This window comes from Akebia trifoliata, chromosome 6, assembly GCF_017979445.1.
Source record: "Akebia trifoliata isolate Shusen 1 chromosome 6, ASM1797944v1, whole genome shotgun sequence".
Lineage (NCBI taxonomy): Eukaryota > Viridiplantae > Streptophyta > Magnoliopsida > Ranunculales > Lardizabalaceae > Akebia > Akebia trifoliata.
This window is the reverse complement of record NC_141380.1, coordinates 8,229,687-8,280,367: the sequence shown is the minus strand read 5'-3', so window position 1 is coordinate 8,280,367 and position 50,681 is coordinate 8,229,687. Positions and strand designations below refer to the sequence as shown.

At 34.9% G+C, this 50,681-nt stretch overlaps 3 protein-coding genes and 1 pseudogene across 4 annotated transcripts; 2 read left to right on the top strand and 2 right to left on the bottom strand.

Annotated features, from left to right (window-relative positions):
* Nucleotides 1-6,607: 6,607 nt before the first annotated feature.
* LOC147400062 (uncharacterized) lies at nt 6,608-7,316 on the top strand (annotated as a pseudogene).
* A 14,468-nt stretch (nt 7,317-21,784) lies between these two features.
* Nucleotides 21,785-26,649, top strand: LOC147400061 (iron-sulfur assembly protein IscA-like 2, mitochondrial). Its single transcript, XM_086445675.1, has 4 exons — nt 21,785-22,028; nt 23,511-23,641; nt 23,769-23,877; nt 26,223-26,649. Exons 1-4 carry the CDS (start codon nt 21,840-21,842, stop codon nt 26,283-26,285), a joined length of 492 nt encoding a protein of 163 aa, XP_086301801.1. The 5' UTR covers nt 21,785-21,839; the 3' UTR covers nt 26,286-26,649.
* Nucleotides 26,650-27,616: 967 nt separating this feature from the next.
* On the bottom strand, nt 27,617-33,187 carry LOC147400060 (large ribosomal subunit protein uL1-like). The gene is made up of 6 exons (XM_086445674.1): nt 33,079-33,187; nt 32,745-32,793; nt 31,366-31,585; nt 29,550-29,715; nt 28,539-28,744; nt 27,617-27,892 (listed from the first exon to the last, which is right to left on the bottom strand). Exons 2-6 carry the CDS (start codon nt 32,747-32,749, stop codon nt 27,839-27,841), a joined length of 651 nt encoding a protein of 216 aa, XP_086301800.1. The 5' UTR covers nt 32,750-32,793; nt 33,079-33,187; the 3' UTR covers nt 27,617-27,838.
* Nucleotides 33,188-36,712: 3,525 nt separating this feature from the next.
* LOC147400059 (cell division protein FtsZ homolog 2-2, chloroplastic-like) lies at nt 36,713-50,449 on the bottom strand. Of its 2 annotated transcripts, none has more exons than XM_086445673.1 (8): nt 50,189-50,449; nt 49,053-49,717; nt 41,701-42,000; nt 41,041-41,131; nt 39,022-39,146; nt 38,426-38,518; nt 37,253-37,318; nt 36,713-37,033 (listed from the first exon to the last, which is right to left on the bottom strand). In XM_086445673.1, the coding sequence occupies exons 2-8, from the start codon at nt 49,710-49,712 to the stop codon at nt 36,899-36,901; spliced, it is 1,470 nt and encodes a 489-aa protein (XP_086301799.1). In that variant the 5' UTR covers nt 49,713-49,717; nt 50,189-50,449; the 3' UTR covers nt 36,713-36,898. The 2 variants fall into 2 exon arrangements, with proteins under 2 accessions (XP_086301799.1, XP_086301798.1); XM_086445672.1 differs by having other exon boundaries at nt 49,053-49,809; nt 50,189-50,448.
* Between the last annotated feature and the right edge of the window lie 232 nt (nt 50,450-50,681).

The window sequence follows — 50,681 nt, the reverse complement described above, 5'->3', positions numbered from 1 at the left end:
TTAAACCTAAGCCCTACTTGTGGTGGGTTGATAAATATGTATCCCATCTCAGTGATACGTGTAATTTTGTCCATTAAACATGATTTGAGATTACAAAAGTCCTCTCGGAAAATTAGTAACCTTTAACTCTTTTTATGGCTCTCCATCAACCGAATGACTCAGATAAGAGGACCAATATTTGTCTAATTGGTCGGCCTCGATTCAATTTGATTGGATAGATGCACTTTTATTTAAATATAAAAACAAACTTAAAAATGTATATACATTTCTCCTACAATACCTTTACTTATATTCTTAAAAGATAATATGATCGAAAGCCTACGGCTCATTAGTCGAACCAATTTTATTACCAAATTGGTCGAACCCAATCGGATCATTGATTCAATGACTACTAGAAATAATGACCCTTGCACAGCTAAAAGAGTATAATTCATCTATTTGTTATATAAAATGGATCTATTGCACATCTCCATTCTAATCATCTAGTTCTATTTATGTAGACTAGAAGGTGGCATGTGCAAATGCATACATCTCTCAAAGGGTTTATTTGTATTTTAAATTATTAATTAAAGGGTGATTTTGAAGATTATATAGTAAAAATGATATTTTTGTAATTTAGAAGAATTAATCAATGTGACTTTTGGGACGTTAGATTGTAATTTTCTTGATTCAAAATGACCTGACTATATTCAGTTTAAATGTAAAAGTGGTGGCGTATATGAGATCCAAATTTTGGTGACGAACCCCTTTTGTTCCTTCGCCTTCTCTCGGTTTTAGTAATAAGACATGTTTATAAAAATGTGATCAACTTTTGAGAAATTTGCAATTTTGGTTTACCATTCATTTTAATTATCAAAACGTGAACCGTTACGATATCGTTGGGTAAAAGTGACAATCTCGCAGGTTTTACTAATTTTAGCGGGATTGTCACTTTGAGGGGAAAAACTTGTGAGTTTGTCACTTTAAACTTGCAATCTCGTCACTTGAAAAATCACTGATTTCTAGGACTAGCAATGGGTCGGGTAAAACCTCTATTGACTCCATACCCAAGTTAAAACACACACATCCAGACCCGATATCATACCTGAATTTCGGGGTAGTACCCAAATCTGAATTTTTACCCAATTTTTAGGTGGATGATCATACCCAATTCATGGGTCATCCAAAATTTTATAATTATTTATAATTTATTTTACTTTAATAGAAAAAAAATTATATAATAAAATCCTAATTATTTACATAAGAAATTATATCCATACTTGACCCTACAAATTTTTTGGGTGAACAGGTATCGGGTAATATTACTCGAATTCTTAATCAGATAGAAAAATCTTGTCCATATCCAATATATTCAGGTCGGATGAGTCGGGTAAGTGGGTATTATCCGGACGATTGCCAATCCTAACGATTCCGCGCATTCATGTTTTGGGATTTAAAATGAACAGTTAGTTGAAACCATAATTTCATCAAATTTGACTCATGAAGTGGTAATTTACCCTATTAAGTAAAGATAACGCCCTAACCTTATAATATAACATAATCGATGTAGTGAAAATGATGGTTTCAATGTATTTGCTCAAGATAAATACCCAAATCAAATTACAGATCACCTTTTATTTGTAAAGGACATCCAAAGTCAAGAATCAGGACCATGGTCGGCCATGCGTTTGATTCCATTTAGAAAAACAGAATCATATAGAATTTTTATATGAATTTTGGATAAAAGAAATCTAATAATTCAGTCAAATATGCAAATATTTCAACAGTAAAATTAAAATAAAAAGAAAATTGAAAAAGATCTTTTCGGCGGTGCCGTCCCACTATTAAGAGGACAAGTGTCACAAATCTCATGTGTTATTATTAAGTCAGTCAACTACCTAACCTCTCTTTATCCAATCTAGAAGAGGGAAAGCTTCACCAAGAAAGAATCTAAGAGTGAAAACAGAGTGAGAAAAGAATCATTTGGAGTTGAAAGGTGAGTTGCCTTTAAATTGCTTAGACAATGAAACAGACATTTTTACTCGTGTGCGTGCAATGTTTGCTCTCCCTGTATGAGGACAAATTTGACCTAATTTCTCTCCATCCATCCAATCCAACAAGAACTGATCTTATTTCAAGTGTCAAAATGACACCATCGTTGTCTCTGGTGATTCTAAATACCTTATTTTGTGTCAATCTAGACTTATACATAATCACCTAATTAATAATTATGTAGAGTCGTGTTTTTCCGATCCCTCCCCTCCCCTCACATATGCTCCTGACCCATAGATTTTTTTCATCTGGATACACAACTGCATATATTTATGGAGATGTACAAGTTTGTATCCTGAGGAATTAGAGAGTATGTGTCAGAGGGGGGCGTCAGAAAATCATTATTCAATTATATATTCTCAATAATGAATAAATATGTATGGAGTTCAGTAAATCCCTAAGGGATTGGCCCAGTGGCAAACCGAGTCTTGCTAAGCTCCTTTGGGAAGGGTAGGTCTAGTGTTTGAAACCCCACAAAGCAATGAGTTCCTCGGGACCACTCTCCAGGGTTCGATTAATCTGGACTCAACTAATTGCACGTAGACTTTCTGAGGGGGTGTTGCGTGTGATAGTACAAGTCTCGCCCAAAAGGTTCAGATACCCACGATAAGTAAAAAAAAAATGTATGGACTTCATCATCTACCTATTTATAGATTTTTAAATCCTTGGCCTTATCATCTGGCATTTTGGTTACAACATTCTTGGTGATACTGACATGTATCAACTTTCAAGTTTCGAGCACAGTCCATTCTACATGGAAATCACATGTTGATTTAGTATTATGATCGGTTTATCAATTCAATTAGTTTGCTAACTATTAGGTTGCATGTACACTTAAAAGGTGTGCCTTTAATCATTATGCACATAGCACTCTATTTGTTCGAAAGACATGCTCATCGTTGATTTACATTTGTAATCCCAACTGATGCCTCTAGGGTTTGTCCTTGACTCTGTGAATTAGTTGAACTATTATTTGCTCTAATCAAGCATCGATCAATCAACACAAGTCTCGAACCTGATGCAATTCTCTCTTGCTCTCTCACTTTTCTTGGGCCTATAAAGTTAATTATAACATTAAAAGAGGATAAATGAGATTAAAGTCGATGAATTCGAAGCAATTTAAGAGATTTCATTTCAAGATGGACCCAACTGATAATCTATATCTTAAATAAATATGTTGAACAAGTGAATATTTGCATATGAGATTCCTTTTAGTAACATAAATAAATGATCAAATCTAATTACTTACAACCATGAAAAGATTCATCTATTAGGTTAGAGGATCCAAAAAGTATTATTGGAAACATTCCAAAGGGCGATGTCAAGTTTTGTTTTTTTTTTTTTGTGTTTTTTGTCCCGAGGACTTCAAAATCGTTTCTCTAATGACACGTTAATATTTGTGTGCTTCGCCGCCAAGGTTATTTATGCCAAGAGCTTGTAAATTGTAACCAACTCAAACTCATGCAATGCTTACGAATATTTTTTTGAATTTGAAATGAAATAAAGTAAAAATTTATATGGATATTTCAAACTTGCAATTATGATGGTATCGTATTAAAAGTAATGTATGTTATAAATGGTAAAAGAGAGCACTATAATGGATCATGACCTCTAATCTCGGCCGCTTTGTCATTCAAAAACAACAAAATGATTATTAGGTATGAAATTTGTCATTAATATTCTTTAAGATTTTCTTTATAGATTTAATTGTTACATATGAAAATGATGCTTATATTGCCACAACAACTTCTTCTATAACACATCAAATAATGAAATTAAATAGGGATTTTCCCCAAAACGTGCGCAACTAATATAAATTCTGGTTTCAATACAGTATTTGTTTTAATTTTCAAAACATGTACAAATGAATTTGTCACTTTTATAATCAACAAATTCATTGATAAATTACTAACAAGATTGCTGATATGGCAAATTTGTTGGTATTTTATCTAAACATTCATAAATAACAAAAGTGACAAACTCACGAATTTGTAAATTATAAAAAATGTCGAATTCACTGGAAAAACATGTTTTGGAAATTAAAATGAACAGTGTATTGAACTCGGAATTTCGTCATATTCAACCCACGAATGGAGATTCAGCAATTAAATATGATGTTGTTGCCAATAATCAATCTAGTTTTTAGGATTACGCCCCTTTTTATTTTTTTAATTCTAGCCAATGGTTTTCCTTCAATAAAGATAAAAAAAAGAGTGATTAAAAACAAATGGAAGGGTTAAAGCCAACCCAATTATTACCAAGGGCACTCCTGCACCATAGCCATTTATTTTATTTTATTTTATTGTCTTAAATGGGTTAAAAGTTTTCAAATGAATTGATTTTTGATGAGGATCATCTATATGGTGAGGAAATCATCCTCACCAAAAATCAGCTCATTCCGAAACTTCCAACCACATCAAAAGTGGTTTACAAAAAAATGGACGATTTCTAATTCATCAACTTATTTTGATGGGGGTAAGAAGTTTCAAAATAGTCTAATTTTTGTGAGGATGCAATCTCCTCACCATAGAGATAATCCTCACAAAAAGTCAACTCATTTCGAAATTTTTAACTCATATAAAATAAAATAATTTAGCCATGATGTGGGGTGCCCTTGGTAATAATTGGAGTGCCTTTAACACTACCCAAAGAAAAATCGTTCGCCGCTCTCGCATTAACGTTACAACTGCTCTTTTTTATTTTCTTTCTTTTGTTTTTAAGATTTAATTTTTGGGTGTTTATATCCTTGTTTTGGTGTTTCTTTAAAAAACCCATCTCTAGAAGGGCATGCTTGGTGACAAGTGACAACATCATCACCTATGCAATTAGCCGGCCCTTAGTTCTCCATGAATCATGCCTTTCTCTCAAGTGGTTTATCCGTGACTTTGTATTTCATTATTCCAAATTACCAAGATGCCATTACCTTTTGTTCCACTTTTCTCCTTTATTAATCAATTACTCTAATATGATTGTTAATACATCACTTACTCAAATATAATGGCTAAATTCGATATATAACGATAGATTATAACTACTTTAGACATATATGGTTTAAAAACTCGTCCGAGACTAAGATGGCTTGATTGAGTCATTCTGGTCTCGGAGATCACTCATCCAAGACAACTTGTTAATATATTGAAAATATCGACTGAGCTGAACTGATTCAACTAGATTTTATGTTTATTATTATTATTATTATTAATATTAAAGAATAATTGATTTTTTTAATAAATAATTTATGCCGATTTAAATGATTTGATCATCCAAAATGAGATGACTCCGACAAAATAATTCAATATCTATGGGGAGTAAGAAGAGATGAGATGGGATATCGGGTTTTAATACTATATAGGCATGTCAAGCAAATTCAATGGTTAATAATTATCCATAGCTTCTATAATTTAGATTTTATAATCCCATTTTTCATGTATCTTAGATAAAATAAACAAAATCAATATTCCGTGCCATTAAATTTTGATTTAGGGGTAAGAAATATTGTAACGAATGATATGGTACAATTGGATTTGTAGAAAACTTTGCACAAGATCGAAGATAACAATCAAAACAAATGCAAAATTAAGTGTAATTAAAGAGAACTCTCGACATAGAATTTACATAGTTCGTCAAGATTATCTACCTCCATGAGCAATGGTGATATCCTTTCACTATTTCCATGAAACTAAAATAATAGTCTTCCAATCTCTCTTCCTCTCTCAAAAATTGAAAATCCCTCGTATAAATCCTAAAATGAATAAGTTATATGAATATAAACCCCAAGGGGTTGTCCTAATTGCAAATTGGGACTTGATAAGTTCTTTGAAAAGAATAGGTCAAGTGTTCAAAATCCCACAAAGCAATGAATTCCTTAAGGCCACCCTTCAGAATCCGGTTGACCTTCGACTCAACCAGTTGCACGTAGGACTTTCTGAGGGGCGGTGTGTGCGACTGTGGGATTATTAGTTTCACCCTAAGGGTGAGGATACCCCCGGTATAAATAAATTTAAAAAAAAAAAAAAATAAAAAAGTTACGAATATATAAAGGATAATTTTGAAGTAACATTAAAATGTACATTGTGAGGGATATCTTGATGAAATGCATATATGATATTGACACACATTCACGTCAGAAATGTCCCACACGATATACATTTCGATGTTACTCCAACACGACTCATATAGAAATCATACAAAACAAAATTACCCTTAAGCTGGACCCATAATATCCGCTAGCTACCACCAACAGAAGACAAAGGCACAAACCATGATTTTGAAAGAAATAAATAGAGAATCTCCTTAGTACTATCTTATTCATATGTTTGTTCCATTAGTCTATTAAAACATGTAGTCAATGTTGCTGAATGGTAGTCAACAATGGAACTCCATCATCCACTATGTCCCAGTAGTCAACCACTAACAACGGTTGAACTCTCTCTTTTGGATCCCAACTTTTCTTCCACTACACCATTGGGTAAGGAAATAATCCACTCTACACCATGATCATGATATGCTCCTTGAAGGCACTTTTTTTTTATTATAGTAATTTTGAGTGTGTGTTAGGGGTAGTTTTGTACCTTTGTCTTATAAATACACCACATCCCTGATCCCTTCTCCTAGCTTGAAACCCAAACCACCACTTTACTTAGATTTTTCATTGATTGTGTACTAGGGAGACCATGGGGAATTGCTTAGTTCATGAACACAAGGTTGTTAAGATCATGAAGATGGATGGAAAGATCCTTGAATATCAAACACCATTGAAAGTTCATCAAGTGTTATCGGACTTCGTAGGCCACTCGATCTCCGATACACTTCCAATCCATCGCCATCTTCATCACGATACCGAATTGCTTAATGGCCATCTCTACTATCTTCTACCACCAACTAATATGACAAGAAGGCATCGAAGGTATCAAACCTGAAGTTAAAAGCTGAGCATGAAACCAGTGTTGCAAGGATTAAGCTAGTTATTACTAAACAAGAACTCGCGAAGATACTAGCTAAGGGAGGAGTCTCACTTCAAGAGATGGAGTCATCGTCATCATCAACAACAACAACAACAAAGTCGACCTCACCGAACTCTTATCCAAAAGATCGTTTGAATTCCGCTAAACGAATCATGTTTCTCCATTCAATTCTATCCAAAGCCACATCTTCTAATAAGGGTGATGAGAAATGTAAAGAGTGGAAACCTATATTAGAAAGCATACCTGAGTGATTCAAACAAGAATCCCATCTTTTTTGTACTTTTAATTTTATTTGAGCTCTCTTTACTTGAATATAATGTAATACAATGAGGGTTTGAATAATTGGGCAAGAAAATAATTCGGAAAAAGACAGAAAAAAGTGGAGAAAATTAAAGGGTGAACTACCATTTCATGAACTGAAAATGAATTATTTACAATTCTGGCTGACTGTTCGTTTTAATTATCAAAACGTGAACAATCACGTTTTCGTTAAAAAACAATTCAAAACCAAGCGACAATTTTGCAGGTTTAAAATGAAATTGTCACTTTAAACCTGCAAAATAGTCACTTTAAAAACCTCCAAATTTGTTATCAATCATGTTTTAGTAGTTAAAATGAATAGTGAGCTGGAATCATATATTCGTCAAAAGTTGATCTCTTATTCGTAAATATCTCGAAATTAAAACTCAAATGTTATTTCTTATGAAATATAAAAACATGTTAAACAAATTTATTAAATTTCATATCATAAAAATATATTTTTAATATTCAACATAAGATAAGAAGGGATTAAGTTAAAAGAATGGCCAATATAAAATATATTAAAACAATTCAAAATATAATATTAATCAAAATTACAAATTTTCATATTATAAAAATATATTTTTCTAATTCAACATGATATAAAAATGTCTTTTCAAAATCTTCGTGAATAAGTTGGGATTAAATTGTCAATTGAAAGAATTGCAAATTAATAGTTATTGATATATATTTTTTTTAATATAAAAAGCAGTGATTTTTGTCGCTATGTCAAAAGATTTATAATTTATAAAAATGTTCATGTAATCTTTTTTTTTTTTCTTCTTTTAGAATTTTCATTTTTTCCTTTTCAGGAAAAGAAACTGAGCCCAGAAAAGATTGAATTGAGATTTGCTTTTTCGAAAGTTATGTGTTAAGCTGATTTTTTTATTTTATATATTTTTACTTTGACAGACTACACATACCATCCACTTGCACGTGATAACAGTTAAATATACCACTTTATGTGGAGGGGCATATAGAGACTTAAAGGTGTGATCTGGGGAGCAAACCTAGTCGTCTTTACCATCTCAGCTAACCCCTGATGGGTAAAAGCTAAGCTGATGAACCAGCGACATAACCCCATGTGTATTAAATGAGTAAAAATGATAGGTCACTTGAGAGAAAATTCCAGATCAGTTTAAGTGCTTTATTTTTAGTAACTTTTTCAGTACACATAACGTTGTGCCATTGATTCATCAGCTTAGAACATACCTTTTCAAAACATCAAATCTCTGTTAGGAAAAAAAATTGTATTTTTCGCCCTAATCTGCTTATCATGACTCATGAGTGCTTGAAATATTTTCTTAGTGCTAATAATAAATATTTTCTTAGTGCTACTATGTACTAATTAAAGCAAAAGTATTTGTACTTACTTTTCATATCCTTAATCATGATGCTGGTGATGGTATTACTGATAGTGGAACATATATTTAAACGCGACGAATCGAATCGACTCGACTCAATTTAGTTTTGAGTTGACTTTGGCCTTAAAACGCAATTGAATGATCTCACCAAGGCAACCTCAAAATGCACTGAATTGGATTAGAAACTCAAACCTATAGTGTTGGTCTATTTAATATTTTCAGGAAATACAAAATTTTTTATTTTTAATATATATATATCATCCATTCAATTTCATCTATAATTATATCTTATGCAAATTAAAGTATTTTGATATCTACCCTTAGTATCTCAATCCACGGCCTTTTTGGTCTTCCTTTTGATCTTTTGGAACCTTCAACATATATACGGTTCATTTTCGTAAGAACTTCTCGTTGTTAACTTAATGCCACCTAAACTCAAAATCATTAACAAAAAAAAAAGCTCTTAAAATCCAAGACAAGTTTGCACTAATGTAAAGCCACCAATGATATTGTTGATGATTTCAATTATGAAAATATTTTATTGCCTGTGTTGGACACTAGGTCCAACACTGAGTTGACTTGGCAGTGCATAAAAAACCGTTGATTTTTTTAATTTGTATCTCGAGAAAATAAATCTATAATTATCTATGCATTGTTAGGTCAACTCAGTGTTGGACCCAATGTCCAACGCAGATAGTGTAGCACGATTCTTTCATTTATCTCAAGATCCTTTCCTTGAAAGATTCGTTTGTTCCTCTATTTTAAAATAATAAGGCCAAGGAACCCAAACATGGAAACAAGAAAACATATATAGAAGGAACCAAGGCACTTAAAGGTCCACAACAATTATTCTTGTAACTTGAATAAACCAGATTAATTATTATATAAATTTTAAGATATAAACTTATTAAATATGTCCAAAATTTGAAATTTGGTGTGACTCTCACAGATAATTCCTAGTTTGCATAATAATTGGATTTGTTGAATTTCAATATAATGGCATTCACCCAAGGAGAAGCACTAGGGAAACATTAGAACCCCTATGAAGATCTTAGTGGGTCATGCATAATGCCCACTTAAGGTTTAGTGTTTGACCAACAACTGGTGTTGTGTTGAGACCATAGTCTACCTCTTGGGCCATTCACATACTATAGGACTGTAGCGCGCTCTCTCTCTCTGGGTAAAAATAAATAAACTCTTATTGTGGCATATTTTCTTACTTGTAAAAGATTTTTTTTTAAAAGATAAATATATCATTACATTTTGTATTATTATAAATAAAACCCCTCCTATATATACAGGTTGAGAACCCATTTGGATAAAAAGTATAAAGTAGAAAGTAATTAAAAAGAAAGTAGTTTTGGAGAAAAAACAATTTTTAGAAAGGAGAAGGTAATTTTTTTTTTCTTCTTAAAAAATTTGGATATTTTACTTTTTGAAAGTAATTTTCTAAAATGAATCTAAGAGATTATATCTTTTTAACTTTTGAAAGTAAAAAAATTACATTTTTGTGTGTATCTAAACGGGTTCCAAAAAATAAGAGTTGTGATGAATGTACGCGGTTGGGTATGTTGTTGATGTGACTAATCATAATCTTTTTTAAGGAAAAACCCAGGAAAAATATGTGCGGTTCTATGCCCTTGTCACGTCAGCCGCGTACCCAACATTCATCATTATTCTAAAAATAATGAAATCTTGATCATTAAAACGAAGAAAAAATCCAACTTCCAAAAATTATCTACAATTGAACTAAATTGAAAAAGAAAAAAGTCTCTAACTTTTTGTATTTGTAAAAAGTTGAAGTGGCTAGCCTGTTTTGAATGAGATTAGAGAGTCCCATGTCCAGGGCATCAACACCCATCTATGTTAGAGTGTACCATTGAAGCAAATAAACATAAATAACAATGGTACTATTAGTCTTTCCAACAAATTTAAGTTGTAAATCTGGAGAGCAGACATGAATAAAAATCCAATTTCGAGGTAAAAAAAAGATCAAAATAAATAACCATCTGAATCTCCTTTTGCTTGAATCCACGTCTCATAAAATCCCTTGTTCTCAACACTACAACCAAGAATCACCTAATAACACCCCATGGATTGAGCGTGGTTAATTTGTGAGAAATTCAATGATCTTCTGCCCCAATTTCATACCTCAAGCACTAGAATTGACAACATCTTCAATGTGTGCTGCCTTCCCACATTACCTTAAAAACTTTTTTTCTCAACAAGGACGCTTCCAGTCACGATGATCTTTCCCATTTGATCATCTTCAATGACACAAATAACACGTTCATTGCCATGCAAGCTTAGTCTCGAAACCTTGCTTCGAATTCCTCATCAAAGACTGAATCACAAACGCTTAGTTGTCTTAATAGAGACAATGAAACCCTTTGCCTTGTCTAAGATCTGTAGCCTTTGGACCTGAAATCTTTCTCCACCTTTGATCGCAATCTAATTTGCCATTGCTATATATCTCAACCTTTTTCTTTTTGTTTAGGTTAAGAACTATAAATACAATTCAAACTTCAATTGGGTAGATGATCCTCCTGAGTTAAAACGTATGACCTCATAATATGAGATAGCAAGATTGACTGGGTTTGCACCTCAAGTCATGACTTCAAATCTCTATATTCCCCTCAACTAAAAATGTTTAATGTTGTACACATGCCGGGTGGGATGACACATGCGACCCGCCAAAGCCAAAAAAAAAAAAAAAGAGATGAGATCCACCATTCAAAAAGAATGTGATTGCTCAATCATACATGTGCCAATGACCACCAAATCTTGATCTGCTCTCCAAAAGTACCTGAACAATGAATGGTCCTAAGACTTGGCTCCGGAAAGAATGGAATCAGAGCAAGATTCATTAAGTCGGTCCAAATCTTTTTTTTTTCTTTTCTTTTTTGACAAGTATAATTTTATTTCAGAAAAAATGAAGAAATTACAAGGATAGTCGAATAGTCAAGGTGACCAACCTTACATAGAGATGAAAAGAAAAAATTGGGAAGAACACAAGAACTCCCACTTAGAAACAAAATATTCAAAAAATACCCCTCCCATCCAAATCTTTAGGATAGGTTTTGTTGTCATCATTTGTTTTTGAAATATTGTTCAATTTGAATAGAGTTGGGTATAACTGCACCTCATCGCACTAGCCCCAGCAAGCGAATCAAGATGTCATTCGTAAGCCAGCTTATGAACTCATTATGATTGCGAAAACTTGTTCTATGACATAATCGATTGACAAAAATACTTCAATTTGAACAGAGGAAGGATCACAAAGAATGTGAAAAAATGAAATAGCAAATATAACAAAAATCGTACAAAATACAAGGATTTAGGTGGTTCCGCAGTGTGCCTATGTCCACGGATCAGATCAAGAACAATCACTATTGTCTCTTAAATTTTACAGTCCTACAAATCTCTATTTATAAACTATGAGTTACCAAAAACATTTAAATCCCCAAAAAAAAAACCCCCAACTATAGAAAAAAAAAACCCAATGGGGGCATTGCACCCCAACAACTATACGTAACACAACAAAACATAAGACATTTACACAACAAGGATCGAGGAGGTCCTCTTGACCTAGAGAAATATCACTTATTCTCGTGTTTATAAATGATGGAATACCCCTAAAGAAGGGTACAACAAATCTAAAGTTTGGTTTCCTTGTTTATCTCTTTACCATTATCATAAAAAAGGCAAAAACAAAAACAGTTCACATGGTTGATATCATGCAATCAAAATTTCATTTTTAAATGGTACAAACTCTATTCGATTGAATTCTTCAAAATTATTCTTCAATAGAAAAATGTATAAAAAAAATCAAATTAGAATTGTTTACTAATTTTGATTCATGAAAATAAGTTTCTTTTAGAGATTTTTAATATAAATCCCTAAACCAAAGATAAATTTCTAAATTGCAAGAGCTATCCCAATTCCCAAAGCAATCAATCAATAATTCAACAGACACAATTAAGCAAAAGATAATAATCCCTCCTTCAAAATGCAGCATATACAAGAAATAACACTTTTAGGGGCATTTTAAAAACGTCGGAAATGCTATACAAAACGCCAGTAAATGTACCCGCATTGTTTCTACCAAACACCAGTAATTCCCGTGTCGCTAATTCCTATACCATTGTTTAACAGCTGCCCCTATTGATTTTAATTCACCGGCGTTTTATGATGGCTGTTATTTGTATCATTAATCGGCGTTTATTAGGGAATTAGAGGCATAAAACAATCGCCGCTAATTGTATTATAAATTTTATTAAAAGCTGTTATCGACGTTTCATAAAACGCTGCTAAATAGTGTGCCAATATTGTATTACTGGCGTTTCTACTGTTATTTCTTTCTTTTTTAAGTTTAAAATATGATTTGCTCCAAATTTAACGTTTCAAGAATGCTAACGTTGGTCTGTAAAGCATTTGCCAAAATTTAATAGAAATTTTCAATTGCACGTATTTATTGTCAGTTTTTTTTATTGTATTCTCCATATTAATTTTATTTACAGAGATATTGTATACATATATATAGAGACTTTCTATGCTATTTTTGGTTACACAGATCTTAGGGCTAGAATCATGGCTATTCCTATAATCTCTCTGATTCCTATAATCTTTCTGATTTGTTTCTTAATTTACAGCTCACACCAATGTTTCTTAATTTACAACTCACACCAACACTCCCCCTCAAGTGGAAGCATCCAAATCTTCAATGCGCAACTTGTCTAGTGAGTTGTAGAAATCCTTGCTTGATACAGCCTTTGTAAGAATATCTGCCAGTTGGTCTTCGGACTTCACGAATGGAAACCGAATTATCTTAGCTTCGAGATTTTCTTTAATAAAGTGTCTGTCAATCTCCACGTGTTTAGTGCGATCATGCTGGATAGGATTGTGAGCAATAGCGATAGCTGCCTTGTTATCGCAAAAGAGGTCCATCTCGGAGGTAGGAGCAAATCCAATTTCCGTTAGAAGTCTTCTAATCCATAAAAGTTCACAAAGTCCTTTAGCTATTCCACGAAATTCTGCTTTAGCACTTGACAATGCCACCACTTTTTGCTTCTTACTCCTCCATGTAACAAGATTCCCCCCAACAAACATGAAGTAGCCTGAGGTGGATCTTCTGTCCGTGGTGTTCCCCGCCCAATCTGCGTCTGTATAACCATTAACTCTGAGATGGTTATTTTTTGAAAACATAAGCCCTTTTCCCGGGGAGGATTTCAAGTATCGCAAAATCCGGATCACTGCTTCCATATGATCCTTACTAGGTTGGTGCATAAATTGACTTACTACACTTACTGCGTAAGCAATATCAGGACGGGTATGTGAGAGGTAAATAAGTTTCCCAACTAACCTCTGGTATCTTCCTTTGTCTGTTGGCATTTTGCTTGGGTATTCTCCGAACTTGTGATTCTGAACAATTGGAGTGTCTACTGGCTTACAATCCAACATTCCAACATCGCATAATAAATCTAATATATATTTTTGCTGGGAAAGAAATATACCTTGCTTTGATCTAGCAACCTCTATTCCCAAGAAATATTTAAGTCCTCCCAGATTTTTCATCTCAAATTCGGTCGCCAAGTCAATTTATGCACCAACCTAGTAAGGATCATATGGAAGCAGTGATCCGGATTTTGCGATACTTGAAATCCTCCCCGGGAAAAGGGCTTATTGATAATCTACACCATATGTCTGAGTGTATCCTTTTGCAACTAGCTTCGCCTTGTATCGTTCTATAGATCCGTCTGCCTTGTGTTTAACAGAGAATACCCACCTACACCCGACTGTCTTCTTCCCTTGGGGTAGTGGGACCAAGGTCCATGTTTGATTCTTTAGTAGTGCTCCCATTTCTTCCTCTATTGCTTTAGTCCACTTAGGATCCATTAACGCTTCTTGAACTGTAGTGGGAATATGACATGCGGAAAGCTCATGTGAAAATGTCTTGAGAGGCTCAGGTAGCTTTTCGGTGGAAACATAGTTGGCAATTGGATACCTCGACCTTTTTTCCTCAATGTCTGGAGAATATCTGTTTGGTGGCTTGCCCCGGTTATGCCTGAAAGGTAAGTTATACACAGCGGAAATATCTATGTTATTTATAACTGAGGGTGTGCCAATATTACTTACTTCAGGAATATTCTCAGGAGATGGACCTGTAGGTACTGAGAGAGGGGGGGATTCTAGTTCTTCTCTTGATGTCGTAAGCTCAATTTCGGGATGGCCTGAAGATGTATCTGTTGATTCCTCACCAATTATTTGTGTGTCATTCTGATCTTCAAGCCATTCAAAGGTTAACCACTTCAATTCTTCATCTAGTGTCTCCCCCGGAAGAGAAGAAGTGGATGCCGATGAAGGGTAGAATGGTGTGGACTCCAAAAAGGTGACATCCATAGTCACATAAGTACGCTGAGTAGTAGGGTCATAGCATCGATAGCCTTTTTGATGTGTAGCATAGCCCAAGAATAAGCATCGAAGAGCACATGGGTCAAGTTTTGTACGTTGGTTCTTAGGAAGGTGTACATACGCCACACATCCAAATATGCGAGGAGGGATCATTAGGGCTGTATGTAGAGAGACCAAGGCTGATAGGGACTGTAATGGGGTTTGAAAATTTAAGATTTTGGAAGGAAAACGGTTGATCAAATGGACAGCAGTGGTAACGGCATCAGGCCAATGTCGTGTGGGGACATGAGCTCCGAGGAGAAGAGCCCTGGCAGTCTCAAGAATATGTCGATTTTTTCGTTCAGCTACCCCATTTTGTTGTGGGGTTTGGGGACATGAGGTCTCGTGTATAAGGCCATGTTGCTGAAAATAGGACTGAAAGTGGCGATTAACATACTCTCCACCATTGTCAGAACGGAGAATTCGGATCTGAGTAGAAAATTGGGTCTGAATCATAGCATGGAATGATTGAAAGGTCGTAAACACTTCATCCTTATGTTTCAGCAAATATAGCCAGGTCATGCGGGTGCAGTCATCAACAAATATCACAAACCAACGTACACCAGATACAATAGATAAAGGAGATGGTCCCCATACATCAGAATGAATTAAAGCAAAAGGGGTATCACTTTTATTCATGCTTAACGGATAAGTAGCCCTATGACTTTTGGCCAAAATACAAGTATCACATTTTAAATCAGGAGTTTCTACATTGGAAAATAACTCAGAAAACAAATGCTTTAGATATCCGAATGACGGATGTCCCAAACGACGATGCCATAGCCAAATCTGTCGAGTCTTGGAACCAAGCGAAGAAGACACGTGATGTGCTCGACCCAAACTGAAATCTTCCATGTAGTACAACCACCCCTTCTTAGTACCACGCCCAATTATCTCTTTGGTGAGAATATCCTGTATAAGACAAAAATCGGAAAACATTAGCACCACACAATTTAGTTCTGTAGTAATTTGACTAACAGATAATAATTTGTGGGACAAAGAGGGAACAAGTAAGGTATTGGATAAATGAAGAGAGGGTGATAGGGTCACAGATCCAGCCCCTATGACCGGTGAGACTACCCCATTCGCATTCACAATGCTAGTTCGCCTTGGAGATGAGTGGTGAGAGAGATCCGCGGGGTCAAAAGTCATATGGTCCGTGGCCCCAGAGTCGAGAAGCCAATCACCATGGTCAGCATCGTGGTGATGACTAAGCAAGGCGTGACAGAGATTACCTTGATCCATAAGAGAGAAGTCCTGTTGAGAGGGGACAGTGAGTGGGATTAGAGAGAGATAAGGTTCGGCTGCCGCTACAGCAGCCTTGCCCGTGCCTTCAGTTGTACCAGCAGTATCCCGTTTTTTTCGAGCTTGGAGTTCGTGCCACCAATCAGGGTATCTATGTAACTGAAAACAGTTTTCACGTGTGTGTTTCGCATTGCCACAATGAGAGCATTTAAGACTGTCAGATGAGGAGCGGGTTTTAGCGGCTGATTTCCCAATATGTTGGGAAGCTGACCCAAGCTTGAGACCTCTTGAAGCAAGCACTGCTCCTGGAGGTGGTTCATGGTCATTGGTGTTCATCATTGTTTGGCGAAGGGCCTCCCTGCGGACATGAGCATAAGCTTGCTCCACGGTGGGAAATGGGTGCAGCTGCAACACATCGCTGCGAATATTGTCCAGCTTGTCATCAAGACCATCCAAGAATGCATAAACTCTATCTTCTTGGAGGAGACTATTATATCGTTGAATATCGGCAGGGCACTCCATCGGATTTGGACGTCGAAAGTCGATCTCACGCCAAAGGCCTTGCAAGCCGGTGTAGTATTTTTCTAGGGAGCCACCTGCTTGGCGGAGTCGTGAGACACGGCGTCGGAGATCATAGACTTGAGAGGTATCACCTCCATCAAAATAGGTGGTGGCAGCAAAGTCCCAGACTAGTTTGGCCGTGGGAAAACGAATGAAATTGCTGATTAGTGCTGGATCCATAGAGTTGATCAGCCAACCTTTGACAACAGCATTGTCAGTGCGCCATTTTCGGAAGGACGGATCAGTCGGAGAAGGCGGAGTTAGTTCGCCATTAATATATCCCAACTTGTCTTTGCCGGAGATGTACATCTCGACAACTTGGGACCATAAGGCATAGTTGGAACCATCCAACTTGATGCCAATAGGTAGAGTCACAGGTTCAGAAATCATGGTTGTAACCTGAGTTTTGGACAGAGCTTCGGCCATCTTGGTGGTGAATGCTTCAGAGAAAAACATATTATGATCAGTGGGAGATTCATCTGAATGGGTTGGGGTTTCGGTGGCTGCCATAGGAGAAGGTGGTGGGTGGAAGGAGGCTAGAAGCTAGTGATGGATAGAGAACCCGATCTTGAGTTGCTCTGATACCATGTCAGTTTTTTTTATTGTATTCTCCATATTAATTTTATTTACAGAGATATTGTATACATATATATAGAGACCTTCTATGTTATTTTTGGTTACACAGATCTTAGGGCTAGAATCATGGCTATTCCTATATAATCTCTCTGATTCCTATAATCTTTCTGATTTGTTTCTTAATTTACAACTCACACCAATGTTTCTTAATTTACAACTCACACCAACATTTATAACAAAAACTCTATATATATACTAATCTAATAGAAACTAAGCTACCTTTAATCTCAAACAAAGACATCAAATATATATATCACAAATAATTTGATTTTTTTACTCTCTAAAATCAATTAATGGAACTACAAAAATACAAAAACTTTTAAAATAGAATACATAAAAAAAAACATAAATCCTTTATATCTCGTTACTACTACAGGATTAGTAGACAGATAAGATGCCCAACTTTGTTCCTAGCTTCAACAGTGTAATTATGCTTGTCACAAGTCTAGCAGTTTGCAGAACTGATTCATATCCTATGAAGAATACTCTTTTAATGGATTCTCGAGCCTATTAACGTAGCGGAAGCGTGTGAATCAATAAATTTGATAGATCATGTTCAATGGAACACTCAAAATCAATTTGAATCAATAGATTCAATTGATAAACAAGCAATAGCTTGAAAGAAAATAAAATATAAAACTAAAAAAAAGTAATTAAAAGAGAAAGGATAATTGATTGATTATTAATTTTCGGATTTGGAGCTCCTTATATAGATAACTCCATCATAACAACTTGTAATCCTACTAAAATACTAAAAATTAATATTCCTAACCTATCTATAACATAATACTAACTTTCTAATCCTATTAGAACTCAAATTGGAGACTTCTAAGTACTTATAATTATAGTCTAAATAAAAAAAATGAATTTAAAACAAATTAGAAACTAACAAGGAATTATTCTCCTAACATAACTATGAAATAGAAATCCTACTAGAAATAGAAATAGAAATCCTACTAGAAACAGAAATAGAAATAAAAATAGAAATAGAAATCTAATAGAATTAGAAAACTACTTAAAATTGTAGATGTCCTACATCGCCTATACATGAAGAAATGAGATAAATACAAATAAATATCTATTACAATTAATACTAATTTCAAAAGGTGAGTAACCACTTGCATAAGCATTTCTTTTATTCCTACTAACGATAAAATGAAAGAACTATGATGACAAAATAAACCTTTTACATACCCAGTAGACACAAAAATATTGATTACTAAATTTATTTATAATAAATAAAAGAAAGGCAAAAGAGAAATTTATTGTTGTGATTTGATCTTATACAATGTAGGCATGCCAATCCAAGGTTTTGTTTAGTTTGCATGCTTCGGGAGAGAATGAGAGAAAACTTACTTTGAAAATCACAAAGATTTCTCTAATAATGTAATTTTACTAACATGGTATTGTCTCTAACAATGTTTACCAAGATCAATCTCGACCATTGATCGTAAAATCTAGACATTTCTAGATTCCCTATTATGTGTTCAGCTCTAAACATGTCTTGAATTTTCTTTTAAAAATTTAGATTGGAAGTACTTGTGTCAAAAAGATTGGAAACTTGTCATACTAGATTTGCTAAAACTTAATTGACAAAAACTTAAATTGAGTGCAACTGAAGGAGATAAGCTACAAGATAGAGTAGAAAAGTTCCAATAGTGATAGCTTGAATAATGTGCTTATACAACTAATGGTTGCTCTACGCACCCAGCACTTCCAAGCACAATTAAAGATTGTTTATAAATCTAGCTAATTTATAGATAAACATCATTGGTATACATGAAGAAAACTACTAAATACATATCTTTATGTAGAACTCAATTCTGATGGACACACTACCTATGAAGGAAAACATTCTAGGTCGTTGGAAATATTGTGGTGTCGGTAATAGATAACACTGTTTTCTACATGGAAAAGTTAGAGGGAATATCGGGATCAATTGTTCAACTTGTAGCTACAAAGATCTAAATACAATGGTTGATAATAAATAAATAAAAAGAAAATTAAAGGCCTTTACATTTTTGGTAAGGTTCCATTTTTCCAATATAAATAAGGTCTAGGATTTCCAAGCCTCTAACTACATTTGGAAATGGTTGTTTAACCATCTTGGCTCGCACACAATTTCTACATTTATTTAAGGCATTAGAAACATCAAATTTAGGCATAAGTCTAAATTTTTCATATTTTTTAATAAAATCAAAATTCAGATGTCCTAAACTACAATGCCATAAATTAGATGACTCAATCACATAAAAAAAAAGAACTACCATTCTTATTGATTGCATTAGTTATATTTAGTTTTATAATCTTATTGCAACCCATTCAATAAAAGGACTACTGTAAGTTCCTTAGAGCAAATCTAGAAGCTAGAAAAAACAGCATTTGTTATATTTTTTGTGCATGAATTGGTACAAGATGAACAAGGCCACTCTTCTTGTCATTTCGTTTCGAAGCACTTGACTTGTACTGAATCGCTCCTTGTCTTCCTATCTAAAAGACCACGTGGCATACTTTTCTAGGGTTACTAAGTCCATGATTTCATTGGGTTTGATAATTTTCAATGATGATTTTAAGCCATTAGAGTTTTAGAATTTCTGTTGGGGACTTGGATCTATTGCTAAGCCAATTTTTTGTTGCCTAGAACCCACAATAGGTGGCCCGAAAAATTAATGAGCCTAAAAGGTGTGCCCACATATTAACTATATCAAGATTCAGAACCAGCTAATTTAGTTATGAGGTCAGCTCTCATTTGAATGGCCAATTGATTGAATGTCATTCAATAATCATAATGCAAATCCCAAGGTATCATCTTGCCTAGATTGTCATACTATAATTTTCTCAAGTGTAAATTTTCTGAATCATACATTGCCGATATTATTTCAGAGATTCAGATTCAAATAGTTTTTGACACTCTGTCTCTCTCTTAAAAGGGTCATGAGTTATCATTCGGATGGGCTAGTTATTAAATTTCTCAAACAAAGAAAAACCTTCATCTCCACTATTCATTTTTATAACTATTTAAAAAAAGAAATCCAAAAGTTGGATTGATTTATCTAATAAGAAAACAACAACAACTATTACCACAAATTCTCAACTACACTTCTGTCTTCTTCACCTAAACAACCCCAATGTTGCAATGTAAACAATAGACCTAAATATACATTTTTATCTTATAATGTTCCTATCTCCACAAACACTACTTGGCACACATAAATGGAAAGAAAAATAGAGTAAAATATGAATATAAAAAGCAGTAAATTCACAATCCCATTTTATTTCTTAATATGGTTTGAATAAGGGTGAGGGAAGTGAGGGAAGGAACAAAAAGGGGGATATTCTCAAAATTTAGAAGGAAAAAAAATTGGATAAAACAGACCAAATCATCACATATGATAAATACACCCCATACACAAAGCACACCAATAAAAATTTATTTAGGAGAGATAAAAATAAATAAAAATTTCAAATAGCAAACAATTTGGGGAAAAAAATATCTAGGACAAGATGGCAAACTTTCCAGCTTAAACAAAGATAATTAATTCGCTTCACATAGAAAACAAAGCCTCCAAATAATCATCTATATAAGCTAGGCATGGCCAATGCTCAATGTTAATATGAACTAAGATGATTAAACACTGTATTCATTTTGAAAGAATTTTAGTTCTCATTCCTCACCAAAGGTGATTTGTGTTACACATCACAACTTGCAAGTTTACACTTCGCAACATACAACAAGTTATAGTTGCATATATTTCTTTTCACCGAGTTTTATAAATTTTTTTAAAAAACACATATTATTCTTTTCAAACTTAAAATCCATGAATTATTCAGAATAGTTCAATAATTTAGAGAATAATAGTTTCATTGAAAAAAATAAAAAATTTGTGAACTTTTCAAGAATTAAATGGGAGATTGCTAACCAGGGTCTGGACATAGTTCATTGAGAATCGATTTGAATAAGATATTGAAATGGAAATTTTCAAGTCGGATCCAATCTTTATTGGAACCCAAATCATCAATCCAGATCCAAAGTAATCAAATCAGAACAGATCGAGTTTCGGATTTGATCCAATCCATTGACAACCTTACAAACAAGTCCAAACTAATCCCTAGGAAACCTGTTTTTCAAGTTTGAGAGCGATTTTTTGCTCACAAAATTTCTGGTCTACGTTAAGTAAAAGTTGAGGTTCTAATAGAAATTTCCATTTATTTATTTATTTATCCTCCAAGACAGACGACAACCGCGAAACGAAAAGGATTCGAAGGAAGGAAGGAAGGATTGGGGTGTATGCTAAGATGCGCTGAAGGCGTAACCATGTCCACTAGTAGATCTCTCCTTCACCGTCTCACTCCCTTCATCACAACTCGTCTTCGACAGAACCAGAGACTTCTGAGCTCCTCCTCATCTGTCTCGCTTCAGGAATCTCTTCCATCTTCAGCTCAAGATGCTGTTCAAATGTCCGATAATTGCATCCGAGTATGCTTCTTTTCTTTAATTTTCATTCCTTCGATCTCCTCATCTCTCGATTGAATTTCTATTAGGTTTAGTTCTAGGGATTTCATTTGATTCTGATTTTCTCTTCTTGTTTTATTTATTTATTTTTATTTGTCGATGTTTAATTTTGTGATCTCCGAGCAATTAGTTTGGATTAGGGATTTAAACTAAGGAAGAAAAAAAATGATGATTTCATCTGGATTCTTGTATTATGGATCTCAATTATCAAGGACCATTTCTATATAGGGTTTCATGATTCGAAATAACTGGTAAATATTTATTTTCTCTCCACAATTTTGGTGTCTTAATGGGTGTACAATTTTGGAGAGTTCGGTGAATTTAATAGAGGGGATAATTTTTTTTGTAGAATCGCACAGAGAATTTTACAAGTAATTAGGCAGCAAAAATTGTTCCGAAGGAACCTCTGATGCTTGAATTTTCTTTTGGTAATACGAAGTCAAGAAATGCAGCTGCATAATCCTTTAGGCGCCTTAAACCCTAAATAAAATCCTTGGTTGCAGGTTTACTATGGCTACTACTAAGTTTTAATATGGGTTTCTGGTCCAATAGTTCTTTACAGTGATAAAAATAAAAAATAAAAATCCTGACAAAATTTGTCGCTGTAGAAAGTTTTTTGGGTTGGTTGGGTGCACTGAAGTAGAGGATTGGATTATATGGCTGGCTCCTAAATAACAAATCATGATGGGTATAGTCGGTTGCAACCTTGTTGATTGGGCACCAATGTTGCTTGAGAGGAGCAGAAATGTGTGATCTCTTTCAATCTGAGATTACCTGGTGAGATTACATTTGTACCTCGACATCCATATTGAGGTGTTTGTCTACTTGATATTTGTATGGGAAGATTCACACAATCAATATGAATGACAATATTCAGATCACCAGTGGAATAGGGAGACTTGTAACCATTGTGGGACCCATTGAGGTAGGAAATAGTTTTGAGTAGTCAAAGGATGATGGACTACTAACATGTAAAATTAGGCAATGAACCCATTTGGCAAAATGAAGTAGTAGTTTCAATAAGTGATAAACTAAGATAAAGTCGATTGAGATGGTTTGAGCATGGTCAACAAAGATCAATTAGAGCCCCTATTGGAAGAAATATTCAAATTGAAGGTTTTAACAGAGTGGGAGGAAGACCCAAAGGAACTTGGATGGAGATAGTGAAAGCATATATGGACTCACTCTCCATAACGAAACATTTTGGGCATTGGAATGGAAGACATGATTCATTTAGCTGATCCCAAATCTTTCATGTTGTGCACGATTTGGTTTTGGTCATTCAAGTTTTACCTCATTTGGAGACTCCAAATACTCGTAAATTCCATATTCAAGGGGTTTTCAATGAGCTCACATTCCTAATTATTAACTATTAATATCTGCTCACCCTCTGATTGCTAAATATTAGATGATTGCTTTTACATTTACTTTTTCAATATCTTGCAGAGATTGAAAGAGTTGCATGCCAAAGAAGCAACCACAGAGGGAAAAATGCTTCGCTTGAGTGTAGAGACTGGTGGATGTTCTGGCTTTCAATATGTCTTTTTGCTGGACGACAAGACTAACCTGGATGACAGGTTTGTCTTCTAACTTCATACTCAGAGGATATTTTTTTACTTGCCTTTGTTCTTTTGTAGAACAAAGCCTGAACATGGATGCAGTTTTTGTTTTGTTGTCTCATATAGTACCTTTCTATGTTGTTAGAGTTTTTGAGAAAGATGGTGTTAAGCTTGTGGTGGATAATATATCATACGACTTCGTCAAAGGTGCAACTGTTGATTATGTGGAGGAGCTGATCCGCTCTGCTTTCCTGGTCAGTTGCTTTGTCCTAAATTCACAATTCTTCTTTTCGAGTTAAGGAGAACTTCATGGATCTATAAGTATTGCACTTATATATATATAGTTTGGCTACTCATTATTACAGGATATAATAATAAAAAATTGATCTTGAAAATATTACTACTTCTCATAGTGCATGGTGCAAAATACTGAAAACTGGGGTTCTAAAACCAGTGCTGGTCATCTAACCAGCAAAGTCGCCTGCTTGGGTCAATCTGGTTCAATCACTATAAATCCTAGCAAACATTAGTCATATAATTATTTAAAATAATCGTATTTAATTTACTTAAAATAAAAAATATAAAGGATTGATTTGAGAACATGACTTTGTGGGACAGTGGCAGAGAGAATTTGTTTTAAATAATGAGGAAATAGCACAATTTCAGGATCATATTCATATAAATGGTTTTGGGAAGTGGTTCACTAGTTGAAATAGTCAGTTTGGCCCACTCCTTTGAACATTGCTTCACACCTCTTTTGCTATATTATGAAATAATCAAACAGTACATGGACATGAATGTTTTCAACTAGCAAAAACTAATCAAGGATGTCGAAGGTCTCATTGAGTATGAATAACTTTTAAAGGTTGATCTGGTTCCTATAAACATATGTGATGGGGTTTTATGAACAACGTATCTTTTCTGCAGAGTGAAGTTTCTGTTATATATAAGTAAACAATAACTTCTATAAATAGAAAGATATGTCAAAAAATTATACAGAACTCCAAGAAGCTAAAAAATGTAGTGCTATGGTAAAAAATTCAATCACAATTTCGCACCAAGGAATGAGGTTAGGTTTAAAATTCGTAGGATTGTTGCATGGTGGTTGAATTGACAAGAACCTCAGCTCCAATTTGGTGAATCACAACTAACAAATGGGTAATAATGAGAAAACGTTTGTCCTTGTTAATTAAATCTAAAGAGAGAAAAAAAGGCTCAATAATGAAGCTAAAAAATAATCTGCCACTTTCTGGTTTCCAGGTGAAAAATAGTTAGGGAACAGTAATCTAATATAAACAGGAAATACAATATTGAAAAGGTTCAACAGTAATCTATATAAATTCAAAATACAAGGGGCACTTTGTGGCACACTGATTTTGGTTTTTTTACATTGTTCTGGATGGAAAATACTCTATACATTCACTGCCTCTTCAGAAATCATAGTTTTCTCTTCATAATTTTGCAATGGGAAAGATCTGAAATAGCAGAGTAGGTTAGTGATGATCTTAATCTAATTTCTTCACCAAGAGGACTAACCCTTGTTCAACATAGCCTGATGGCGCTTCCCCTTTGAAAATTTCAACTATAATTATTGGATATCCTAAAATTCTTCTCTGAAAGCTTTCGACGTGTGTTTCAAATGAATGTTTTGTAGTGGTTGGTCAAGTTTATTTATTTGAGAAGGGTGGTGGGCTTTTTTTTTTTTTTTCTTTTCAACTTTACATCCGCAATATTTAGGTCAAGTTGTGTCTAAAGACCTCAATTTTGGTGCTACTAGAGAGATTATTCACTAGCATTCTAATGAGCCCAAGATTACACAATTCGGACATGAATTAGACGAGTTATGGCTAAACTATGTCGATGCTGCATATTTGTGGCAAGATTGCCTGTAATGAAGAAGTCATTGATACCTTGTGTTTAGTTTGCTCTAGAAGTAAAATCAGGGGATCAGAAAAGTTATTTGTAGAAGGGCTTAAGATATCAGTATCAACCCTAAATTGAAATCCGTGTATAATTAGTTTAGAAGTTTTGGGAAGTTTGTAGTTTGATTTCGGATTTTAGACATCTTTGCAAATTCCATTTGCACATGTATGCAAAATATGAAAAGACTCGGACATTGTGAGAGCCACCGCTGCCAAAAACATTACCAATTGTTTTTACCATTGAACTAAAAAGTTTCTCAATAATCATCATGGTTTCTACCATAATTTCAGGCAGGTTATATCTGGTGTAACTTGAGGTATAACCATAAACAACGTTATGGTCCTTTTCTTCACATTCACAAGCACTGTTGGTAAATTAGTGTGAGTTAGGATCACTATAATTAGTCCGACTTATGTCCTATGAGATATCTTTGGTAGGATTCATTGAACAGTGCTTCTGTCCTTCCCGCATTTTTGTTACATATACTGCTATACGGTTGCCATCTATCATGCTATAAGAAAAGCGGTAAAGGGTGGCCTAGATTCCTTTTAGCCCAAGAGCATGACTCTTGCATGATTTTGTTTTAGTTTGTGTGTTTGGTTATTGTTATCAAGTTAACCCATCTATCATGGCTGCATTTCATTTTGCAATATCATGATCTTAGTTCAATGTGCAGGTAACTGAAAATCCAAGTGCAGTTGGTGGCTGTAGTTGTAAAAGCTCTTTCATGGTGAAGTAGGCAGCAGTGCATGCAAACATGTTCTTCATTCTTCCTTCCAAATTCAAAAAACAGAGTTTGAGTCCTTTTTCTTCTCCACCTTCGGCTTCTCTGTGATGGGTATTTGCAGTTAGATTTATATTTATCCTTTTGCCATGATTTAGAGCCCATATCTCTTGTATTATTCCATCCGTGTGAAACAATATCTGTATATGTGTACTGCTTATATGTGATTCAGTCAACTCTATTCAATCTCTCCAGCATCCTTAATTAGTTTACCAGAAAAAACTAGGAAACAACTTTTGGACTCAGATGTTGACGAAGTTTATTAACTCTTATGACTCGCGAGTTTTGGTGAATCAAATGTATGTATTAAATTTCTAAAGATACTTTTTAATATTTAATCTTTTACATAACATTTACATTTACTATCATAATGTTTAGCCTTCGCAAAACCTTGCTTTTTGTTTATTTATTTATTTTAAATTTGGTATATATTCTTTGTTAGTGTGGTCCTAGAATTCAACTTTTCTTATAGCATTTATTCTTGAATGACCAAAATAAAAATAATCTATAGTTTGCAATCGTGTCCACTGTGCATAATATTTGGGAGAAAAAAAAAAAATTATTAGTGTCCCAACTTTGTTAAAACTTCCAACAAATAGTCTCATTATGAAACATTTAAAAATAATAATTAGAATTTTAGATACTACCATGAACCTCATTAAACACTTCCAAATGGAAATGTATAATAACTAATCATATTTGAAGATAATTATAGTGGTCGGGACCTCAGTGGTGTTTAACACAAATTTAACTACATTAAAACGTTCCAATGCAAAACATACTTAGAAAGATTATTGATCTTTTGATTATTAGAAAAAGACATTCATGTTTGTAGTCTGCAACATTTATTGATGAGATGCAGGATTTATAATTGAAACTTGGGTGATTAAAACATGGAGATGAAAGGGTTTTGGGTTATTTCACTCATCCTTCCTATTTTATTTTTCACCCATCAACGCTCTCCCTCTGTGAGTGCCCTCGAGATGCCGTGGGTACTGATACGAATAGAATGACATCCAACCATGGAGACCTAGTTAATAAAAAAAACTCCCCATTCATCAAATTGCTTTTGTTTGATGTAAAATAAGTAAATTTTTAATAATTCAAGTGTTTGCTATCCATATATATATAAAAATATAATATAATTAAAAAAAATGAAATTATTCAAATATGCATTAAAAAAAATAACTTTTTAACAGTTGAATAGGGCTTTCAAACCATGCCGCCTTCAGCTTTTGATAAAATCTCCACGCCTAATTAACAAATTATGCAAACCACATAACAGCTTTGATCATAACAAACATCACTAAAACACTGAATTTCCTATGCAGAAGACATGAATTTCCTACCTGATATTCGTCCAACATCAAAATTGAAAGTAAAGGTTTCAAGTTTGTAATATAGATTTATAACTAAACAGATCAAAGACAAGACAAAACCACAAACAAGATCAGAGAAATTCTTGACGTTGAAACCGCCCAAACTACCAAAATTAGAAAGCAATATGCTTAGAAGATACGGACCGGCTTCCCCATGGTACTCTTCAGGTACAAGCATCTGACCTGATTTCCGGCCAAAATCACAATATTAACAATCACTAACTGTTTCACTCGCTGATGCAGTAAACTTATTCAAAACTTTCTACAGAAAATGTAAATGGATTGGATGTTCCAATCACCTCATCGTTAGAAAAGAGAGTGAATGTGGTCTGAAAATTGGGCAAAATGGAGTTTAAAAAAAATTGGGAAATAATAGGATAAACCTCCATGTGGCTTGGCTTTTAATAACTTTTGAATTGGTTATGTTAACATGTGCCCGACCTAAGGTGTGCATTAAATACACCTTGGAAATAAGGATCCGAGGCATTTTTGGTAAGAAAAATAATTTTTTTGGGACAGTTTTGGTATGAAAATCAATTCCCAAGGTGTATTTAACGCACTTTAACGTGTGCCCTTAAGGCACATGTTAACAAAACCCCTTTTGAATTGGAGCCTGACCAATTCATACTGAATTCTGCTCAAATTCAGACTGACCAGGACCCGCACTACACCCTAATGACAAACAAGTACATAATGCTAATGCTAGTTCAAGAGGTTTGAAATTTCAGTTTGTCTTTCCTCCAATAGAAACCAGAGCTTCAATCCAATGTATTTCATTTCATGGCTTAACTGACTTTGTGAAAGGGGATGAGAAGGTGAATAAACTCACGTTTTGCCAGTTCTTTTTTAACAACGACACGAGGAAGTTAACGCTCAACTGGACGTTTTGAAAGATCTGTTTATCCTCCATTCCACAGTTCCCCACAGCCACTCCCATGCAAAGAACCTTTTTCAGTTGGAACTTCACCATAGCTTTGGTTTCATTAACTTTCGACTCCAAGGATTCCTGATGAGTCACCAGTGTTGGGAACTTTCCTGCATTGTTACATAAAATGTAATTTGAATTCAATTAAGAAAGCCAGTGTTGCATAATTCCTCCATAATAATATCATAATGTATGAGCTACATAATCAATCATAAGAAAAGGACGCATGATTTTGATGAAAATTTCAGTACTCATTCATAAATAACAAAAAAGATTATATATTCCAAAGTTAAGAAACCTGGACTGGGATGCATTCAGTTGTTAGTTAAGAGAGTATCTGTAAGCCAACCAGGGATCGAGCACTTCCTCTCTAAAAATTGAGTTATTCATACTAATGTTTTTACAAACAAATAAAGAAAATTTAGTCTAAACAATAAGCCTTGTAGAATAAGACAAACATGGCCATCACATGACGATGTGCATTGTCCATCCCACCTACAACACAGTACTACATATACCAAACAATTTTTGCATGAGCTCAAAGATTGGGAATGGGACCATCCAACATGAAAGACTCAAAACTACAATGACTGGATGATAAAAGATTATCATTCAGTTAATTAATGTTTTTGATGCAATTATTTTAATTTGTCGTACAAAAGAAGTAACCAAGCATCTGTCCACAGAAAATTGGTTGCAGCAACTTTGAAGTTAAAATTCACTGCATGGATGGTACAAATCAATAAACATGTCTGAATGCTAAGCCAAGTAAATAATCAACCAACTTTTCCATTCCATATATTGGCAATTAAGTTCTCTAAGCGCATCATAGCACTCATCTCTTAGACAAAACTCAGAAAAGCCTCCATAAAAAATTAACGACTATTGAACTTCTTAATAAATAAAAGTACTAGCCTGCTTTGTTAAGACCAGGGCCAAGAAGACGGGGAATCTGCTTAATGACAGCTTCTGATGCTAGAAAGGCATGGTATTTCTTTGCGAGCTTCTTCACCAATTTCTTGTTTTTGTTAAGCTTCTTCAGCCCTTCCACATCCATATAGTCCAAACTTATTTTCTCTGCCTGAAGTTTGAAAAAACATTACTTAAAGCCATTAACATGCAAGACCCAATAGCAAAGCCTCGTCGACTGAAACAATCGAATAGACAAACAATCTTCAATGGTTAATAAGAAATACCTGGTTAAAATTAAAAGAAGAAAAAATAATTTGTATTTAGAATCAAATCCAACTAATACAATGAATGGGTGAGTGCAGGTGGGACAATCCAATTGGATCTCTAGGTCAAAAACATTTCCCATCTCTTGCCTTTCCCCACCCCAAATCTTCTGAACCAGAACTAAAAATACAATAAACTATAAAATCCATCTTTCGCATCCATAAAAATCCTTAAAAAATGATGTATACTAAACATTCTAAGCAGTGTGTCAACAAGAGATAACGTAGGCAACCAGCGAGCGTTGGGCACAATGGCCAGGCCAAGGAATCCCTCCAAAAAGGAAGACGTCTTGAGTTCAAGCCCCCTTGTTGGCCACCCACAGGGATATATCCCTACTTTGTCAGGTATTGCATGTACCAGGGGGATGTGACGAGATATGGGGCTCTAAGAGGCCAGTTGCCTCGCCCCTGCTAGTCTAGCCTACAGGTGCGGAACCCCCATCATAAAAAAAAATAGATAATGTAGGCATCATAGCGAGCCAAGAGCCAATTGAGACAGAACACTGGCTTTCTGAGATGCCAACTTGATATAAGATCCTCATCTGACAGTCACTATAAACTTTTTTTGTGACAAGTAACCGCCACTAGAGATTCATCCCCAAGGTCGACCAGTTGGTAAACCCTGAAGACTCATGCCTCTTGGAGGATCTAAAGTTTTGCAGCATTACAATAAGGTCCTCGTCCAACAAACATCAACTACTATAGAATACCTAACGCACGAGTTCATACAACACAGCCACATCAATTTGTCAGGAACGGCCATGTTAAGTGGATCACCAAAACCAATCTAAATGGCTTGGCCAGCAAACTTTGGACAATTGTATCATAAATTTCAAGGGATAACCAATCAGTATTCTGAAGTACTGCTTGTGTCAGTTACAAACTCAAAGTGAAACTGAGAAAGGTGCTTTGTTAACTTTCTCCTAGAAACCTTTAAAGCAAGCAGACACAATAATTTCACAGAATTAGGAAACAAGCAATTCAAATACTCTACTGAGATATGAGCTCAAGTAACAATACCATACAATAGTTAATATATACAATAAAAAAATGTGTTTATATATAATAAGTAGATCAAAACAATAATGACAAGTGTTAATAAGCATACTCAAGCAATGCTGTCTGTACTCTATGGAATTATTCTCAAAACAACACAAATTGGGGCCAGGGGAGAGTCTATCAATCATAGTGAAACAATCACTGAAGGCATGGAATATCAAAATGGAACCCACCCATAAAATAAAGAAAAAGTGTACATATATGACCATTTCTAGGCCACAGTCAACAACAATCAGGTCAAGGTCACATTTTAGGGATCCATAATTTTGATTGGTTGTATGTAAGCACATAAGAAAAATCAGTACTGCCACCTAAAGAATGCTAAATATTGTAAAAAAGGAAAGAAAAAAAAAAGAGATAACGAAACAAACAATCAGACACTTTTCATGAAATGGGCATCGATGTTTACTTCCGTATCATGATTTTGGGCCTATTACCTCTTCGACGTGCTGAGCATCACCAAGCATGCAGACCTTCATCTTAGGGCGAGGGATGTGAGGCAGCTTCACAGAACCACTGAACCGCTTATCCTTTTGAGGGTCATAATTCTTGAGCCCAACTTGGAGCTCAAGTGTCTCAACGAAGTTCCTTTTTTTGTCCTTCGCATCTCCCGTTACCTGGGTGATGGCCTCTCTCAGTACGTCACTTTGCAACTTACTGCAAGAAAGAAATAAAAAATGAACCGGAGTCAGCTCTTAGAGTTATAAAGAATTCGGGTTCCAACTTTGTAACAATAGTTCATACTTCACAGTGACACTGACATCCAACAGGTCAATAGATACCAGCTGTTTTATAAAACCAATAATTTTAAGTAAAATATATTATTTTGTGACTCGGCGCTTAGGATTAATGAAAATATCCGAGAAGCAAAAGAAACTATATTTTCAAATTAAAATTAACTCTCATATTGTCGAGCTGCATGTCTGAGGCACATTTCCATGCACCTTAAACTACTCAAGGTTATGCAATTTCAGGGTGACACACACATCATGCATCTTACTCCACGCAAATGGGAACATGCACCATTGTGAAATTTCAAAGTAATTTGAGTTTAAACATTGTTCATATTGATCGCATGTAGCGCGCACGTGTGTGTGTGTGTGTGTGTGTATAAGTAGTTTCCATTCTTTTATACCTATAGAATTGGTTGGCAGTTTGGGGCCTACTTACACAACTTGAAATGCCAAATGCTAGGATATGATTGCAATATATCTTACTCACACACATTATTATAATTGTAAAATGTCTCATAATTAGAATTTTTATATTTTATTATTTAATAATATTTTTTAGATTCATTGTGCTTTGCTTCAGGCATGAATGAGACGGACACACAAGTCAATTTTCGAACGAGATTTAATACCACACGCTTATTTTTTAAAATTTTGGATGTATAGAAAAACTTGTACGAGACGACTCGGTATTGGGCATGGACAAGACGAGACGTGAAACCGAGTTTTAAAACCATGAGGTAAAATCCTTAGTAAGGCAACCTTTTCACCTTAAGTGGGCTTTGTCCATCTTTAACTCACATAGTTTTAAACCAATTAGTCGGGCATAAAAAGGGACTTTGCCAACAAAACAAACAAAGAACTGATTCAATAACCAGAACAAACAACTTGAAATGGCGACACAGCATAAATAACCAAATCCAAAACAAACAAAAAAAACTTTTAGATCCCTCAAAGACAACAATGAATCAAGTTTTCTTATGTTTTTTATTCAAAAACCATGCAACAACATCAAGGAAATAAATAAATCGAACAATTTATTTATTTATTTAGTTTTAAATACAAGAATCCGAGACAAGGTATACCTCATGATTAAAACTTTCGCCTTTCTTTAGCTCCTCTAAGATTGTTCTCCTGTTTTCAAATGGATCAGAAACCAACAAAATGGAAGAAAAAAATCAAACAGTAAAATAGTTCACAGAGAGAGAGTGTTTAATCTATCTCATTAGTGATTCACAAACGGAAAACTGTTCAAGAAATTATTTATCCGGAAAAACGAAAAAAAAAAAAACTATGGTTGCTGAAAAGAAAAACACATCTATTTCAGAATCGATGATCATAAACAGATCTAAATCTCAAATCTCAAACCTTAGAAATTTAAAAACAAATCTACGAGGAGAGGATGAGAAGAAAACGAACCTACAATGAGGGTCAAGTGGCTGAAAACCTCAAACTAGGGTTTCTTATCGAAGCCGAGCTTTATAGAACGAGAGAAGAAATGGCCAGACTGATGAGAGAGTAATAAACCCTAACTCGAGGAGCAACTCGGGCAGGTTAGGAGTGGGCTTAACTCGGGCCCACTCGACACTTGGGCTTAATTCCCCCAACATCCATGCCCGATCGGGTAATGCCAGATTGGGCCGGATATACCTAGGTGAATGGCACGTGCCGCGCACGTGATGCACAAATATTTGATTGATTTGATATATGAACGTAGATGCCATGAAACTTTAGCCACCACTTGGTGGACCTACGCACCAAAAATCAGCTTGATTGGTGTAGATCCAATGGCTAGAACTCACCCTAGAAATGATCAAATCTAATGGTCATAAGGGGAGCTATCCTCTATAGCATTTTTCTTGTAGTGCCCTATAGAGTTTCTCCACAGTTGAGAGAGTCCACGTCAAAAAGACAATAAAATCACATTGTTTGAATTTTGGATATTAGTGATCATTCATTTTCAAAGCTTTTGATCAGATCAAAAAAAAGATAAAATCTAGACCGTAAATCAACGAGGATTGAAGTATATCTTATTTTTCCATCGAAGCACTCTTTCAATCGGGAAATAGTACTACAGAGGCTCCGCTCCCACCAATAAGAGCATTTCCAACAGACTCTTCAATGTAGAAAGCCTCCAAAGCTAATTATTTTAATGTTAAAAAATGAAATACACTTTCCTTCCTAACTTAGTAAGATTTCAAATCTTACTAAGGGTTGTGGACCCACATGGATTACCACATTGACAATCCAACACAACATCCTTATATATATATATTGAACTTGTCCAAGGTGTTGAAAATGGACAACTATTGAATTCCCAAAATTTAAAATTATAAAATAGTGAAAATTTTATTTTTCTAATTTTATTTTTAAAATTCTTATAATTTCATTATCTACAAGCCTGTGATCATGTTTTTGGATACCAAGGTGTAAGCCCACGACCCTTACAAGGATTTAAGTAGGTTTAACAAATATTTACTTGTAAAATAAAATAATATTAAATATTAAGAATAGAGAAAAAGTGTCGAGTCTGTTGGGATCAAATTTTTAATAAAATATGTTATTTTATTTTAAAGAGTATTGTTTTTTTTTTAAAGATTATTTTAATAAAATAATTTTTTTTTTTTTTGAAGATTATCTAGGTTAAGGCAGACCCAAACCAGCTATAACCCTAGGAACCGCGAACCACTACGATCCTGATCAAGGATCAACAAGAAATCAATAAGAATAGAGTTACAATCCAGCACATAGCAACTAACAACGGATTGCATAGACGTAAGGAGGTCAGCAGCCCTGTTAGTTTTTCTGAACACTTGGGAGAAAACAACTTTGTGGAAGGAAGAGATTAACCTTGAGATAGCCAAACACAGATGGTGAACATGTCAAAGGGGATTCCAACCATTGTTAAGGATGCAAACAGCAACAAGTGAATCAAACTGAACTTCAATACATTGATGAGCGGCAACTAAACGGATCCCTTTGAGGATTCCTTGCAACTCATGATGTAAGACTGGTTTAGGAGAGTCCATTCCAACAAGAGCACCTATCATAGTACCTTCATTATCCCTAATAATAACTCCATAGCCACCTCTCAAGGGGGAAAGAGCACCATCATCATTTAGAGCCCACCAACCAATCTGTGGCTTTTTTCAAGAGTAATAGGTTCCTCTTCTGTGAGAGAAAGATGCTTGGAAGTCTCAAGCATGTATGAAGGTCCTGTTGTGATATGAGTCCTCAACATTGTTGATTTCATCTTCGAAGTAAATATCCTCCAAGATGTTATGGAGCATCAAGGATGGACTCTTGAATTTGTTTTGATAGATACGATTGCACTTCTCTCGCCAAATGTGATAAATGAAAGCGCAAAGAGCAACTTGTTTAATTTGTGGATAACAAAGTTCCCTTTGAAGTTAGCTGCAACCCAATCCACTTCCTCTTCCCAAGTCCTCTAAGCTCTATTCAGAAGGCATCTCTTAAGGATGTCAGCTCATATACCTCTTCCAAAAGGACATTGGTTGAAGAGATGAGTATCATCTTCAACATGACTTCTACAAAGTCTGCAAGTAGCATCTACCCTAAGCCCCCAGTCATTGAGTTTCTTCAATGTATTAAGCCTACCTCTCATGGCTAGCCACGCTATGAAGTATGCCTCGAAATTCGAGATTTGTTCCACACCAAGAAGGCCCAGATAGGTCTAGGAGTAGCGGAGTGGCTCAATCAAATAGCAAAAGCTACTAAAAATTTGACATTGGCAATCCTTCTTCATACCACTCTATCAGCAACTCCACAGTGAATTGGAACTTGACCAAGCTGATGCAAGATTTCAAGCAAAGAGCCTTCTCTTCCCTCTAGAACTCTCCACGATCATGGCCGAGACTTTAGCCCTTGGACCAACTCTTGAGTCATAGGTAAAATCCTCGTTGAACAAGTGGGTCGAAAGTTTAAGGGTCAAAGGACAGGAAAGAATTGGAAGGTGTTGATTTGGATTTTTAGACTTTCATTTTGGATTATTAGAATCATGTTATTGACATTGATTTCTAGAATCCTGTTTGGGAAAATTGATTTAAGAGAACATAGAATTGTGTTCTCCTTTTCAACAGTTGTGATACGAAAAATAGATTTATGGGAGAATTGTTTTTATAATCTGAACCATAGTTAGCAATTTGGTGTAGGGGGAAAAACCGTTACAAGATTAATTCGAGTACAATTCTGAATATACATTTAGCAGTTCGTTTAAAACTCCGTTACAATCGTGTGTTTTTTTAGGACTTTTTGAGCCGCTGGGAGAACGCTTGTAAAATTTTTGTTCCCTAATTTTCTTTTAGCTGTTTTCGTTGTTTTTCGTTCTTTCTGCTTTTGAGGGGTTATCTCAACCTTTCCTTCGTTGTATTTTCCCTTTAATTTATCAAAAAAAGAGAGGAAGTAACGGAAATATAATTATATGATATTGATATAGAATTTTTTGTTTATAAAAACATCGGTTAATTTGCATTTTTACCCCTCTTTGCAAAAAGTATTTTTTATTTATTTAGTTCGGGAAAAGAATAAATCGTGAATAATTCAAAAAAGGTCAAAATGTCGTGAATTTTTACATGTTGACAAGAACATTACTTTGCGTTATTAATATACTTGGCCAAGCTAAAATGCTCAAAGAAGCTTTATAAATAAAATGTGATTGATGGCAAACGTTTGTGGGATGGTTTTCTCTTTCTCGGGTCTTGTAAGGCTCTACAGAGAAACCGACGATGGTTGAGCCTAAGAACAAAAGGAAACATGACTTCCATTCAAACAATCTACACCGCCACAAAGAATATAGGAGGGCAGTGTGGACAGCGTAGTAAGGAGGGTGAGGAAGATAATAGAGGATGGCAATTGAAACAACTTGGTCATAGTTGGGTTTATGTTGACCACGAGACGCAAGGATCGGTCTCATTACCAAACATAGAGAAATTAATGAAATTTGAACCAATTATCATTTGATCAGAGTAGAACTTGGACTACGAAAAGAAAAGAAAAAAAAAAAATTTCTAGAGATAAACAAAGTGAAGGGGCATATTCAAATCCAACATAATTTTTATTACACAATAGGAGAAAAAGAATCCTTTTAGACAAGAACACACTCTTTTTACAACTAAACAGTACATATATCCTAAGATGTGTTTTAAATCCCTGAGGAGGGATTTCGAAAAAGAGAGAAAAACAAGAAACACCGTAGAAGCGAAATATTACAAAAAGAAAGTCAAGCTCTAGGAAAGCGTGACCGCCCTTTCTTCTTCAAGAACTCAGGGATCTCCACCAATCCTCCTTCAGTGAAAGTAGAGGAAGGACGCCTGTTGATTCCGAGGTTGACATCTCCATGTCCTACCTGACTTCCCTGCATTTTACCAGATACATTTGTAAGAAGGGGTTTATATTTTATAGGAACAATGCTAGAGTGACCGCACAGGATCACTACGTTCGACACTTTGTCAACGTGGAGGTGTGCTCAGAACCATAGATGCTCCTCACTCGTATCTCGAGGAAAGCGTCCATGGGTTCTGACCACACCTCCATGTCAGCTCAGTGTCGTAGGCACAGTGGGAAAGTGGGTTACCTGGAGAGGCCGGCCTTCAGTCTCATCTCCACGTTTGAATCCAGTAGCAATCAGAGTTATGCTGACCTGAATGTAAAACAATCTATTACTTACTACACCGGATGGGATTCATAAATCCACTCTTAAAATATTGATGAAATATTAGTAACAGTCCTTTAATATCATCTACATTTCTGGACAGAAGAGCCTCTCATGTCCTATTAACAAATCGCTAAAACAGAAATTTAATTTTCTACCATCCAATTCATTCATCCTAAAATATAGAAATATAACCAAAAAAATGAGAGATTCTACTGGCACCCCAACTTTTACTTTTTTTTTTTTTTGATAAGTTACTTTTATTTATTTTCAACCATTCACTTATTTTCTTTATTTTTAATTAAGGTGTAATAAGTAAAAGTTGGGGTGCCAATAGCAGCTCTGTTCATTTATAAATTAGTAAAATTTACAGAAAAAAAGAAGACATAACAAACGTCTAAGTAGCATGAAAAGTGGGGATAACAAGCATTTCAATTGCATAGAAAATTTGGGCTTCACCAAAATGGTTTCATTGCTCACTATCAGAAAAACCTCTTTAATGTCTACATAACCCAGCAGTCTAAAAGATGAATGTATACATCCAAAATAAAATGCCGTAAATATTTATCTTAAAAAAAAGAAATAAAGATAATATTTCATACAATATGTAATGTTAGTTACAATGATAGGTCTGTGAATCAAAATTAGTCTAAACAGGAAAATCAAAGTTTTATCAAGTGCAATAGTGTCCAGTGTCACTCAGTGTAACGTTCGAAAGAGAAAATAAATGTTGCACCGGCTGAAATTACACAGCACCATGGATAAACCTGAATTTTTTTTTTTTTTAAATTTGTTTGGAAGTCTTAATAATGTTTGAAAGCAACAAAAAAAAACAATGATACAGCATTTTTCATGGGGTGGCGATGAAATTTGTAGGGTGAAGACAGGTTTTGAACCCTGGATTGTGGCATCAACATACACTTCACCAACTAAGCAACCTAGCACCTCCAACGGCTTAAAAAGGGTCATTTATATTAGAAAAAAATTATAAAAGAAAGGAAAAAAGAGATTGCTTTTTTTTTTTTTAAATAAGTAAACGGAGTCTATTAAAATGCAAGGGTACACAAATTCTAGTCCCGTATAAATAGAACTTACTTGCCCACCAAGTGAGGGATCAATCACTGCTCCAAATATCAAGTTTGCACTAGGATCCACAAGGTCATATATCACCTCTGCTGCAGAATTTACCTGTAAGAAACACACTGTAGAAGTTGAAACCTCAGAAAATAGACACAATTAGGTGCAATAATTTTAGAAAAAAAAAACGAAAGAATGAGATAATATCAGTGTTTAATGCATTTACCACTAAAATCTTTCTTCTTTTTTTCTTTTTTTTTTCCAGAATTACACATTAAAAGTAGGCTGTAAGATTGAATCATTTTTCTTTCATGTACAAACAAGCCATGCTATTGAAGGAAGTTTCCCAACGTGTTCTAATGCACCAGAAGCCATGCTATTGAAGGAAGTTTCCCAACGTGTTCTAATGCACCAGGTGAAAGGCATATATTGAAGATTAACGCCCATTTTTGGGGTGAAAATTTTAAGGTGCTCTAAATAGGGTGTTAGTCCAGGATTCAATTTGTAATGTGTTTCTAAAGAGTTCATGAGATCATGTACAAACAAATAACCAAAGAACGAATGGAGGAAAAAAAAACCAATAGATTGAGATGGAATCAATAAAGTAAGCCAACCTCAAACAAAGTTAAATCACTTCCACCAGTGATGTTCCACACAATTCCAGTGGCCCTTTCTATACCAATATCTAGTAAAGGTGACTGTATGGCACTCAATGCAGCATCTCTTGCCCTGGTCTTGCCTGCAAAGAAAAAAAGCATCACCAATTTGAACCCTTCTATGAAAATGAAACACCTGGGTTTAAGTTCTCTTAGCCCATTAAACTGACATGGACACAACTTAACATTGATGTGTGTGTGTGTGTGTGTGAGAGAGAGAGAGAGAGAGTAGATATATAAGGGGGGAATGCTAACGTCCAGTGCTTCATTGCGACATTAGCAATCTCCAATACTTTGCATTTCCAATAATACCCCCCTTTTGTTTTGTTTCTTAGTGAAAAGGGTAACAACACTTTGGTCTTTTGGATATTAAACGCTCATCTTTTTATTGATAAGGTAAGGGTATTTTTGTAATGCTAATGTAGTAAATGCTTGTGTAATAAACATTGCAAACACCTTTACAAAAATACCCTTACCTTTTCACTAAATAAAAAAAAAAGTATTTAATATCCAAAAGACCAAAGGTCCTCATCTTTCTCATTAAAAAACAAACAAGAAGCAGTATTACTGGAATTCAAAATATTGAAAGTTGCCACCAACATCCCAATGAAGCATCGGACGTTTAGCATTCCCTATATATATTGACGGGAGGCTTAAGACCAGCTTATTGTGATTTATGTGTTACATACCATACCAAGTGGTAATCATCGACAATCTGGATCAATTGGCACGACTAACATTAGAAGATCATGTCCTAATGCTACCTTCAAGCTTTTAAATGGTGGGGGGAAAGTGATGGATACAAATGCCCAAGCAATCTTTTTTGCTATAAGCAACCATAAAACTTAGTCACAAAACAGTGTCCAGGGTACTCAAGTCAGACTGGATTAAAGAAAATAGAAAGTCTCCTGACTATTTATAAATAGGAAGCCAATCCACAATCCAGCAAATGACCCATGTTTTCAAATGAAACGACCACATTTAATTCACCACTATCCGTGAAAGTTCCATCACACAAAAACAAACTGAGATGGGAAAAAGGAAAAAAGTTGAGCAGAACAGAGTTATCCTATGGGTTCAATCCTGGCTTAACATAAAGGAGGGAAGAGCTATCCTGGAACTTGAGCAGACAGAAAAGACTCCAAAAGGAGAGCATGGGCTCTAACTAAAGTGGATCTGCCTCCCATTTTGCACTCTAAATCAGACAACCATTCTACATGCCCTACAATAATATTAACACTTCATAGCTAGCAACCATGGTATCGTGGCACAAGTAACTGATGCCACTAAGAATAGGATGAATACACATATAAGCAAAATTGAGATTTGACTTCTCCTGACATAGTTCAAAGTATCATTCCATCTCATAATGTATTGGCCAAGACATCTCATTTTCATATATATAGACACACACATAACTAAAAGTAAGCACCATTTCACGACATATTAAGATATCTATATAATAAAACACAAACGGTGGGACCCATTCCAGCTTTAGTAGAGTGGGGTCCAAAATATCCCACTTTATTGTCTTTCCTCTTCACCACTACTATATTGTCTTTCCTATCCCCCCCTCCTCTTCTTTTTTCAATAATATCCCTCCAATTTTACTATATTTCCTCTTTTACCCCCTTTTTCAATAATATCCCTCTAACTTCACTATCTTTCCTCTTTTACCCCTTTAACCCCAACGAGGATGCTTGTGCCGACGGCATGAGCAAACTCTAGTTAAACATTAAAATTAGTTTAATGTAGTGTACTTCATATCTATGCATATCCAAACATATCATTCTTCTCTCTAATATACCATTTAATACGATCTCTGTCTAGCTTGAAGATATCTCACTCTTTCGCCAACTCAGAAGTTGAGCAACACCAAGAATTTAAATCTTGTCTCCCAAAAAATCATGAATTAAGCCTATAATCAGCTTACAACAAATCTTAAGATTCTTAGAAAAAATAACTACTTGAAATTACCTGTTGCAGTTCCTATCCCCATTAGAGAAGAACCTGCATTTGCCATAACAGCTCGCACATCAGCAAAATCAACATTAACCAGACCTGGAACCTGAAATTGAGATAGCCAACCACCGATTAGGGAACAAAAAAAATTAACATTGCAAGAGGAATCTAAGTGAAAGACGCACATAATTAAAAATACCATATGAGAAAATCAAATGTACCCATTCAAACAACTGTTTAGGACTGTCTATCAACAACATATTCCGTAAGAACCTAGGAGATTACCTACCAAAAAAGAGACCTGATTGGATGATCATAGCTTTCTAATCTAAACTTCTTCTCAGGATAGTTTTTGTATTTTTCTGATGGACTAAGAGGATGAGATAGATCACACAACTAGTTCAATTTTTGTAAAACGCTTAGTTAGAGGAAAAAAATGAGAAATGGTATATATTAATGTACCATTTTTTTCTCTTTTGTTTACTGGAGAAAGAACAACTCCAGCCTAAACTCTTAGTTGGAGTTTTAAGCTTTGCTAAGAACTTCAATTTAAAGGACCCTTCTGAACCCTTCCAATATTTAAGTTCATTTACCTGAATAAAAGTTGAAGTTTTACAGTTCAAAACTAAAAATAAAGTCAAAGTTCTCAGAACAAGTTCTATGGGCCTTTCATACTGTGATTATATCAGAGATCCCACGAACACCTTGTCGAAGTGTATCATCAGCCAAGTTAAATGCTTCAGTTACAGGGGTAGATGGGGAAACTGCGGTCAACAACTTGTCATTTGGAATGACAATCATTGTATCAACATTGTCTCTCAAAGCTGCAATTCCTTCTTGTGCTTGAACTGCCCGCCTACGCCCTTCAAAAGAAAAAGGGGTTGTAACAATACCAACTGTCAAGATACCCATTGACTTTGCAATCCCAGCAATTATTGGGGCCCCGCCAGTGCCGGTTCCTCCACCCATTCCAGCCTGCAAGTAAGACATAGTTCATGAAAAGAAAAGAAAGAACTAATAAAAAAGAGAAAATGGGAGGAAATTTTCTTTGCTTCTCTTTTTTATTTTTATTATAACCCATATAAATTGAAAAATAAAAGCAAGAAATAAAGAAAACCAGTGTGAAAGATCTTCATAGCCAGACAATTCTTCCAACCTTAGCTGCATAAGAACATATACAAGTATTGAAAACCAACACTGCTTACAGAGGGATGTTCTTTCCGAAATCCCAACAAGAAGGATTCGTGGATTTGTCAGTGTATTACACAATAGATCTTCTAAGAATTAACATGCATGGTAGAAACATAACTCGAATTGTTACTATTATAATGAGAGAAGGCGGAGTAGAAGTGGTTCGACACGAAAATTTGAATCTCACAAATGCCCCCACCTATACATTTTAAACTTAATATAGTCAGGGTCATTTTGATCCAAGAAAATTGCATTAGTTAATTTTCAAAATAACAAAAACATCCTTATTACTATATTATTATGAAATCTTCAAAAAACCTTTAATTATTATGAAAATTAACTAACAGAATTATAGTAATAAGGATGTTTTTGTTACAAATAAGCCCTTCTGATACATGTGTGTAAGCACATGCTACCTTCTAGTGTTATTAAAGAATATTAATTATTAGTTTGATTAATTTAATATTATAAAAAAATAAGACACAAAAATCTCTCTCAATGATGGCTAGTGCAAACAAGTCCTATTTGTTGGGCAAATATCTGGTTTTTACAAGCAGCTCGACTTCTTAGGAAAGGTATATTTGCCAAAGGTAATCTGGCACTCAATTCAGCTCCAGTTTCAAGCAGTATATTCAGAAGAGATAAATGGAGATTGGATGCAAACATCTTCTATATCTACTCTACCTATAGACTGTAATGAGCTACTCAGGATCAATAAATCCTGGATTCTCACGGATTGATCCTGAACAGCAATTAATTAGTTACTATCCCAATCTTTGGAGGACATCTCTCTAACCCCTCAAACTATATGAACTTCAGCCCATATAGATCTTACCAAGCTGGATGCACCAGCCTGAAGAACCACATTTCTCTTGTAGCCTCAACCAGGGTAGTCCTTAGAGACCATCTGCAAGTATCTTGGGGTAGGCGAAATGTTGCACTCTGTTACGCACTTTCAATTTTGAGTGTACGTTACTATAAGGTGAATGGTCTGATTCATTATCCTGTTCATCATGTTTTCTAGTGAGCAAAAGAAAAGTGAAAGTGAAAGATAGGGAGAGGAATGTGGAGGACATTATCAAACAATGTCCTACCGTTGTTCCAACTTCCTTCGCTATCTTCTTCTTTACCTTCTATTTTCCAATGTCTGTGGACCATTTCAGACCCTTGACCCCTAAAATGAGTTATACAAGATTACTGTCTTGAGGACAAAAGTTTTGACTTGCATGGGATTGCCCCTTTGTGGTTAATTCAAGGCCTGCTCGATATTCCCCCTGGACCCATTTATCAAAGAGAATTTGAAGCATTATGACCTTGCTCCAAATTAGACTGATGGAAAGTTCTGGAGGGTGATGTCTGGGATCATCTACATCACAAGAAAGGCAAGAAAAAAGTTGGATGATGTGACACCCAACTACCTCATTAGATCCTACCCAGGTTGGGAGTACTACTATTCTATCGCAGCTAGACGGTGAAGAATCATCTGATCTCAACTCTCAAGTGCAGCGGAAACAGACATGAATGGCTTGGGGATCCTGTCTTCATCTCTAGTGCAAGGCAGTTTGGCAACCATCCATCATGAGAAGACCCCTTGGTGAGACAGAGTTGCAATTTTGAAGGTATAATGATCATTCCCTACTTTATGTTGGATTATTATTATTTATACTAATTATTTTCTAATTAAAAATAAATTTGGAGCCTTTTCACATGTACGGTTTTATAAAATTACTGGATTGTAAGTGAATAAAACAATAATCAAATTAAAATAATAAACGTAAAATACTTTGAATCACTTTCCTTCAAATCCAATAACTTTTATGCAATGTCTCGATCTCGAATTCGAACGTGAATAGGTGTACTACCCCAACTCTTCCTACATTTTTGGGTGATAAGAACTTCTATCTTATAAGAACATAATAACTGTGTAGAGAAGGGAGACACTTATTTATAAAAAAATGGGTACTAGATTTCTACCCATCATAGTAATTATGGCATTAGGTGGAATACCACATAATTTGGATAAGATGTACACTAACCAATCAAATTTAACGTTGATTGCCAATACAGACTACATATATGATTATCAATTTTACCCTTATTGTTTTGAACAATTATAATTCAGTAATTTTACAAAACGGTACATGTGAAAATATCACAAATTTATTTTAATTTAAAAAAACTAGTATAAATAATAATAATAATAATCCAACAATCTCTCACTTGACCTTCACATATACTAATAAGTTTAGAAAATGACTTTATGGATTATAACATTTTGAATAATCAAGTGCACTTTTTTGAAAATCAATTGTTCAATCAATTCAGATAATTTTTAACTATCGCCCTTATTCAGAGATACCACTAATAATGGATCATGGATGTAACAAAGTAGTCATTGTCGGTCCTAAGACAGTTTCATGATCTCAAAATTAGTACTATCAATGAATTGGGAATTTACCTTTACAAGATTTTTCCTTTGTGGTATCGGGCACTGCATATCCCTCAATGTAATATATATGTACATGCCTTAGGTGTCAAGCTTCATACTCGCCGTATTTCATTTTGATATCTTAGTAGCAACCAACCATGTGATATTCCATTATTTTTCTACGTAGAATGGAGGCTTCATCAATGTGATGCCAAGTCACGTCTAGCCCAAGCATTTTTCAACACTTTATAAGTACATCTACTCACATGCAAGAATAACATGTGTACACATTAATTACTTTAAGTGATAATAAATAGTCTATTAGGAGTATAAATATGTAGTAAACAAGCATAAAAGTAAATTATATATCTAAATAACATAATCAAATGACTTAATAACTCCCATACAAGTCACATGGTCCTTGAAAACGTTTGGTGGGAGATCTTTTGTGAGAAGGTTAGCTATTATATTTCTTGAATCTATCTTGATCAACACTTCATGAACCTTTTCACATACTAGAATGTACTTTATTTCTATTTATTTGTTACCTCTAGTTACCCCTTCATTTTTTGCATAATTAGTAGTCGCTTTGTTATCACAATAAATAACAATATGTCTATGAATGGAATTTACAACCCCCAATTCTCCAATAAAATTCTTTAACCAAACTACTTGAAGGGTTACTTTATAGCACCCAATGAACTCTGAATACATGGTCGAATCTGTCAAAATAGTCTACTTTGAACTTCTCCATGAGACAACTGCATGAGCAAGAACGAAAATATAATTGAAGTAGACTTTAAACTATCACGGCATCCAGCATGATCTACATAAAAAAACCAACTTGAAACTCATTCGATTTTTTGTAGACTAATATAAAGTTTTTTGTTCTTTGTAAATATCGAAGTACCTTATTTACTGCTCTTCAATAAGCAATATCAAGGTTTTGTTGATATCTCTCAAGCCTACCCACGATATAACTGATATCCGGTTGGATGCAAATCATTGCATACATAAGACTTCTGACTATTGAGGCAAACTCGGATGCATCTACTTTCATTTTCTCAATCTTGTTCTTGAGACACTAATTTTGACTAAATACATCATTTTTGACCACATGAGCTTCATCAGGGACACATTTCTCCACATAAAATCACTTGAGTACCTTTTCAATGTATTATTTCTGACAAGCCCAATTTGTCTATCTCTTTGAATTTTGATCTCTAGAAGATATTGAGCGTTCTCCGTATCCTTCATGTCAAAATTTCTTGACAAAAAATTATTTGTGTCATATAAGAGATGAACATTATTGCTCGCCAATAATATATCATCAACATAGAGCACAAGAATGATGAAGCAACTCCCACTCATCTTGAGATATACATTTGTCCACGACATTTTCTTTAAAACCATATCCAATCACCACTTGGTCAAATTTTAAATACCACTATCTTGATGCTTGTTTCAAACAATAAATGAACATTTTCAACTTGCAAACGATTGTTCATTTTTATGAATTTTAAAACCATTAGGTTGTGCAGTGTAAATCTCCTCTTCCAATTCACTATTCAAAAAAGCGATTTCTACATCCATCTGATGTAATTCTAAATCATAGTGTATCACAATTATCAAGATGATCCTCAGTGAATCCTTTGAAGAAACAAGGTAATAAGTCTCACTAAAGTCAATTATTGGCTTTTGCTTGGAATCCTTTGCCACAAGCCTTGCTTTATAAATCTCTCAACCTTACCATTTGAATATTTTTTAGTTTTGAGTACCAATTTATATTCTATTGTTTTAAGACCTTCTAGAAGCGTCGTACGTTCCCATACTTCATTATTTTTCATAGATCTCAATTCTAACAGGATTATACTAATTATATTCTAATTAAAAACAAATTTGTGGCCCTTTCACATATACAATTTTATAAAATTAGAATTGTAATTGTTTTAAAAATAAGGGTAAAGTTGGGAATCATATATGTAGTTTGTTATTACCTCCCAACATCAAATTCAATAAGTTAGTGAACATCATATCCAAATTACGTAGTATCCACCTAATATCATGATTCCTACGATGGTTAGAAATCATGAATTCCTACGATGGTTAGAAATCATGAATTCCTCTTTTTTTAAATAGGTGGTCGTCCCCACTCTCTACACACTTATTGTATTCTTTTGGGATAGAGGTTTACATGTATTTTACGTTTATTACTTTAATTTGATTATTGTTTTGTTCAACGTCAAATCCTAGATTCATTATCAATTTGATTATAACTAGATGAAGTTTTACAATACTTTATTCATACATTGTGCTTTCTCGGCACTCGTACACCATGTTTTTGCAGCTCTATTGCATAGACAAAAGCCAAATGTTGTCAGACCATCTTGAAAAGCGCCTCACCCACTGGCCTGCTGCAAGAACTCTGCTTGCATGATGAAAAATCAAACTCTGGTGTTCATACGATGTTCCCAAGATGTAGGTGTAGCTCAGCTGAGGGAAGATCTACTCTCAACATCCTAAAAGTCTCTCTTCCAGGATTCTCAAGGATACATTCCCATGAAGGCTTCCTCTCCGAATCTTTGAAGGATCACTTTATAGCCTCAATATATACAGAGATCTTTGGCCCATACGTATATTGACAAGCTGGATGTACCAGCCTGGCCCACATTTCTCCTACAACCTCATCTCAAGTAGTCCATCTCAGAAACCCTCCTGGCATGATAAGTGGAAGGAGCAGATATCATGTTGATTCATGCACACAATATTTATTTTGCAATTTATGTTTCCAAATATCAGTTAATATTTGTAGTTATTAGCTCATAGAATATTAATTATTAGAGGGTATACTCTAATTTATTCAGAAAAACTCACCAAAAATATAATTTATTAACGAAGGCAATTATTTTACATAAAAAAGAACAAGATTGTAATCCGCTGTATCGCATTTCTGATGATAAGTGCACAGATATGCACTTTCCCATATATGTCCTCCTAAGATACCACTATTCGAATCCTCAATCATCATTAATATTTAGATATCTCTACTAAGAATAGTAGAGCCAATAGTTTCTGTTATTGTGGATATTTGTTCTGTGCAAATTCCAAGAAACAGGAAGAAATTCTTGAAGTATAATTCCAAAAAATCAATTGGGTGTGGGAATCAAACATATGGAAACATGGTACTTCTTCTGTTGAATGTAACTCATAGAACATATCCTCATTTCTGGTGATAGTAATGTATAGTGTTGTCTAGTAGAATCATATATTCACAGCCCATCAAGTAGATAACAACAAACTGTCTGACCAAGTCCACATCGAGATGTATAGCGACCACATTGGTCTTTCAATTCAGTCCCAAAGCTGGTATTTTCTAAACTTGAGTTTCAAAAATTACCAAAAGCACCAAAACCATTTCCTCGGAGGCCATATCCAAGCTTGATTGTGAAAGATATAGACAGAATAGAAAATAGTCGAGCTATTTTATGGGAAGACAATATAATCAAATAAGATTATGAAAATCACACAAAACAATACATTAAAATCCAATTATGACATATAGGGAAAAAAGGCAAGTGAGTTAATGAAAAATATGTCAACGGCAATACTATCCATAAAATAAAACACAACGGTGGGACCTACTTGTGGGGGAGAAACATCCCCTCATCTGCAGTGAGCCTTTCCTCTTCACGCCCTTCAACTTTAGTCTTTCCTCCCCCCTCCCCTCCCCCTCTTTTTTCAATAATATCCCTCCAATCTTACAATCTTTCCTCTTTTATCCCATTTTTTAATAATACCCCCACGAACTTGACTATCTTTCCTCTTTTACCCCTTTAACCCCAAAGTGGATCCTACTCTTTTGTCCCCCTTTCCAATAATACCCTTCCAAATTTATTGCTTTTCCTCTTTCACCCCCTAAACCCCAAAGAGGATGCATGTGACTATGGCACGGGCAAACTCTAGCAAACTTTAAAGTCAACATAGGATATACCAATTCTCTCACAACTTGAAGCAGAAAGGGAACATAAAGTATAAATACGAGAAACTACCAAAAGAAAATAGAGAGAGACTAGAGAAAATGATAGATCTAAACCCCAACATCTTCAATGCACCCTTCCATATACAACATAGTCAGCCCAACAACAAACCAATTTGAGACAGTTCAAGTGACCAGCCTTCTTTTGGGTGGAGTATAGGCCAAAATTATATGGAACAAGATTCCTATGCCAAAAGAATGGACCTCTTTCCCAACCAATATCATTCGTTACTTAGTCAAAATTTTCCTCTATTCAAATAGTTGAACTACTAGACTGATAAATCGGCGGCCACGTAAATTAACTTTATAATATAGTACTATAGAACTATAAATGAATACAAATCATTGTGGGCAAAAATAAAATAAACGTACCGTTACAAAAATCATGTCAGCACCATAAACGGCCTCCTGTATCGCTTCTTTGCTTTCCTTTGCAGAATTCATGCCAATATCTGGGTTCCCACCGGCACCAAGACCCCTAGTTAGCTGCTGGCCAATTTGCAAATGGTTCTTTGGAAATATGGGTGACATCCTCATGGCTTGAACATCCGTGTTAACTATCCAAAACTCCACACCATTCATGGAACTCTCAATCATTCTATTGACAGCATTGGAACCTCCACCCCCAACACCAATAACTTTGATCTTGGCTTCATTAGAATTATTTGGACTAGACAAGTCTATTAAACTCTCAGTGACACTACCACCTGAGCTCTCCTTTCTCGGACTAGAAACTGTATCGTTCCCCTCACCTCCTCTAAGCATTGTAACTTCAGGGTGTAGATGCAAGAAAGGGTCTTTACTTTGGTATGAACTTAAGATATTGGAATTGACCAAACATCTAAAATGAGACGAATTCGAGTTTATCTTTCGGCTAGAACCAACCCAAAGCCCATTGTTTTCATCGAACCTCTTCGGGGAGCTAATTGTAATCATGTGATTCATAGTTAAAACTCTCCTTCCAAGAATGTCAAATACTCTGACTGAATTCCGAGTATCAGACGGCGCAAAATATGGTACTCGAGTTGCCATTTTAACTATCAAAACCCAAAAGTCGAGAATTTCAATAAATGTATTCACCCAAATGCCCAAACATCAGTAATTTCAACACAAATCTTTCACTTGAGACCTGAAAAAACACAAAACAGGAAATGGAAAGAAGCCCAACTGAATCTAATATACCCTTTAAGTAAATTTCGACAGAAAACAATTCTGACCCACCAACAGAAGAAAATGAAAATTTTCAAAACTCAATGATCACTAGAAACCAAAGTTGTATGGGGTTTCAAACTTCTAGCATAGAAGTCCAAAACAAAATTTACAGAAAACCCATCAAAGAAACTTCACAAATAAAAAATACCCAGAAAGAAAAACCAACAACTCACATAAAACGCAACAGAGACAACTCTAATGCAAAACCCAGAGCTAGAACAAGTGAACAACCCCTCAAAACCAGAAGAAAATTAAAATGACAAATGGGTCCTCAAAGAAAAGAGAGGTAGAAATACCATAGAAGTTGTATAAGCCTAGGAAACGTTTCTCCAATCATTTGGAAGCCAAGCTGAAATCGAATATAAGACCACTGAGAAGATTGTTGAAAGGGGTTTTGGGCTGGTGGTTGTAGGTACAATTCCCTCCTTTGGCTCTTCTAATTATGCAAAAGTGAGCTCCAAAGGCGCACATTAGCTTCCTTATCAGAGAGGTTTCTGTGAAGTGTGAATGGCTCACCCACTTGGCACCTTTTTGGCTAAACGACTACACACGTGACTTTCTACCATCCTACCACTGCTCGAGATTTGACGGAAATTTGGAAGAGGCGAGTAGGAAAAAACTTGGGAAAATTACCTAAACAACCCTCGCGGAGGAATTTTTTTCTAATTAATTCCAAAGTTTTAGGGCTTCTATTAATATTTCATTTAGGAAAAAAAATTATAATCAATCCCTGACCCCACTCCCCACATTTCTCACGATTGAAGTGTCGAAATTGTCTTAACCATTCAA

Excerpts from the sequence above, each read along its gene's own strand:
- LOC147400059 (XM_086445673.1), bottom strand. The coding sequence starts at position 49,712 with ATGGCAACTCGAGTACCATATTTTGCGCCGTCTGATACTCGGAATTCA. Across the intron at positions 38,519-39,021 it reads GTGATTTAACTTTGTTTGAG|GTAAATTCTGCAGCAGAGGT; the intron begins GTTGGCTTACTT and ends TGTTTCTTACAG. Across the intron at positions 37,034-37,252 it reads CTGAAGGCCGGCCTCTCCAG|GGAAGTCAGGTAGGACATGG; the intron begins GTAACCCACTTT and ends GGTAAAATGCAG.
- LOC147400060 (XM_086445674.1), bottom strand. Across the intron at positions 29,716-31,365 it reads ATGCTCAGCACGTCGAAGAG|GCAGAGAAAATAAGTTTGGA; the intron begins GTAATAGGCCCA and ends TTCAAACTTCAG. Across the intron at positions 28,745-29,549 it reads CCCTGGTCTTAACAAAGCAG|GAAAGTTCCCAACACTGGTG; the intron begins GCTAGTACTTTT and ends GTAACAATGCAG.
- LOC147400061 (XM_086445675.1), top strand. The coding sequence starts at position 21,840 with ATGCTAAGATGCGCTGAAGGCGTAACCATGTCCACTAGTAGATCTCTC. Across the intron at positions 22,029-23,510 it reads TGTCCGATAATTGCATCCGA|AGATTGAAAGAGTTGCATGC; the intron begins GTATGCTTCTTT and ends AATATCTTGCAG. Across the intron at positions 23,878-26,222 it reads TGATCCGCTCTGCTTTCCTG|GTAACTGAAAATCCAAGTGC; the intron begins GTCAGTTGCTTT and ends TTCAATGTGCAG.